The sequence below is a fragment of the Physella acuta genome, unplaced genomic scaffold, assembly GCF_028476545.2.
Source record: "Physella acuta isolate Inbredline_101_S28 unplaced genomic scaffold, ASM2847654v3 ptg000374l, whole genome shotgun sequence".
Taxonomy (NCBI): Eukaryota; Metazoa; Mollusca; class Gastropoda; family Physidae; genus Physella; species Physella acuta.
Genome location: NW_026731893.1, coordinates 827,556 through 899,644, shown reverse-complemented (window position 1 = coordinate 899,644; position 72,089 = coordinate 827,556). Strand labels below are relative to the sequence as shown.

Below are 72,089 nucleotides of genomic sequence, written 5' to 3'. Positions count from 1 at the left end.
TAAGTTCCATTCAGAGTTTCTTCCAGGCATCTCTTCGAGGGGGCTACGCCCCCCCCCCCCCCCGAAAATTTTTTACCGCCCCCCCCCCCCCCCCCCGAACGAAATGAAATTTATATAATTTATATAGAAAATATATACTTTTAACAGTGTTCGCCCCCCCCCCCCCCGAAGAAAGTTTACCGCCCCCCCCCCGAAGATTTCAAGTGCCCCCCCCCCGGAGAAAAAAGTCTGGAAGAAACACTGGTTCCATTACGTTTTCTGTAGGGTGGTGAAGTTTTGTAAAAAAAATATCATTCATTTCTATTTTATGAAAATTAGGTATTTTGCAGAATAAAACGAATAAAAAATTTAATTTATTTCTTATATTTTATAAATAAAAATATTAAACACGTCACGATTGCATTCCATTTCCTCAGCTAACAAATATTTAATAGAAAGCGACGGATAAAGAAGGATAAAGCTTTTTAGAACCAAGTAGTATATATTTGTTTTTACTCACAAAGAAAAGTAGAGTAAATGTTATTTCGCACAATACAAAACTCATTCTGTCGGTTTTTTAAAGCTGTAAGCTTGTTTGTTTATCTTCACTTAAAGTTAATCATTGGTATTTATTTTATATTTTATTTATAAGTTTAACCATACAGCTATGTTGTTTATAAAGATAAACCTTCTAACATACACTTCCCGCTACCCAGTAATATAAAGACAAGTAGTTGCAGTTGGCTAGACTATTCTATAGATGCATTCATAATTAGAGTATAGGTCATACATTTTGGTGAGCATCGTTTCTTTTTTTGCTACCGCTTTATGTTTTAAATATGAATACACTATTTTTATGCAATACCTAGTAATGGATAGAAACCACTAGAAAGTTATAATTGGCTTAATAAAGATAAGTTAATACCTGGTAACAGATTACTTTAATAAACAATGACGAATTTTTTGACGATAAAGTTAAATTTTCAGAGCAAATCAATTTTTAGATTAGTTAAGAAAATTGTTGCATTTTTTAATTATACCATGTGTTCCGACGTAGAATTCAATTTTGCTCAAGGCAAACTTTATGATTTCAAAACGACAAATTTTCGCTGAGAAGATTGGGGATATTTAATCAGTGGCTAAACATTTTCGTTCGAACGGGAAGTTATTGATAAAAGCTTAACGTTAATGTAGTTTGACCAATTTTACACCGATCATAATTTAAGTTGAGCTACTTTGACGGTGTTGTGGTATCATTATAGTTTGTCGTACCTCGTCGATAGTGAGTGTGATCTATACTTCATCCACAAGCACGCGAGGTAGAATCTAGTATATAAACATAGATAAGCCACGCCTACCGTAAAAAAATATCAAGTACTAGACGTTGCATTTAATCTCGCTGCGTGACTATTCGTTTCAGTGATCGAATCTGTATTGACGTCCAATTTAAACAAAGAAATGCACTGTCATTTTGTTTTAGCTATAGTTAAGTAAACAGCTGTTTTAGAGAGTATAACTTGCTGTCTTAGAGATAAATAGCTTGCTGTCTGAGAGAGTATAGCTAGCTGTCTGAGAGAGTGCTTCTTGCTGTATAAGAGAATATCTCGATATCTCAGAGAGTACAGCTTGCTGTCTCAGAGATTATATGTCGCTGTTTGAGAGCGTACTGTATGTATGAATACAGCTTTGCTTTATAAGATAGTATATCTCGCTTAATGAGAGAGTATACATCGTTGTCTAAGAGAGTATATCTCGCTGTATGAGAGAGTATATTTCGCAATTTTCGAATCAACAGGCTAGCTCTCAGTCAAAGGATAAGAACTGCTGATTTGGATGGAATCAGACTTGGTGTCTGTCATACCCATGTCTTGCTGTCTATCTGAGTACCCAGCTTGCAGTCTCTCTGAAGTCAGGAATTGCTGTCTGTCTGAAGATATGACATTCTATCAGCCTGAAGATATGGCTTGTTGTCCGTCTAAAGATTTGACTTGCTGTTTGTCTAAAGATATAACTTGCTGCCTGTCTAAATATATGACTTTCTGTCTGTCTAAAGATTTGACTTGCTGTCTGTCTAAAGTCATGAATTGTTGTCTGTCTAAAGACATGTTTTGCTGTAATACTGAATTCAGGAATTGCTGTCTGTCTAAAGATATGACTTGCTGTCTGTCTAAATATATAATTTGCTGTCTGTCTAAAGATATGACTTGCTGTTTGTCTGAAGATATAGCTTGCTGTCTGTCTAAAGATATGACTTGTTGTCTGTCTAAAGATATGACTTGCTGTCTGTCTAAAGATATAGCTTTCTGTCTGTCTAAAGATATGACTTGTTGTCTGTCTAAAGATATGACTTGTTGTCTGTCTAAAGATATGACTTGCTGTCTGTCTAAAGATATGACTTGCTCTCTGTCTAAAGATATGACTTGCTGTCTGTCTAAAGATATAACTTGCTGTCTGTTTAAAGATATGGCTTGTTGTCTGTCTAAAGATATAACTTGCTGTCTGTTTAAAGATATGACTTGTTGTCTGTCTAAAGATATTACTTGCTGTCAGTCTAAAGATATGACTTGTTGTCTGTCTAAAGATATGACTTGTTGTCTTTCTAAAGATATGCTTTGCTGTCTGTCTAAAGATATTACTTGCTGTCTGTCTAAAGATATGCTTTGCTGTCTGCCTAAAGATATGACTTGCTGTCTGTCTAAAGATATGACTTGCTGTCTGCCTGAATTCATGAATTCCTGTCTGTCTAAAGACATGACTAGCTGTCTTTCTAAAGTCATAAGTTGCTGTCTGTCTAAATATATGACTTTCTCTCAGTCTAAAGTCATGTCATGCTATTTGTCGGAGCGACAGGCTTGCTGTCTGTCTGATAATATCGCTTGCTGTTTGACGGAGGAACATCTATCTTTTCTGTCTGAAGATGAATTCCGTTATCTGACAGATGAAATTGCTTCTAGTCTGTATGTTGATAGTGTTTGTGTTTGCTATTTGCTAGCACAACCAGCATGTAAGCTATCTGGGCATCAGTATTATTGTCTGTCTGAAGATCAGTCTTGCTGTTTGTCGAAGCAACATCTATGTTGTCCTTCAGAAGATAAATCTATATGCCTGTCTAAGGACAACGTTTTCTGTCTCCTTGATGTTTGTGTTTGTCGTTTGTCTGGGTATCCGCCTTGTTGTCTGTCTGAAGATCGAGCGTTCTGTCTGTCAGAGCAACATGCTTGCTGTCTGTCATACAACTGGCTTGCTCTCGGAGTATCGAGCCTGCTGTCTGTCAAAAATAATGTGCTTAAGCAGCATGTGTTGAAGATGTAGAGTTTGAGCTAAGAATATTTTAGAAATCTGACAATTGATTATTGATGGACTATTGTGGGACATTAAACTGAAGTAGATTAAAATTTGTTGTCTTTTAAGAAATCATATTATTTCATGGAACGCAAAACTCTTTCAGCGCTGAATTGTCAGAATAAAGTTTACGATCATCAAATCCTAATCGCTGTATTTAAGACTTCACGGAACAGTAATGTTAGTGATAAAATAGGTTACACAGCTAAAGATTAACCTTAACTAACCAAACCACAGCCATAAAAAAATGTACACACTAATATAAAGAATGATACATCTGCCGGCTTTACGTGGTCAAATAAATATTAAGCCACTGGAAAAACAGCTACTACATACTTTAATTTAAACCAAAACATCGCTCAAGTGCTTGATACAAAACTAGACAATGATTTATTACCAATTTATTTTGGCAGTGCATCGTGAATAAATTCAATAGGATTTTTTAAACAATGAAAACGATCAGAACAAAAGTGTTAAACAAATGAAGGAATGGAAATTGAGAGAAAAGTGTAAAAGAAGAAATATAAATATACAAAATGAAAAAGAAAAATCCTTATAAAAATCTATAAAACGATCGGATTAATGGAAGTTAACCAGATGAAAAAGACATGGTTAAAATGCAATGTTCAAATTTGTGGGAGTAGTTAAATAAGAGGAGCTAAGCAAAGTGAAAATTTTAATGGCGTTACATGTAACAGCTGTTGGAGAAGTAGATTCGGTACATCACGAATATTGTAAGGGTAGCAAATGTGTGGGACCCAAGAAGATCCTAATCTGTTTTGCCTGATGCTTACATTTATTCATCTTATGTGTGGCTTCTTATCAATCTTAGGAAAAGATGAATAGGCTCTTGTGTGGTACTGATCATAGGTCAAGATACTAATCGACATTCGTGCGACGCTCAAATTTATTCCTAAGAAAATTCAAACCGGTTTATGTCATGCTGATAATAAGTTTTAAGATAAAAACTAATCGGCCTTCCTGTGGTGCTATCAAGATAAGGCAAACTAGCCTATGAGATGCTGATCATAAGTCTTAAGATAATGTAAATTGGATTTTTGTACGATTCTCATTATTTTCAAGAAAATACAAATCGGCCTATGCGAGGTGCAGATTATGAGTCAGCAATCGGTCTCGATTAGAAAGCTTGATTTGAATCTTAAAAAAAAATTACTGAAAAGAAAAACATGCTAAACAAATACATTCTAGAAATCCAGTAAAACTCGTATAAACGTTCTACTCCCTGTAAATGTCCACCACCAATTTTAAGTTAGAACTTTAAATTTAAGCGATGGAGAAATGAGTGAAATTTCAAAAATATTACTGAATGTTAAAAATAGACCTTAGTACTCAGAGTACTTACGTTACGAAGTAACAAGTTTGAGAGAAAATATTCAAGTTATATACTACTCTAACTAAATAAATAACACGTTATTTTAAGAAAAAAAAAGAACTAAACAACATGTCTCAGACTTCATAGTTGTGCGGCATATCAACTATAACACTAGCAATAATGGGGGGGGGGGTGGACTTGAAATTTTCGTGGAGGGGGAGCGGCGGTCAACATTTTTCGGGGGGGGGGGTGTGGACACTTGTAAAAGTGTATGTTTACTATATAAATTCAATCTCTTCGGGGGGGGGGGGGAGGGCGGTAGAGATGCCTGGAAGAAATTCTGGCCATAATTTGGTTTGACGTTGGTAAACAGTTTCTAATAGGTTCAGCGACACGGTAGGATCTCTCTGTTCTTCTTCATGGGATAATATGTATAATTTTTAATTTACCACATTTTGTATAAGTATCAAACAATAACGTACAGTTTACAATATATATATATATATATATATATATATATATATATATATATATATATATATATATATATATATATATATATATATATATATATATACATATATATATATATATATATATATATATATATATATATACATACATACATACATATATATATATATATATATATATATATATATATATATATATATATATATATATATATATATATATATATATATATATATAGATATATATATATATATATATATATATATATATTTGTATATATATATATATATATATATATATATATATATATATATATATATATATATATATATATATATATATATATATATATATTTATATATATATATAATATCCATATATTAATGTATGTATCTGAACATGCAAATTATAGACTACTTCCAACATGACTAGGCTTACATGTCTCTGTAAATGTCTTAACAAAAACAACTCTTGACCTGTAACTTCTGACTTGTAACTCTTGACCTGTAACTTCTGACTTGTAACTCTTGACCTGAAACTTTTGACTTGTAACTCTTGACCTGAAACTTTTGACTTGTAACTCTTGACCTGTAACTTCTGACTTGTAACTCTTGGCCTGAAACTTTTGATTTGTAACTCTTGACCTGAAACTTTTGACCTGAAACTCTTGACCTGAAACTTTTGATTTGTAACTCTTGACCTGAAACTTTTGATTTGTAACTCTTGACCTGAAACTTTTGACTTGAAACTCTTGACCTGAAACTTTTGACTTGTAACTCTTGACCTGAAACTTCTTACTTGTAACTCTTGACCTGAAACTTTTGATTTGTAACTCTTGACCTGAAACTTTTGATTTGTAACTCTTGACCTGAAACTTTTGATTTGTAACTCTTGACCTGAAACTTTTGATTTGTAACTTTTGACCTCAAACTTTTGACTTGTAACTCTTGACCTGAAATTTTTGATTTATAACTCTTGAGCTGTAACTTTTGATTTGTAACTCTTGACCTTTAATACTTTATGTGTAACACTTTACACCTAACTCTTCTACCTGGAACTCGTTTACCTGTAAAACTTTACCTGTGAAACTTTACCTGTGAAACTTTACCTGTAACCTTTTACCTGTGAAACGTTACCTGTAAATATTACCTGTGAAACTTTACCTGTAAATAGAAGTTTTGACTATTAAAAGTTGGGCTATTTCTTGCCTCAAGCGTCTACACAAAATGTAATTAATTCAAAAGACACCTGATACTTAACTTGACGTATGGGATAATTATCCTTACTTCGTTTTACTAATTAAGTAGCGCTCTAATTAGTTGAAGTATGATTATATCGTTTGTAACTAACAGGAGAAGAGATTCATTATTATATACGACTGTAGAAAAGGGACAAAGAGATTTAGAGTTATACTTTTGTACTTTTATGTCAATTTGTTCCTATCTCAAAGACAATTTCCCCTTTGAAATAAAGTTGAATGTTATATAAGCGTTGAAGCCCCGAAAAATAAACGCAGTTGATTTTGTTTCTTGCTTTTAAGAAGATAGCTATTGTGAAAAACCCAATAGAAGAAAATATAAAGAAATGAACTGGTTTTGTATTGTGTGGGGGAACAGAAAAATCACGCCCCCCCCCAAAAAAAAACAACATATATATATATATATATATATATATATATATATATATATATATATATATATATATATATATATATATATATATATATATATATATATATATATACAGACTATTGTTTTGTAATTCTTATAAAATAAATATTTGATTTCCCAAAATGAAATTTTTAAAAAGTTAAAGGGAAAGAATCACGAAAATTAATGTAACCCTAACCAGCACGACATCAAGTACCACAACGACGTCCTACCCCACACCACCCGTCGCACACACCAACACACCTCCCTACCTACACAACCAACACCAGCTAATAGGTTTTGTACAGTGAGCACGTTACAAGACCAACACGATTCATTTTAAGTGGTGTTCGTTTTTTTACTTGTGCATATTTAAGGAGCACAGTGGATGTATTGTTATCTTGCAAACAATTGAACTCGAGATTTTCACAAATCTCGATGTTATACACTTCTCTGAGGCGGAAAAATATAAATGTGCAATCTTGTCAGTGTCTGTGTGCGTGTCGGTGTGTCTATGCATCTGTGAAAACAATAACTTAAATATCATTAGAGCTAAATTGTTAAAATGTCTTATATAAGTATTACATCAAATTTGTAGTTCTTTTTCAACTCTTCTGTTATTTCCGGTAAACGGAAGTGGAACTTATTCTTTTTTTTTTCAAAAGCGTATAACTTGGGTACTCTTTCTGATAGATACATGAAATTTCACAAATAAGTAAAATATCTAATTCTCTAACTTTTGTCAAATTTTGAGTCATTTCAGGTGAACGGAAGTAGTACTTTCTGTTAATACGTGGTGCTGACCTCATTTATGTCTGATTGGTAGGGTCTCATTTGTAGTTTGATGTGTAAGGTCCAACTGTTGGGGGGGGGGGGGGGGGTGGGCTTATTTGTATGTCTGATTTGTAGGGTCTAATTTGGCGAGCCTAACATTTATGTCTGTCATGTAGGGTAAGATTTGTTGAGTCTGATTTGGTTGGAATAATATTTAATGGACTCAGTCAAGAGAAGTCTCTAATTAATTCTAAAGGCTTATTATATATATATTAACACACATGTGACATAATATTAATAAATATTGTTTTACAAATCTGACTCTTTGGTTTTTGTTGAACTTTACTAATGATTGGATGTATTCAATGTTATTAGTATTTTCGTTAACTCAACAACATTTAAAAACAAGAATAAAAATTTTTTGGTTCTTTATATTCTGTCAATGGGAATTTTCGTAACCTGGTATATCGAGGCCATGTTGTTTAAAAAGTGTAATTTTATTTAAAAAAAAACATTTCTGCAACGATTCGAGTACACTTGGAAAGTGAAACTGCATGTTATGATTTATGCTTGATGAAAATAAATAGAATTGCAGCCTTAATCACACATACATATTGTTAAGTTCGTTTTGTTTGCATCTTTTTATAAACAATATTTTTAAATTATTAAAATTTTAATTCTGGATTTTATTTTTTTTATTTTGTTTTTACGGCCGCCAAGAAAAGCAAAATTGAGAAAAACACTATGGTTATTCATGCCAACGATCATGATGGAAGCATTTTCGTAAACTCGTTGATATCCATTGTGAATTAAAGTTTATTTGAAAGCTTGGAAAATTGATTAAAAAATTCACTTTATTTTTATTTTTATTACAGATATGTTTCTTTTATAACATAATGTCTTCCGAAAAAGAATAGTTTTAACAATTAAGGGTCTTCATTACAATTGAATAAAGTGTCTGTAATGACAGAACAGTCTCCAATTAACGTTTTAAAAAGTCATATTGAACAGACAGTCAATGCTTTAAAAAAGAATTCATGTACGAATAGGGCCTATAACAAACTCGAAAACAAACATTAGCATCTGAGAAAATTTCGCAATCAATGTCAATAGATTAAATTTTTAACAACAAATTATTCTTATTTGGCATATGCAGTATACAGTATCGCGTAAGAAGAAAAAGTGTAACCGCGGTTCTCTTTATTTATATCATTTAGATTCACGATCATAACAGCAAACATTATTGCAGCACATGCTGGTCATATTCGGATTGAACATTTTGGTTCGATACCTATTTTCAATATCTATATTCCGATAACTATATTTCCTTTTGTATCTTAATACGTATACGTTGATACTTATTTTAGATATATTTATTTCGATACATATAAATCAGTAAGTATATTTATATTTCGAAATATACGTATATATAATTTTATATCGATGCCTATATATCGATACCCACAATTCGATACTTATATTTCAATACATACATTTTGATACACATAGCTCAACACCTGTATTTCGATACCTACATAACAATGCCAAAGTCTGAGAACTCTAGCGCCAGCCTTTAGTGATCGTTTCAGTTCAATCATGCTTTATTTAATTTAGCATGTGTTACAATACATTCAAGGATGAATTGTTTGTTTGAAGACAAAGTAAATAAGTTTATTAAAAGTCTCACTCACTCTCCCTCTCTCTCTCTCTCTCTCTCTCTCTCTCTCTCTCTCTCTCTCTCTCTCTCCCTCTCTCTCTCTCTCTCTCTCTCCTCTCTCTCTCTCTCTATATATATATATATATATATATATATATATATATATAACTTAATGTGATTCTTATATCTAAAAATGTTATGAAATAATTACTTATATTATTAATAAAAATTCTTAGCGATAACAAATTTCAGTGTTTGAAAAATGTCAAACTTGAGTTTCAGGATTGGAAAAATTTGGGGATTGATTTTCAAGATTCATTGTTCAAATGAGTTGCAAACATGAACTCGTTACATCATAAAGGAATGGGGCAAAAATATTACGGTGTGATAAATTCTTACATGTACCATAACAATAGGTAATGTAGAACACTCAAGTCAAACTATATAAAAAAAGGTTGCAAACAGAAACGTTAACAAAATATTTTATTTAAATAAAAACACAATGATATCGTTGATATTTCCTTACAGACAAAAGAGCACCATTGCAGTTAGAAAAACATAGATTGTATTCTGACTTGCTGACTTTACTTCATAAAACAACATTATTTCATTACTAAAGATAACAGATTTCAGGTGTTTTTTTTTACAACTGACGGATGCTTACAAATAAATGCAAGTGTTGCTTGATTAATATTGCTTAAGTTACAACTACGAATACACGTCTAATATATAAAAAAAAAACTCACAAAGCAGCAAGCGTAAATGTAAACAGAAACTGTAATACATATTTTGTAAAAGAAAAATTGAAGAGAAATTACATAAGTAAAACATCTAGTTAAATTATAGCAACATATACATGTAATAACCTACTTCACAGTACATAAAAAATATCTAATGAGTGGATAATTATAATTTAGTTACGATTCGAAAAATAACTCATTTTCAATCATAACAAAATTATATATTTATTTCTTCACCTTATATGTAAAGATCGTTTCAAAATGGTGTCTGAAGCTTGTGTTCATCTTCAGGTACACGTAGATATTGCTGGCACAGCAGACGGTGCCGAAAATGTAGGACAGCTCCCACATTATAATCGTGATGTTTAAATAAGCCCCGAGTTGTAGACCGGGTACTGTGTGATGTACAGCCGTCACGATAAATCTGGGAATGTTACAAAGTGTCTGGATTATCGCCAGTAGAATCACGACTTTAACCAGGAGTCTTTCTCGCGGGGATAAATTGTCTTTGCTTTCAGAGTTATCCCCCTTCTTCTCGTCAGCTCTTTGTTTCCTGACTCTTGACGACGCCTTCAACGCGTAGATCATCCAGAAGGTGCAGACGATGATCAAAGCTTGGGAAATTAAAGATAAGACAACTCCTTCCAGTATATTATTCAGGGTCTCCCACCACGCGAATTCGTCAGTTAAGACTATGTTCATCTTCATCATATAAACAACCGTTCCGTTTTCGTCTCTTTCGCTTCTAGGATACAAAACCCACTGGTATGATCCATACATAAACAGCGGGATTAGAAAAGCAATATGGATGGCGTATATAACAAGCATTGACACCAAGCATCTTTCTTTTGTAAAAACTTGTTTGACGCGAAAAGGATCTACAACACAATACCATCTTTCCATCGTTATCATTGTAGTAATCCAACACGATATGTAATACGCTACAGATCTAGACCAACCAAACACAAAAGAACCCATCGACCAAGGGTTAATAGGGTTATTTGGGTATATGTAGCCAATCAGATATGAAAAACTCGCAGCAAGCTGTAAAGCGGAAACGACACAATCTGTGAAAGACAGGGTCAAAATTCCAACACTCATGCTGTCCTTGAGACCTAGCCTAGTAAAGACAAACATGTTGACGCCGTTTGACAAGACGCCTGCTAAAGATATCATCCCGTGTAGAACCACACTCAGGCCTAGCATGAGTTTCTTCCTCTGTGAGTCTGTTATCAGATACTCTCTCGTCTCTGCGATCAAACGGTTCAACTCCTCCTCGTAACTTGTCGTTACTGTAACTGACATGTTGAGCTCAAATCTAAGGTTGAGCTTAAAAAAAGTGTTATGAACAAAAATCGGCTCTATATGTACTAGATAAATATAACAATTTGTTGAATGGAATATGAAAGGACATAATAAAAGCACCATGGATTAGGGAATAAAAATGTACTCTGTCTCACATTCACTTCGGATACAAAACTTAAAAACATTCGACTCTAATGTTTTTCAAATATTTTCAAAATTATCATATGCAGACTAAACAACAAGAAAATAGGATTTGCACATAACACTTATTTCAAAGTACACAATAAACTTTATATCCGTTAAAATGTTTCCAATAATGCAATCGAAAACACCTAGCACTAAAAATTAGTTATGACATATTCAGTGTAAAATTATTTAAAATAAATTATCGAAACTAATCTAAATACGTATTCAAATGAACGAAGTTGGCGCATACAGATAATAAAATATAACGTTTTGTATAACGGTTGTGGTAAGGTTTGAACATATACCTTTCAATTACTTGCTTTGTAGAACACACTGTTTACATTTAGAAAGATACAAGATTTATCAGATCAAGAATCAAAAAACAACAATTGTCCTTTTATACAAGTGGACACTTACCAAAAGGCATGACTAATAGATAATTAAATATTATTATTTAAATGAAGCCGATGAACAGAACGTAGAACTCGAGATCTACAACATGAACAAATGAAGGCTCCACACACGTCAGATAAACGTGAACACGGTCTGGACCTGAACACGGACACACAAGAGGCTCGTGAACACAAAAGTCTGCTTGGGAACAGTGGCTGTGTGTTAGGGTTAGCTGAAATGGAAATGTTTGGGTTAAACAATCACTTCAACCACCAACTCACACACACACACACACACACACACACACACATATATATATATATATATACATATATATATATATATATATATATATATATATATATATATATATATATATATATATATATATATATATATATATATAGGATAAGTAACTACGATGTTGAAAGATTATAGATTTTGTTTGTCAATGCACCATTGTTTTAAAAAATTGTAAAATTATTTATTCCTCTAAGTGTAATTAAACTGTTTGTATTCATGTTCACGGGTAAGTATATAACAAAACAAAACATTCACCATACATAATATAATAGGAATAAACAACTTTTATGATTGTTTATATGTATACAGCTATACACTCACAAAGAAAGTTAACCTATATGCAACTCCATATGTAACCAGTTTCATTTTTCTGCTTGCCGTACGATTCGATACTTTCTTGTTTCATTTTGCGTAGAGATCAACTATAAATTCAACTTAGCTCTTGTCTACTCAAGAAAGACCATCAGAATACTACAGGTCAGAATCTGGTATTTTATAAAACAGAGTTGTCGGACGTGTCCTTCAGAACTCACCGACCCCCCCCCCCCCCCCTCCCCCACCATTGTTTAATCAATATCAATGACACAGATATCGATTAGTACAGTCAATATTATATCTCAATTACATCTTACCACGAAAAAGATATAATGTTATGATTGCGGTGTTTATACTGCATTCAACTTAAAGTCAATTTCTTTTCCCCCGAAATCGAATTGCTTTCAGTAAAAGTTCGATCAACGATTAGGGAAGCGAAAACGCAGTTCGCAACGTATTAACTTTAATTGAAAGTTCTAGGGAACAGTTACTTTAAAAACAAAATTTCGATCGATTTCAAGCGAGAAAAATCTAACTGCCGTGCATCACTTGATTGGGTAAACGTCGTTTCGTTTTATTACAACAAATTATTTACCAACTTGAAAAAAAAAAATATACTCCTTCATTTCGGTAAAATAGCAGCTTTAATCTGAAAGAAAAAGAAAAACATCGTAAATTAAACTCCGACTAATGGGGGTGTAGATACAGCGGTAAAATTTCCCTGGTAGTTTATAATGGATCTATGGCTCTAGGGCAGGTTCGACAAGGTGGAATGTATCTTCCTATAATCAATTAGGGTGGATTGGGGCTGAGGAGTACAGAGATAATTTATTTAAAAGTTTGAAAGAAAACTAAAACGACATTAAACTATCGCGGCTACCATACTAGGCATGCATATACATATATACATATATATATATATATATATATATATATATATATATATATATATATATATATATATATATATATATATATATATATACATATATATATATATATATACATAAATATATATATATATATATATATATATATATATATAATATACATATATATATGTATGTATGTATATTTATATATGTATGTATATCAACGTACATTTCATTACTGTAGCCCTTTGCTTGTCGTCACCGCTTGATAGTCACCGCTTGATAATATTTAACCTCGCTTGCTCGTGTCATTTGTAAAAAATGTAATGAAAACATAAACATTCGTCAAAGGTCTTACAAAACATTAACAATAGCTCGTACCACTGGGACTGCCTAGATTGTATGCACAAATAAATCATATACTCACATTTTTCTTTTAGTTTAAAGGACTCTGGCGAAATGTTTTATTACATTTTATTTATATCTATGCTTCATCAACAAAGATTTTTTTAAATCAATATTTAGTTTACTGCGAGCGGTATCTCTTGTGTATATTTGTTCTGGTATGAAGTCGATGAATTAATACGGACATTGAGTCAATGTTCTTATGTACAGAGGTGTGTGGCATCTAATTAAAATTGTGGGCTGTTTGTCCAATATTTATCTTTCAATTATAATTATCCGAATGAGATAATATTTTAATTATAAAACAAATAGTGGAAATAATTACTATGGCAAAATTGTATTATAGTTGTGAAATTTGTTTTTGACGTTTATTAATTAACGACACTAGACACCTATGGCTTCAGCTATAGTCCATGTATTTAACCCGTTCACATAGACCTAATATTGCTTCAGCTATAGTGCAATAACCCGTCCAGGTTTACTTTCTATTACTCCAGCTATAGTCCATGTGCGTTAATTCCACATGGAAGAATAATTTTAATTAGCGTCCATCTTAAAGTTAGTACGATAGTTTTCGTCAAGACCTGGTAGTTCAGGTTTTGCGTGGTATAAATCTACGATGAGCGCTGATAAGGACAGCTGCCCAAATCTAGTTCGGTGGAGAGGCGTGATTGCGGCCCTTTGCTCCCAGGTGCTACAACGGTTGAAGTCAAGCCAAATCTTAAAAGAGTTTAACGTTCTTATACTCGAACTTTTCCTTGCTCTAAGTCTAACGTAGTCAGTCTAGGCTTATCCTTTATAGTTCTTATACTGGAACTTTTCCTTGCTCTAAGTCTAACGTAGAGTCAGTCTAAGCTTATCCTTTATAGTTCTATACTTGAACTTTTCCTTGTTCTATGTCTAACGTAGAGTCAGTCTGTGGTATCCTTTATAGTTCTTATACTTGAACTTTTCCTTGTTCTATGTCTAACGTAGAGTCAGTCTACGCTTATCCTTTATAGTTCTTATACTGGAACTTTTCCGTGCTCTAAGTCTAACGTAGAGTCAGACTAGGCTTATCCTTTAACGTTCTTATACTGGAACTTTTCCGTGCTCTAAGTCTAACGTAGAGTCAGACTAGGCTTATCCTTTATAGTTCTTATATTTGAACTTTTCCTTGCTCTAAGTCTAACGTAGAGTCAGACTAGGCTTATCCTTTAACGTTCTTATACTGGAACTTTTCCTTGCTCTAAGTCTAACGTAGAGTCAGACTAGGCTTATCCTTTAACGTTCTTATACTGGAACTTTTCCTTGCTCTAACTCTAACGTAGAGTCAGACTAGGCTTATCCTTTATAGTTCTATACTTGAACTTTTCCTTTCTCTAAGTCTAAGGTAGAGTCAGTCTAGGCTTATCCTTTATAGTTCTTATATTTGAACTTTTCCGTGCTCTAACTCTAACGTAGAGTCAGTCTAGGCGTAGCTTTTATCGTTCTCATACTTGAATCTTTGTTTGCTGTGAGTCTAGAGTTAGTCTAGGCGTAGCTTTTATCGTTCTTATACTTGAACCTTTGTTGGCTGTTAGACTAGATTTAGTCTAGGCGTAGCTTTTATCGTTCTTATACTTGAACCTTTGTTTGCTGTGAGTCTAACGTAGAGTCAGTCTAAGGTAAGCTGGGTAGAGTCAGTCTAAGGTAAGCTAGTAGTATAACATATAATGTCGTTATAGATCTGAAAATTAAAATGTTACCAACCACAAACAATTAAAGCTGTGGAATCAGGGTTTGTCTGTTACAGTCATATAGCACAAACTGTTCAAATTTTAAGTTCTACAAATGTACAATTTGCCGTCAATCTAAGGTAGTTATCGTTTATTTATTTTTTCAATGCCATATCAACTAAGAAGTGTTATCACAATAAACTTTTAACCAGTTTGTTTGTTTTTATTTTGTGTATATAGCTTTCAGCCAAGTTTACGGTTTCTTTCTGTCAACCGTTTGTAAATCGAAAGATTTCTTTAATAAGTCTTTATGAATGCGCGCATGGGCATATAAATAACCACACTATCCCTGCACGAACCAACGTTCTTGAAATAGATGACATGTAGTCTACTTATTTTGCCCTTTCACGGTCAAAGCAATAACTGTGTCCGATCGTACATTAAGATGCTCTACATGTAACTAAAGGCTAGAGAACGTTAAAGCTTTTTAAAAATTCAACTCAATTTCTAACTTTTTTTCACCACATGTGTTTGTTGACCGTAGAAGTAAACTTTGTCTTCCTACACTGCCAAATAACTACTTAACTTACAATCTGATATTGTGTCTTATTTGTCTTACACCTGAAATGGTTGGGTTTTTTTTTTATTTTATTAACACACTTATAAAATTATAATTGATGTAGAATTAAAAAAAACTACCTGTTCTGTAGGGGTTGTCTTGCAGGCATCCAACCACTTCACTGTTAAAAACATCATGCAACAAATGTAGAATCAATCCAGGCTGACTAAGAAAACCAACACTGTGTGTGGGTACCGCTTTGTGTGGGTACCGCTGTGTGTGGGTACCACTGTGTGTGGGTACCGTATCAAGTAAGTAATGTGCTGTGAGGGTACCACGGAATGTGGGTACCAGTGGTTACCACTGTGTGTGGGTACCACTTTTTTGGGTACCACGGTGTGTGGGTACCACGGTATGTGGTTACTGAGACTAGTGTTAATTTCATTATATGCGGATTCCCTGTGGTGTGGATACCGTATGGGTTTAGATATTTGTCGTTTCTGTTATTTTGATACTATCATATGTTGATACTGATAATTTCAAGTTCACGAAAATTTACAGGCAAGAAAGTATAAAACAGTAAACGCTTAAAGTCAGAACAGTTAAATGTCAGGAGATAAGTCAAGGAAGTTTAAAATCAGGATAATTTCCGTATGATATCAGAAAATGTTTACGCTAGACAATGTCGAGAATAATTTAAAGCATTACGTTTAATGTACCATGTATAACGATCTGGGGGAGTAAACGGATAGTGTGGTCATGCTATGCCCAGGCGACATTACTCTCCTTAACGTGAGCCAGGTACCTATTAAAGCTGGGTAAACTCAGGCCTAGGAACGACCAATTTTAGGGTCCGCAGCAATGGGCTCTACCGCTTTGTCATGCTGCCTCCTTTAACGCAGCTCTAGACAGTCAATAAAATATGTAACAAAAGTATATAATTCATTCAAATACACTGGACAAACAACAATTCCAACTAAGTTTTTTAATGGTTATAAAAAGATTTTTTAAAAATCTACGCGTAAAACGATTTTAAAATTAATTCAACATTTGAACAGTTCAGGTTTAACTTAACACGTTCACTTTTAACTCAAACTGGTCCAATTCAACTTGGCTTGTTCATTTCACTTGAATTATTCACGTTGAACTTGACTTCTTCTTTCTGAATGTAACAAGTTGAAGTCATTTGTAGTTCAGTTTTGTTCAAGTAAGTACTGCGAAACGTCAAGTTGTCCGACAACTCTTAAGTAACTGAACTGGTGCGCGCGTAAGTGATGATTTATGTTGTGCTTGAGGGTATCAATGCTAACATTGTTGATCACCAACTGAAACAACGAATAAAATTCTGTTCGGATCATGAATATGTGTCTAATCGCGTTGTGTAGCTGTCCCATTTAAGGTATGGGAGTATGGGGAACATGAAGTTTGGGTCAGTGTCACATCAACTTGTCATGCTACGTCACCTTAGTTTTTATCAGTGTCATATAGCATTGTGTCAGTGTCACATGACACTGTCATGCTACGTCACCTTAGTTTTTATCAGTGTCATATCGCATTGTGTCAGTGTCCCATCATTTGGCATGTTACTTCACCTTTTTTATGTCAGTGCCACATCAAACCGTGTCAATGTATAATAAAAATTTAACCCAGCACCTTGATAGCCCAGTCATTGTCAGAACCATTTCACCAACCATTTCACCAACCATCTCACAAACCATTTCACAAAACATTTCATCAACCATTTCCCCAAAAACATCACCAACCGTTCCACTAACAACGTCACCAAACCATTTCACCAAACATTTCACCAATTATTTCACCAACCATTCCACCAACCATTTCACCAACCATCTCACAAACCATTTCACAAACCATTTCGTCAACTATTTCCCCAAAAACATCACCAACCGTTCCACTAACAACGTCACCAAACCATTTCACCAAACATTTCACCAATTATTTCACCAAACATTTTACCAACCATTCCACCAACCATTTCACCAGCCATCCCACCAACCATTTCACCAACCATTTCACCAAAAGTTCACCAACATTTCACCCATTCCACCAACCATTTCACCAACATTTCACCAACCAGTTTACCAACAGCACTAGACACACAATACACAACACACCACTTCTTACAAGAGTCCATTGTTTATGCTAGTAGGTTATCCCACCCCCGTCCCGTCCTCCCCCGCCCCCACCTGAATTAAACAAGCCTCCCCATCCCACCTGGCCATGTGCAGACTAGGGGTAGTACCGGTCGCCTGGTCTTTGACCCGATCCCACCCAACTAACCTGGGATGTACTGTTGGACAAACACGTAATGGGATACCCTATTGTATTCAAGGTTAATCCAGGGCATAGACCTCAAGGCTGGGTGGTGAGGGACAGAGACATAGAACAGTGGAATGTTTGGAAGATGTAGACATGTTTTGTGTGTTGTAAGGTGTGGTAATTTTGGTCCTTTCGGCTGGTCGATTTAGATATCCAACTTTCTATTCCTCTGTCGGCTTTGTGAGTGTTTAGAATCATGTATATTAAAGTTTCTGAACTGAATTTGTGTTGGTGTTTATTTAAATAGCCGAGCCTTTGTGCCTAATTCGTCACAAAAACTTTCAGGGCAGTTATCGCTATCGAAACACAATATCACATATTATGTGATATCATAACACACTTACTTTGAAATTCTCCGGTGAAAGATGAATAGACAGAGTGAAAGGCTCGCCCACACTAAATGGGAAGCGGGTTTTGTGCACTTTTGGGTCATCGAATTGCCCATCAATCCTTTTGTTGATATACAATACCTTCTCTTCTAAACTGGCTTTCATATGGAAAAGAATATCGGCATGCTCTTCTCGGGTTGTTTCAATGGTGACGATTATGCTATCAATAAAATGCAGGTGTTAAATTATGTCCGTTTAATAACAGACTGTAACACAATAAATATCGTGAGTACACCAAGCTTATATACTATATATAGGAACCTAACTCATGTTAGAGAAAGTAAAGGTAAAAAAATATCAACTCTACTTGATTATGGTACGGAGTGGCATAGCAGTAGAAAACTAGACTGCTAAAACGAATGTCTCGAGTTCGAATACACTTCAAGTCAGTGGACCGGTCCTGAGTTCATCCAGCTCTGATGAGTAGCTATCTCAAGTTAGGGAAAGTAAAGGCGGCTGGGCATAGTGCTGAGCATACCTTCCCTTCATATGTCAAGTTCAAGAACATATGAACTCTATTTTACCTGCACAATGGATTGCCAATGCTAAAGACGTTTCTGTACTTTAATATCCTATTATGTACGTTTCCTGACTAAAACAGTGGTTCTGAACCAGGGTTCCCCCAAACCTCAAGGGTTCGGTGTGTCAGCCTAAGGGGTTCGGCGAAGGTCAAGACACACACCCGACTCATGTGATACAGGGTCGGATTTTGTCAGTGCTGACAATAGAACTATTAAGAAAGGTTCGGTGAATGCGCATATAAAACTAGTTGGGTTCGTTACCTCCAATAAGGTTACGATCAACTGGACCCAAATATTCAACGAGGCGGTGTGCCCTACGCCAGAGCGCTAGGCTGCTAACCTGAAAGTCTCGATTTCGAATAAAGGTTATAGTCTTAGAACGTTCCTTACGCTAACCAGCTCTGATGAGTACCTTACTAACGTAAGGTACAAAGGCGATTGCGTATCATGCTGACCACACTATATCTCCATATGCCTAGCTCACAGGAACATGAATTTCACTTCACTTTCCCCATAGACAGTCAGTAAACTTCACTATTTTTTTTAAATGATCAAACAGTTCGTAAATTAACTAAGTAATACATTAGATTAAAAAAAAACTATTTAAACAAAAAACAAGACTATTACGTTTTGCAGCCAGTTTGAGGAATTCCTTTTATGGTAATGACCTTCGCAGAAGTAATACCGCCTGAGATTTCCGTGTCAAAAACAAGATCCTGTGGTTTGGAGGGAATACATTGGATTTAATCAGATAACACATTTTTAAGACATATTTTTTTTATAATGATGAATGGTAGATTTAAGGTAGATTCGATATCTAGGTGTATACACAAAGATTCACATCTGGAGGGGAACTAAGTCAAAGAACAACATAGTCGTTTAAATTGAAACAGAGATTCAGACCAGAAGCGCTACCGAGTCGAATAATAAATCAGTCGTTCACAGTTAGATGTCTACGACACGTCCTTAAGATAAATTGGCCAGAACAAATGTCTATTGTGAACCTATGGCAACCCATGAAGCAAAAAACGATTTAAGGTAGATTCGATATCTAGGTGTATACACAAAGATTCACATCTGGAGGGGAACTAAGTCAAAGAACAACATAGTCGTTTAAATTGAATTTAGTCAGAGATTCGAAAGATAATTTTTATTATGGTGAATGGTAGATTTGAGGGAGCTTAGCTATCTAGGTGTATACACAAAGATTCACATCAGGAGGGCAACTAAGTCAAAGAACAACATAGTCGTTTACATTGAATTTAGTCAGAAAGCAAATTTTAAAGATATTTTTATTATGGTGAATGTTAGATTTTAGGGAGATTAAGTATCTTTGTGTAAAAACAGAGATTCAGACCAGAAGCGCTACCGAGTCGAATAATAAATCAGTCGTTCACAGTTAGATGTCTACGACACGTCCTTAAGATAAATTGGCCAGAACAAATGTCTATTGTGAACCTATGGCAACCCATGAAGCAAAACACGATAGACAGGTAGGGTCAAGCCCGTATGGGGGTGTGTGGGAGGGTGTGTGATCGGGCAAGCTCTGATGAGGTCAGTGGACAACATATCAGGCAAATGTGGAACTGGAACCGTTGTTAAAAAGAAAATGCGAAGGAAGGGATACTGGATTTGGTAGGCTCAATAAAGAGAGCTGCCAGTTACGGTTTTGTGGAGAGTACTGTGGAAGATGCACTCAAAGTAATGGACAAATTAATGTTTAGGGAAGGTTCATGTGTTGTATTACATATTCCAAGATTTATATTCATCAATGTTTATATAACGATTTAAGATTATTAGTATTTTTTCTTAACCATTTTATTTTTCAAGTTTGTTAATTAAACGTTATCGCTTTAACGAATTCCACTGTATACTAGTATACTAAATATATTTTTAAAAGCTTATTTAGAAGTAAAAAGTCTAAATATAGTAGCCAATTTATAATTAAGCCACAAACAAAGCAAAATGTGATGTCGTATTGGAAAGATGTTTTTCATACTTGGTTGTTTAACAAGTAAACGAGGTAAACATAAAGTAGGAGAGAAGTAACCAGTTCTCAGTGATACTATTGTATTATTGAGAGGGTTACGGTTAGGACTACTAAACGAAAAGCCTTACATTAGGATATACAACATATCCAGCCGATGGTACCCAGAATGGGTTGGACAGACCAGGCTTCAGCGCTTGTTTTGTAACTGCCAAACCTCCTGTCCGGCACTGACCGAACAAGCCTCGTGTCTGGCATTGCACACCGCTCCAGTACTTTAAGGTTTTAGCAGCTGTCCCATGCTGAAACAATCATACGGTCAGGCTTGCTTTGTGTGTACTTATAAAATACAAAGAGATATTTTACATGGAAGAATTTATTCAAGTAAAGTCCGAATTTCACCTTCTTATTATATTTATGATATTATTTTTCTTTAATCCCAAGTTTAATTCAGCTTCACTTAAAAGTCCGAACCCCTATCAACCCACCAGGCCGATGAAAAAAAAATCCCTTGAATCACCATTTAATTACACATTTGCATTTTAAGGTTTAAAATTTTCATTAGAAGTTTTGTATTTGAATGAAAGTAGGCTACATGTAAGAAAGTTGTAATACTTTTGCAAATCTGTATCAGTCCTAATAAGCCGATGATGAAAACAGTAATACTAAATCGAACATTCAAGGTAAACTGACGCTGTAAATTATGTCTGGGACACACACAAAATCTAAAGTAGATCTCGATTATTTACTTATTTCCAGATTAACTAAGAAGAGTTATCTACTCAACTTTCAACACGTTTGTTTTCATTGTGTGTAAATAACTTTCAGTCACATTTACGTTTTTTATGTCAGTATTTTGTATAGCGCAAGACAGGTAACTGTAAGTCTCGAGTTCGATTCCTATGTCAACCAAGCTGATGAGGAACTGACTCATGTTAGGGAAAGTAGAAGTATTTGAAATAGATGAACTGTACTTAGTTTGACCTGTGATGGCCATGTACAAAACAATAATCTTATCATGTAATCCAATCATACATTAGGATGCGCTATATTTAAGCAAAGGCCAGTTCACGTTGGCGTTTTAAATAAACATGAACCCAATTTGTAACTTTTATTTTAACCCACGCCTTTTTTTACCGTAAGAGTAAACTTTGTTTTCCTACACTTACAAATAACTAGTTAGCTTACAGTGTAATATTTTGTCTTATTTGTCTTACACCTAAAAATGGTTGATTTTTTCAAGTCTGTTTTTTTAATTGTTACACACTTATAAAATTATATTTAAAGTAAATTTAAAAACAAAATGCCGTTAATACCTGTTCGGTAGGAGTTGTCTTGCAGGCGTCTAGCCATCTCCCTGTGAAAAACATGATGCCATATCAATTTATCGGTACATGATCAAAGGTGTCATCCTAGATTGAAGACTTGATCATTAACTGGGCATTACATGATCAAAGGTGTCATTCTAGATCTAAGACTTGATCATTAACTGGGCATTACATGATCAAAGGTGTCATTCTAGATCTAAGACCTGATCGTTAACTGGGCATTACATGATCAAAGGTGTCATTCTAGATTGAAGACTAGATCATTAACTGGGCATTACATGATCAAAGGTGTCATTCTAGATCTAAGACTTGATCATTAACTGGGCATTACATGATCAAAGGTGTCATTCTAGATCTAAGACTTGATCATTAACTGGGCATTACATGATCAAAGGTGTCATTCTAGATCTAAGACTTGATCGTTAACTGGGCATTACATGATCAAAGGTGTCATTCTAGATCTAAGACTTGATCATTAACTGGGCATTACATGATCAAAGGTGTCATTCTAGATTGAAGACTAGATCATTAACTGGGCATTACATGATCAAAGGTGTCATTCTAGATCTAAGACTTGATCATTAACTGGGCATTACATGATCAAAGGTGTCATTCTAGATCTAAGACTTGATCATTAACTGGGCATTACATGATCAAAGGTGTCATTCTAGATCTAAGACTTGATCGTTAACTGGGCATTACATGATCAAAGGTGTCATTCTAGATTGAAGACTAGATCATTAACTGGGCATTACATGATCAAAGGTGTCATTCTAGATCTAAGACTTGATCATTAACTGGGCATTACATGATCAAAGGTGTCATTCTAGATCTAAGACTTGATCGTTAACTGGGCATTACATGATCAAAGGTGTCATTCTAGATCTAAGACTTGATCATTAACTGGGCATTACATGATCAAAGGTGTCATTCTAGATTTAAGACTTGATCGTTAACTGGGCATTACATGATCAAATGTGTCATTCTAGATCTAAGACTTGATCATTAACTGGGCATTACATGATCAAAGGTGTCATTCTAGATTTAAGACTTGATCATTAACTGGGCATTACATGATCAAAGGTGTTATTCTAGATTGAAGACTAGATCATTAACTGGGCATTACATGATCAAAGGTGTCATTCTAGATTTAAGACTTGATCATTAACTGGGCATTACATGATCAAAGGTGTCATTCTAGATTTAAGACTTGATCATTAACTGGGCATTTCATGATCAAAGGTGTCATTCTAGATCTAAGACTTGATCATTAACTGGGCATTACATGATCAAAGGTGTCATTCTAGATCTAAGACTTGATCGTTAACTGGGCATTACATGATCAAAGGTGTCATTCTAGATTGAAGACTAGATCATTAACTGGGCATTACATGATCAAAGGTGTCATTCTAGATCTAAGACTTGATCATTAACTGGGCATTACATGATCAAAGGTGTCATTCTAGATCTAAGACTTGATCGTTAACTGGGCATTACATGATCAAAGGTGTCATTCTAGATCTAAGACTTGATCATTAACTGGGCATTACATGATCAAAGGTGTCATTCTAGATTTAAGACTTGATCATTAACTGGGCATTACATGATCAAAGGTGTTATTCTAGATTGAAGACTAGATCATTAACTGGGCATTACATGATCAAAGGTGTCATTCTAGATTTAAGACTTGATCATTAACTGGGCATTACATGATCAAAGGTGTCATTCTAGATTTAAGACTTGATCATTAACTGGGCATTTCATGATCAAAGGTGTCATTCTAGATTGAAGACTAGATCATTAACTGGGCATTACATGATCAAAAGTGTCATTCTAGATTTAAGACTTGATCATTAACTGGGCATTACATGATCAAAGGTGTCATTCTAGATCAAAGACTTGATCGTTAACTGGGCATTACATGATCAAAGGTGTCATTCTAGATTGAAGACTTGGTCATTAACTGGGCATTACATGATCAAAGGTGTCATTCTAGATCTAAGACTTGATCGTTAACTGGGCATTACATGATCAAAGGTGTCATTCTAGATCTAAGACTTGATCATTAACTGGGCATTACATGATCAAAGGTGTCATTCTAGATTTAAGACTTGATTATTAACTGGGCATTACATGATCAAAGGTGTCATTCTAGATCTAAGACTTGATCATTAACTGGGCATTACATGATCAAAGGTGTCATTCTAGATCTAAGACTTGATCATTAACTGGGCATTACATGATCAAAGGTGTCATTCTAGATCTAAGACTTGATCATTAACTGTCATTCTAGATCTAAGGCTTGATCACTAACTGGACTTTAGATGATCAAGCGTGTTATACTAGATCGAAGTACATGATCATTACCTGATTATTACTTGACCCTCACCTGATCGAACATAATTGCAGCTGTTTACAAACTGATATGATTGTTAACTGTTTGAAACTAATTATTCCTTAATGGACGTAATCTAAACTTGATCTTTACCTGATCGAACATGATCTAGATCTACTTAAAAGAGCTGAACAACCACACACTAACAGTTTATAAAAACAATCTGCCATTGACTACATCATCTGTAAAACTAGCCTCACTATTTTACCTTTACTGTTGGTAGCCATTACCAAACTAGAAGCCAATCGATGGCTTACATCCTTTGATACCAGAGAATTCGTTCCGGCGAATAAATGCCGGAGCGTGGCTGGAACAGCGGTCTTCCATACGATAAGCACCATTTTTTACTTGTCTGCTTCTTATGTAGATCAAAATATATTAAACAAAGGAGTCAAATGTAGATTCTAAATGTAGAATGTCTCCGCTCTAGTTACTATCATAGCAACAAAGTACGGAAATGACACAAATGCGCAATGTGCACTTTTCTCAAAGACAGCAAAGTTTGATGACGTAATTTTTTGATAACGTATTGAAAATGGCTCTTTTAAAAGCGCGTTATTGTAATGGACTTCATCGATTTTATTAGAATTATTTCATCGTTATTGTTTGACATGAATTACAAAACATTGGGTTTTTTTTTCGATTCTACTAGAACCATCTCATGGTTCTTGTTTGACATGAATTATAAAATCTTGCTTTTGTCGATTTTATTACAATCAGTTCATTGTTATTATTTGAACTGAGTTACAAAATCTTTTTGTCGATTTTACCTTCATAGCTGCCGTAACAAAAATAAAATACTTTGGCTTGAAAAAATAAATTAAAAATATAATGTTTTAAGAAGTAATGATATAAAAGTTGCGAATAAAGAGAACGTGAAAATAATTTTTGCGCGTTTAAGGCTACATTTCTATTTATTTTCATCAAGCCTAAGTAACAAGCTTAAGTTTCACTTTCGTAAGACAAATATTAATGGAGGCGACCGAGTTGACGATAATCCTTCCATCAATGTTGACATGGATTAAAAACTTGTTTTTTTTAGAATTGTGCAATCCTAGCGACCGATTAAAAAAAAAAACAACTTAAGCCTAAAAATAATTCACAAATTTAATACTTATTAGAATCCATATTTTAAAAGTTGCAAATCCAGAGAACTTGAAAATAAATATTTAAAGCTACATTCCTAAGTTACAACCCGATGTTTCACTTTTGTAAGACAAACATTAATAGACTACGTGAACTCAGTGATCGATAGTTAAGTGTTTACAAAACGTTTCAGATAAAGTTTGTAAATGACAAATGATTTTTGTAAATTGTAGATTATTCGCGTACTGTATTACCTGAGTACTGATTTGTTAGAGTGCCGTGTAAGTTTTAGGCTAAGTGTGTAGGCGCCTACCGTATTGTGTGAGTTCTTGCTCTGTGTGTGCCACGGTCTGTGTGTACCGCAGTGTGTGGGTACCACGGTATGTGGGTACCGCAGTGTGTGGGTACCACGGTATGTGGGTACCACATTGTGTGGGTACCACGTTCTGTGGGTACCGCATTGTGTGGGTACCACGGTATGTGGGTACTGCATTGTGTGGGTACCACGGTCTGTGGGTACCGCAGTGTGTGGATAGCACGATATGTGGGTACAGCATTGTGTGGGTACCACGGTATGTGGGTATCGCAGTGTGTGGGTACCACGGTATGTGGGTACAGCATTGTGTGGGTACCACGGTATGTGGGTATCGCAGTGTGTGGGTACCACGGTATGTGGGTACCGCGTTGTGTGGATACCAGTCTGTGGGTACCGTAGTGTGTGGGTACCACGGTATGTGGGTACCGCATTGTGTGGGTACCACGGTATGTGGGTACCACGTTATGTGAGCACCACGGTATGTGGTTACTGAAAGTAGTTGGTTTCCTGTTGCGTAGATATCCTGTGGATTGGGTAACGATTAAAAGTAACGTTTTTTTTCAATCCTGACGGTCTATGGGGTAAGTGAAGTAGAATTTACTAGAATTTGTGACCTCTGCATATAAAGGGACGGTTAACTGACTTGAACCCTGATTCGAACTCGAGACTTACGGGTTAGCAGTCCAGCTCTCTACCGCTAGGCCACTTATGGATTTAGATATTTGTCATTTCTGCTGTTTTGACACTGTGTTATGTTGATACTGATAATTTCAAGTCTATAAAAATTTGCAGGCAAGAAAGTATGAAGCAGTTAAAGTCAGTACAGTTTAATATCAAGCTAGTTTATGCTAGACTTTATTGAGGACATAACGGACTGGGATCATGAAGTGTTAGTTTATGCTAGACTTTATTGAGGACCTGACGGACTAGGATCATGAAGTGTTAGTTTATGCTAGACTTTATTGAGGACATAACGGACTGGGATCATGAAGTGTTAGTTTATGCTAGACTTTATTGAGGACATAACGGACTGGGATCATGAAGTGTTAGTTTATGCTAGACTTTATTGAGGACATAACGGACTGGGATCATGAAGTGTTAGTTTATGCTAGACTTTATTGAGGACATAACGGACTGGGATCATGAAGTGTTAGTTTATGCTAGACTTTATTGAGGACAAAACGGACTGGGATCATGAAGTGTTAGTTTATGCTAGACTTTATTGAGGAAATAACGGACTGGGATCATGAAGTGTTAGTTTATGCTAGACTTTATTGAGGACATAACGGACTGGGATCATGAAGTGTTTTAAACATGCCCAAGGACAATGTCGAGAATAATTTTATTTCAAACATTAAGTTTAATGTAACATGTTTAATGTTCTGGGAGAGTAAATGGATAGAGTGGTCACGCTAAGCCAAGACGATATTACTCTCTAAAGTGAGCCAGGTACTTATTAGTGCTGGGTGAACTCAGGGACGTCAAATTTTCGGGTTCGCAGTAATGTGCTTTAACCCTGGATAAGCTGGTATATAAAATGTTACACTTGATAGTCAATAAAGTATGTAGAAAATACTACACAACACATTTAAATTCATTGGACTTAACAACAAGACTTCAAATTACCTTTTATTTAGAGGTTATAAAACGATTAACAATTGTACTCGTAAAACGATTTTAAATTAATTCGACATTTAAACTACTAGTTCACGTTTAACTTAACACGTTCACTTTTAACTCAAATTGTTCCAATTCAGCTTGGCTTGTTCATTTCACTTGAATTATTCACGCTGAACTTGACTTGTTCTTTCTGAATGTAACACGCTGATGTCATTTGAGTTTTATTCAAGGCTAAAGTGTGTCACGTCGAGTCTACCGTAAACTCTAAAGTAATTTTCTTGGATCACCTGACGAGTGATGTTGTGCTTAAAGGTATCGAAGTTAACATTGTTGATTACCAACTGAAATATCGAATAGAATTCTGTTAGTGGCATGTATCAGTGTCTCATCGATTAGTGTCAATGTCATGTACGTTGTATGTGTATGGGTTACACGAAGGATGAGTCAGTGTCACATCTCCTTGTCATGCTACGTCACATCATGTCAGTGACACATCGCTTGGTGTCATCGTCACATCACACTGTCACGCTACGTCTCCTTAGGTTATGTCAGTACCACTTCGCATGATGTCAGTGTCATATCGCATCAGTGTCACATCCAAGCTAAACTAGCGTAGTGTTACATCACGATATTTCACCAACCATTCCACCAACCATTCACCCAACCATTTAACCAACCATTTAACCAACCATTCAACTAACCATTTCAACAACCATATTCCACCAGCCATTTCACCAACCATTTAACCAACCATTTAACCAACCCTTTCACCAACCTTTTACCAACCATTTCATCAACCATTTAACCAACCATTCCACCAATCATTCCACCAACCATTTCACCAACTATTCCGTCAACAATTTTACCAACCATTTCACCAACCATTTAACCAACCATTTTTCCAACCCTTTCACCAACCTTTTTATCAACTATTTCACCAACCACTTCACCAACCATTTCACCAACCATTCCAAAAAAACAATTCCATTAACCATTTTACCAACCATTCCACCAACCATTTCACCAAACATTTCACCAACCTTTTTACCAACCATTTCACCAACTATTTCACCAACCATTTCAACAACCATATTCAAGCAACCATTTTTCTAACCATTTCACCAACCATTTCACCACCAACACGACACGCAACAGCGCGCACACACACACACACACACACGTACACACGCACACACATACACACACGCACACACACACACCAATTATCGCCATCAAAACACAATATCACATATTATGTTATATCATAACACCACTTACTCTAAACTCGGCCGGTGTAACATGAACAGACAGCGTGAAGGGCTGGCCGGGTGTAAATGGGAAGTGGCTCTTATGCACTACTGCACCATCCTTTTCGAATTCCCCATGAGTCTTTTTGCTGATAGTCAACATCTTTTCTTTGAATCTGGCCATCATATGGAAAGGAACATCCGCATGCTCTTCACGGGTAGTTTCGAGTGAAACGACGAAACTGTCAATAAAATGCAGGTGTTAAATTATGACCGGTCAATAATACATTACAACACACAATTATGACCGTTCAATAATAAATTACAACACAAAATTATGACCGTTCAATAATAAATTACAACACAATTAATATCTTGAGTTCACCCAGCTCTAGTGAGTACCTAACTCATGTTAAGGAAAGTAAAGGCGGCTGGGCAAAGTGCTGAGCATACCTTTCCTTTCATAAGCCGAGTTCAAGCAATATATGAACTCTATTTAATCTGCACAATAGATCGCTAGGACTAAAAAGGATTCTACACGTTAATATCCTATTATGTACGTTTACTGACTAAAACAGTGGTTCTGAACCTGGGTTCGACCAAACCCGAGGGGTTCGGTAAGTCAGTCTCAGGGGTTCGGCGAAGGTCAAGACACATACCCGACTTACATGATGAAAGATAGGAGTTTGTCATTGTTGAAGATAGAACTATTATAAAGGTTCGTTGAATGCGCAGGTAACACTTGTGGGGTTCGGATCCATCTTACCACTGGACCAAAATATTAAACAGTACAGCCTGGCCTACGTTTATGGGACGGAGTGGTCTAGCGGTAGAGAGCTGGAGTGCTAACCCGTAAGCCTCGAGTTCAAATCCGGGTTCAAGTCAGTATACCGTCCCTGAGTCCACCCAACTCTGATGGGTACCTAACTCACGTTAGGGACAGTAAAGGCGGCTGGGCATAGTGCTGACCACACTATCTCTTCATATGCCGAGGTCACAGAAACAAGTGAACTCTACTTCACTTGCCCCATAGACCGTCAGGTTTGAAAGGGAAACTTTACTTTACTTTTACCCTGGCCTACGGCAGAGCGCTAGACTATAAACCCGAAAGTATCGAGTTCGAATCCGGGTTCAAGTCAGTAAACGTCCCTGAGTCCACTCCGCCCTGGGTTCCTAACTAACAATAGGGAATGTAAAGGTGGCCGAGCTTAGTTCTGTCCACACTATCCCTTCATATGTCGAGGTCACAGAAACAGGTGAACTCTACTTCACTTTGTACCGTCAGGTTCGAAAAGTGAAGTTTACTAACTTTTTTAAAATTATTAAATATTTCTTAAATTAACCAGGTAACGAACTAGATAAAAAAAAACGAATTAAACAAAATACTAAACTATTACTTGTGGACGTCTTGGTCAAGAACGCCATGAATAGTAATCACCCTCACAGAAGGTATTCCGCCTCTGATTGCCGTATCAAGAATAATGTACTGTAGTTTAGAAGGAATACGGTAATGGAATTAAGATAGCACATTTTAAAGACTGTTTTTTTTTATTTGATATCTAGGTGTTAACACATAGGTTCAACCCTAGAGGGCAGCTAAGTAAAACAACAATTAGCCGTTAACATTGAGTTCAGTCACAGGGCAAAATTCTAATATTTTTTCTATCACGGTAGGCTACATAGGAGGGAGATCAGGTATCTAGGTTTTCATGTGTTGCATTACATATTTGAAGTTGTTTTTTTTTTCAATCAATGCTATGTATAAGAATTTAAATTTAACACCTATATATTTATATATATATATATATATATATATATATATATATATATATATATATATATATATATATATATATATATATATATATATATGGTTTTTGTTTAGAGAAAAAAAGACGTCACTATCTACCTAGCGCCCATTGTATCCTTCCTCAACGGGCCATTTTTCTCGTATATATATATATATATATATATATATATATATATATATATATATATATATATATATATATATATATATACAAATATAATCATAAATATCTCCGAGGTAAATAGGGGTGGATGTCAGTAAATATGACCTGGAATAGAAGTATCTGGTTTTCAGTGATACTGTGTTATTTGTTTATGAGAGGGCTACGGTTAGGACTACTAAACGAAAAGACTTACAGGCGGATATGCAACATAGCCAGCCGATTGTACCCAGAATGGGTTGGACAGACCAGGCTTCAGCGCTTGTTTTGTAACGGCCAAACCTCCTGTCCGGCACTGACCGAACAAGCCTCGTGTCTGGCACTGCACACCGCTCCAGTACTTCAAGGTTTTAGCAGCCGTCCCATGCTGAAACAATCGTATGGTTAGGCTTGCTTTGCAAGCACTTATAGGATATGCACTTCAAATTTGACAAAGATCAATTGAACTATTGCTTGTCTAAAGCTATATTTGGAAGTGTAAATCGTTATAGAAAATACAGACCAAATTTAAAAAAAAGATGAATAGTACTATCGCTTGTCTAAGCATGGCCTTGTATTGTTAGTCCTGATATAACTATATATAGTCCTTATATATATCCTTATATGGCCGTCTTCTTACACTTCCAAGTAACTAGTTAACTTACGACGTTTTTTTAAGCCTAACTCTTAAGTGTTACTTTAATTGTCAAACGTTGTTAAAGCTACAGTTTGTGTAATACACACTCTACGGCGTCAAATACCTGTCCCAAAGGAGTTGTCTTGCAAGCTTCCAGCCACTTCCCTGTGGAAAAAAAACGGGTTGCCAGATAAATTATATGGAAGCTGTAAACGCAGTGCTAGCTAATATTCTGTTGAGGTATTAATGGGCAGTTTCAACTTTTGGGGGTCAGCGTTGAACGCATGCAAGCTAAACAGAAAAGTCCCATGGCTAAAACCCATGCAGATGTGGCTTGATAGCTGGGAACAGCAACCAATCTAGGAGAGACAACTCCAACTTCTAACAACTGATAGTAACACGGCCTCACTGGGGGTGTAAAAAAAAAGTAAAGTTTCCCTTTCAAACTTGACGGTCTATGGGGTAAGTGAAGTAGAGTTCACTTGTTTCTGTGACCTCGGCATAAAAAGGGATATTGTGGTCAGCTCTATGTGAGTTAGGTACCCATCAGAGTTGGGTTGACTCAGGGACGGTCTACTGACTTGAACCCGGATTCGAACTCGAGACAAACGGGTTAGCAGTTCAGCTCTCTACCGCTAGACCACTCCGTCCCCACTGGTTGTGTGACCTTACAGTAAAAGTCACCGACCAGGTCACAAGAGTTCCTACATGAACTTCAACGGTCACGTGTTCGTGACCGAGACGAGCGACCTAGATGGAGGCATCCGGCTGTGGTGTGGCATGGAGAGGGGTGGCCGCCCTAGACACACCCCAACAACCCAAATGAGGGTTAAGGGGTTAAAGGCCGATGCTAGCCGGGAAAAGATACGCATGCGCAATGGAGAGAAACTACGACTTGCCTTCACAGCGATGTTTTCGATGGTACTGCGCATGTGTGTGTTTACAACCGCAGAACCCTAGCCCTAACCCTATCCCTAATCCTAGTTCTAACCCAACCCCTAACCCCAGCCATAGGTCACTGCACATGTGCAGAACTATCTTTTGCCGACTAGATGGAGACGTTGGGGCGAAAAATCTTTTTCCGAGTAGTCACTTCGTAATATTTTTATGTTTGTTTAAGTTTTAAACTGAGGTCTAGTGTATTTTTCACGTTGCTGGTTATTAACTAGAGATAGAATTTATTTACTTTTAGACATGCTCACCGTTAGATGCTATATTTCGTTACTTGAGCACTACATGCATGTTACCTAATCGCTACCTATTTGTTATATAATCGGTACCTAAACGTGAGCTTATCCTATATGTATCGAAAATGGTCTTTAAGTGATCGCAGCCTACTCATTTCTAGATCGATAAATAAAACAACGACTCTATAATTGTTACATGATCATTACCTACATTTTACTGGATAATTTTTTGATGGTTGCTTAATCGTATCGCTAAACAATACTTACTGATAACTATCTGATTGTTATGTAATTGATATTTATATTATAGTTACCTGATTGTATAATCTTAACCTTATCGTTACCTTATAATCTTTGAATCTATATCTGATTGCTCTATAATCGAAACCAAATAGTTAATTACAAACATGTTAATCTTTAACTAACATGTAGGCCTACCAAACAAGAAGCACAAATGTTGCCTGATTAGTTTCTGATTTTTAATCCTAGTGTCGTCTGGTTTTTTTTTTTTTTAGTTTTATTTCCAATTTGATTAATCAATGCTTAACGTTTGATAATCGAACGTATAGGCCTACGTAGCATATCGATAAAGTCTTTTTTATTTGTTTAATTTCCAATTTGATTAATTAACGCTATTTTAACGCTATCTTAATGCTTTCCGTTTCATATTCGAACATATACTTAGCATATCGATAAATGCCTTTGTTTAAGTTTTATTTCCATTTTGATTAAATAATGCTTAACGTTTCATAATCGAACGTATACGTAGCATATCGTTAAAGTCCTTTTTTTAAGTTTTATTTCCAATTTGATTAATTAACGCTATCTTAACGTTTGATACTCGAACGTATCGGTAGCATATCAATAAATGCCCGTCATCTAATCGAACATAAATTTACCTTGTTACGAAATGATCTTTAGCTGGTTACATGTAATGATATTGATCATTTATCGAACAAATCATGATTTGACATTATTGTTCCTAATCTCTGTATGATCAAATTTAAATTTATCCTGAACACTAAACGATCATTTAGACGTAATTATACCTGATCACTAACTACTAATTTATTGATTTCATTGTATGTTCGTTACCTGAACGAACTTAGTCGTACATTATAACTAAGTTGTCATTAATTGATCAGACAAATGTGTACCCAATCACTAATTAGTACTTAAGAGGTCATAATTATACCGTGTTATGAAAATATCGTAATATGATTTAAACTGTTACCTGAAAACGAAATGATAGTTACCTAATTGAGCCAAATTGTACCTGGTTATAAAAATATCTTTATATAATTGAAAGTTTTACCTGATTACAAAATGATAGTAACCTGATTAGGGGTCGTCCATAAATGACGTCACACTCGTAGGGGGGAGGGGGGTCCGTAATTTTGTGACGGTGTGTGATGAGGGGGGGGGGGAGGGGGTTCAGATGGATCGATGTCACACTTTTGCATTATAAAAAAGCAATGTCAGAAAACTTATTTTAGACGTGCATTTTAGAAAACTGTTTTAATAAATTGTAATAGGAATTGATTAAAATACTCTATTTTGACAGAGTTTAGACAAGATTTGGGGAAAATATCGATGCTAAAAAAAAAAATTAAACTGCAATTTTGAGGCGAGTTGTAGGCTGAGGTGTGACGCCATGTTAGGGAGGGGGGTCTGGATTTTTGTGACGATGTGTGACGGAGGGGAGGGGGGGGGGAGGTAAAAATCATCAAAAAAAACGTGACGTCATTTATTGATGACCCCTTAAGCCTAAGGCAGGGTAGTAGCTAGGGTCAGGGTAGGGGTAGGGGCTAGGGTCAGGGTAGGGGTAGGGGCTAGGGTGTGGGTTTGTGGCATGGGGTAGGAGCTAGGGTCAAGGTAGAGGCTATGGTCAGGGTGGGGGTAGGGGCTAGGGTGCGGGTTTGTGGTATCGGGTAGGGGCTAGGGGATAGGAGTAAGGAGTAAGGATCATGTTATGGGACTAGGGTTGGGGTAGGGGGTAGCAGTCAGAGTAGGGGCTAAGGTCAGAGTAGGGCTAAGGTTAGGGCTAGTGTTAGGTAACGGGTTATGGTCAGGGTAGTAGATAGGGTTATGGTAGAGTTGGAGTAGGCACTTGTGTTAGGTTAGGGGTGGGGATAGGGGCTAGGAACAGGGTAAAGGCTAGGGTTAGTGTAGGTGCTATGTTTAGGTTAGGGTTAGGGGATAGAGGGTATGGGGTAGGGGCTATGTTCAAGGTAGAGTAGGGTCTATGATAAGGGTAAGGGTTAGGGCAGGGTATGATTAGGTGGTGTGGGGTAGGACCTAGGGTCAGGGTAGGAGCTAGGGTCAGGGTAAGGGCTAGGGTTAGTGTAGGTGCTATGTAAGGGTAGGGTTAGGGAATAGAGGGTATGGGCTAGGGTCAGATTAGGTTCTAGGACTGGGACTAGGGTTTGGGTAAAGGAGGGGTTAGGGTAGAGGCTAGCGTCAGCATAGGAGCTACGGTAATGCTTAGGTCAGTTCAGGGCTAGGGCCAATATCCCTATCCCTACCAGCTTTTGTGACCACGGCATATGAAGGCATAGTGTGGTCAGCACTATGTCCTTTACTTTCCTTATCGTGAGTTTGGTACCTATCTGAGCTGAGTTGACCGTCTACTGACTTAAACCCGGGTTCGAACTCGAGACTTACCGTTAGCAGTCTAGCTCTCTACCGCTAGGCCACTCGGTACCCTGATCGGGTAGAGAACAGGGCGTGGGGTCGGGATATTGGGTGGGCTATGAAAACAACCCCAATCGGCTACATCAATGAAAACAAGAAAATAAACCAATTGTTTACTAACATTAAAACTCCTAAAACATATTTTTAAAAATGTGTAAATCCCTTACCTCCATTAACATTAGCAGTGGTGGTTAGCGAAGCCAAGCCACGGCAAACATCCTTTGGTACCAGAGATGTAGTTCCGGAGAGAGCATGCCGGATTGTTGCCGGGGTAGTAGCCATCCGTACGAGAAGCATTTTGCTTTGTTTTGTTTTATTTAAACTATAACACAATGAAGTAGACAATGTTTCCACTCTGTGTCGCCAATCAGAAGAGGAAGTGACGAAAAAACATGTGTAACCAACTTGGTTACAAGAGACTGCAAGAATTGATGACGTCGATGCTAAAAATAATGTGTGTAGCATGACTGATTTGCAGAGAATCCTTCCATCTTTTTTGTTGATATGGATTATTTTTAGCGCAATTTCCATTCTGGAGAATTGCGTTTATTAACCCGTCATTTCTGGATGTATGAATGTATGAATGAATGGATGGATGGATGGATGGATGGATGGATGTGTGTCCGCAGGTTTAAGTCGTATCTCCTCCTCAACGAAGCAATATCGATGACTAGTTCCAAAAGCAATTATGTTAAGCAAGTTACGAGGATGAACATAAGCTATAAAAATTCCGGGTTTCTTTCATGGATTTCCCGGAAAAGCCAAAAAACCTCAAAAAAAGAGCAGTGTTTGGTCCATATCTCGGCAACCAGACCACTTAGCGACTTGAAACATGTACCAATCGATTCCTGCCATAATTTAGAACAATATTGCCGAAGAAAGTTTTCAAAAATATCCTTTCGTTCGGTCACAAAAAATTTTTTGAATTAATTAAAATTTGGACCGAATTAGTAGGCATATTTATCCAACCACACCACACGCGTCATCACGTTCAATAGCTGCGCCATCACGTTCAATGGCTGCGTCATCACGTTCAGTAGGCGCGCAATGGTTTTTAGTCATGTAACTCTATTGTAAATAAAACATGTAAAATACTGACAAAAAAATTAATAAAAAACGTTTTAATAACTAACCAATGGTTTTACTAACCCTGCTCTTGATTTACGCTACGACAGAGCTGTTTTTAGATAACATAAGGAAATTGCGCTTAAATGTCACTAGACTTTTTAATTAACTTGTTTTTTATAACACGTGTTTTTTTTAGATTTTGCAATCAAAACGGCCGTAAAAATAATAAAAAATAAAAACTTAAGACTTGAAATTATTAAAAATGCAATGTTTTTAGAATCAATGGTATAGAAGTTGAAAATCCAGCGAAAAAGGAGAAAATAAAGGACTTTCTTTGAATAAAACAAGGAACTACTATTTAAATTACTAAAACGAAAAGCGTAAAAACAAAGACATTGCGTCTTGTTAAGCTTAAGATTTTGCGCTTGATAAATAGTGTTATGGTAAATGTTATAACTTCCCTTAGGGTTCGGGCACGGTCAAGGTCTAGAGCTAAGGTTGGGGCTAAAATAAACGACTCGGTAGGTTAAGGCCTTTTAAATGGGTACGGCCAAGGCCGAGGCAAGTGTAGGGTGTTACAATTAACCTTTAAATCAACTCCAAACACAATTCAAGGCATTGGTCAAACATTGATTCAACTTGTCATCTTTATCAGAGTTTCTTCCAGACACTTTTCTCCGGGGGGGGGGGGGCACTTGAAATTTTCGGGGGGGGGGGCGGTAGACTTTCTTCGGGGGGGGGGGGGGGGGGGGCGGACACTGTTAAAAGTATATATTTTCTATATAAATTATATAAATTTCATTTCGTTCGGGGGGCGGTAAAAATTTTTCGGGGGGGCAAAGCCCCCCCCTCCCCCGAAGAGATGCCTGGAAGAAACTCTGAATTCTTTATCATTACACCACGTCCTCGTCCCTATACGCTACCAACCAGAGTTTCTTTCAGGCATCTCTTCGGGGGGAGATGGGGGGGGGGATGTTGCCGAAGGAAGAAGTCTACCGCCCCCCCCCCCCCCCACACAACGAAATGGAATTTATGTTAGATAATATATACTTTTATTAGTATATCTAACAAGCAAAATAATTCCCCACATATTTACGTCATCAATTTGTGCTGTGTTTTATTATTAGTCAATGTTAATTTTATTACGTCGTTTCCGTAATTGGGTTGCTAAACATTGAAACCGATACATTGAGTATCTTCTCTGATTCAAGTTTAAACTAGACGCTAAACTATCATGGTGCTTGTCGTACGGATGGCTTCTGCTCCGGCTACATTCCGGCATTTATTTGCCGGAACTAATGCTCTGGTATCAAAGGACATCAGCCGTGGCTTGACTTCGCTAACCGTTAGTGGTAATGTTAATGGAGGTAAGGGGGCGACAGAGGAGCGATCTAGTTCTGTTTGATCCCTATTCTATAAAGTCTAGATCTAGACCTTGTCGTTACTATAGAGTACTCTACAGGTTTTTAACTAGCTTTATCGTAGGGCACGTATTGAATAGGCCCCTAGATTCTAGATCTAGATCTCTTTTACGGAGTTTTTCAATACAAAAATAATACTTAAATACCCCCCCCCCCCCTAAGAGGCTAAGAGCTACTGCACTCATCCCCCATGTCAAGTGCTAATTATCCCCATGTTAATTACCCCGTTGCTGAATACCCCTTGTCGATCAACACTTTTTCAATTACCACACCGTCAATTATTCCATACCAATTACCACTTGCCCTCTACACCTATTACGCCATATGTCAATTACCACCATGTACCACTAAGTAATGGGTCGCTACGACTAATATTATCTAATATTTATTGTATAACCCAACTAAACAATTTATATTTCTGAGATAATGTAAACAGATACGTCTAATTTAACTATATAAATATATTAATTCTGAGATAATGTAAACAGATACGTCTAATTTAACTATATAAATATATTAATTCTGAGATAATGTAAACAGATACTTCTAATTTAGCTATATAAACAAATTAATTATGAGATAAGGGGTCGTCCATAAATGACGTCACACTCGTAGGGGGAGGGGGGTGTCCGTAATTTTGTGACGGTGCGTGATTAGGGGGAGGGGGGGGGGGGGGGGGGGCGGCGGGGTTCAGATGGTTGGACGTCACACTTTTGCATTTAAAAAAAATTTTTTGTTAGAAAACTAATTTTAGCCGTCATTTCGCGTTTTAGAAAACTGTTTTAATAAATTGTAGTAGAAATTTATTAAAATACTCTATTTTGACAGAGTTCAGACAAGATTTTAGAAAAATATCGTTGTTTAAAAAAAAATTCAACCGCAATTTTGAGGGGGGGGAGTTGTAAGCTGATGTGTGACGTCATTTTAGGGGAGGGGGTCTGGCTTTTTGTGACGATGTGTGACGGAAGGGAGGGGGGGAGGTAAAAATCGTCAAAAAGAGTGACGTCATTTGTTGATGACCCCTAATGTACATACACATACCTGTATAACCATATTATTTACAGGAAACGTGCTCGAATCCTGTAGACCATCTCTACCTGTGCAGGTAATGTTGGCGTTAGTTTGTCTGCTAGTAACCAAGATAAACATTTCTTTGGGACTTGAAGACTGACATTGGACCAGAGGCGTAGCGACGGGGGGGGGGGGGGGGTAGGGGGGTGCATATGTCCCAGGGCGCCGACCTTAAGGGGCGCCAAAATGGATTGTCAAAACAAATTAAAATGTTATTTTAGCTGCATTTTTGCATTATAGTTTGAGGGGGGGGGGGTGTAAATCGAAAGTTTGGGGAGGGGGTGCAAATTGAAAGTTTGAGGGGGGGGTGCAAATTGAAAATTCGCTCCCGAAGGGGGCGCCAAATTTAAAGTTTGTCCCCGGGCGCCGGGAAGGGTCGCTACGCCTCTGCATTGGACAGCTACTATTTAAAGCAGCGGTTCTTAACCTGGGTCCGATTAAACCCCGGGGGTCTGGTCAGTCAGTCACAGAGGTTGGTCGGGTGTCCAGACACACACTCGACTTGTATGACTCAACAATTGGGTGTTTTGTCTGAGCCCACAGTAGAACTCCTAAGAAGAATTCCGTGAAAGCACACATGAAACTTGCGTGGTTCGGTACCTGTAAAAAGGTTGTGAACCACTGCCATACACTAGTGGCGTAGCGAGGTCGGGTGTCTTCCGGTGCGGCACTTAATGGTGTCACCCCCCCCCCCCCCCCAGAGGCGTTGCGACCCTTCCCGGGGACAAACTTTCAAGTTTTCGATTTGCACACCCCTCTCAAACTTTAGATGCGCCCCTCCCCTTAAGTTTTCGATTTGCACCCCCCCCTCAAACTTTTGATTTGCACCCCCCCTCCTCAAGTTTTTCTCTATATATTTTGCTATTTTTTGCCTTGGTGTCACCCCCGCCCCCCCCCCCCTCGCTACGCCCCTGTCATAGACTATAAATAGCACAAACTGTTTGTTCTATAACGACTTAGAATATCAGACCAGTCTTAGACAAATAATAGAACCATAGTTCCTTCTACAACTTGAATTGTATGTTTTATAACGGCTTACGCCATAAGACTAATCTTAGCCTAATAATAGTACCATTGTTCCTTCTTCAACTTGAACTGTATGCTCTATAAAGTTGTACACAGCAGGCCTGACCTAACGATTGTTTCAGCATGGGACGGCTGCTAAAACCTTGAAGTACTGGAGCGGTGTGCAGTGCCAGACACGAGGCTTGTTCGGTCAGTGCCGGACAGGAGGTTTGGCAGTTACAAAACAAGCGCTGAAGCCTGGTCTGTCCAACCCATTCTGGGTACCATCGGCTGGATACTGTGATTATCCTCCTGTAAGGAATTTCTTTTAGTAATCATAACCCTAACTCTCACATAGATAAATTAAAAAAGAAATGAAATAGTATAACTAACAACCTTTTACGCTTTTCACATTATAACTTTCCGTCAATTATTTGCCAAGTGATATATTTTCAAAGTCACAAAATTTCTACCTTAATCCTAATACTATTGTATCGCGTTTTTGACATGAATAGCATTAATGATGTTCCGTATTACTTTCAGACACTACATATGGCTAAAAAAATTAAGCTTTTACACAATATAATGAAATGTTTTTTAAAACCTAGTAATTAATATACAATAGTTCGTTTTATAGATGAAAAATAGATGGTATTTCTTGATAGGCACCGTACACTTTTTAAATTACACCAACAGATAGGCAAATTCTTTATTTTTGCGGTAATTCTGCTATATATGTACCTTGATGTGATTGTTGAGAAATATTTGATATAAAACTGCTTCGGGTTATAAAAAAAAATGTTGGGAAACCGTAGTGAAGTTGACTTCAAAATGCATAACCTAGAAGTTTTTAATAAAACTGTGCAGATCCCAGAATTATCTATATATACACGCCCTGTGCAGTGGCGTAGCGAGGTCGGGTGTCACCCGGTGCGGCACTTAATGGTGTCACCCCCCTAGAGGCATAGAGACCCTTCCCCAGGGACAAACTTTCAAATTTTCGACTTGCACCCCCCCCCCCCCTCAAACTTTCGATTTGCACCCCCCCCCCTCAAGTTTTCGATTTGCACCCCCCCCCCCTCAAGTTTTCGATTTGCACCCCCCCCCCCCTCGAGTTTTTCTCTATATATTTTGCTATTTTTTGCCTTGGTGTCACCCCCCTAAATGGTGTCACCCGGTGCGGTCCGCACCCACGCCCCCCCCCTCGCTATGCCCCTGGCCCTGTGTAATATTTTACGCCAAGCTGAAATAAAAGCTTTATATTAACTTTAGCTCCACGTATCATCATCGTTGCCCGTTTGTACCCAAGACACACGGGGCAGATTACGTAGAGTTCATGGGATACTGTAGTCAGTACTATGCCCAGCCGCCTTTGTTTTCCTAACTTGAGTTAGGTACCCATTAGTGCTGGGGTGGACTCAGGGACGTTCTACTGATGGACCCTGATTCGAACTCGAGACTTTAAGCTTAGCAGTCTATCGCCCTATGACGCCGTGCCATAGCTACACATATAGTTAAAACTAACAGTAATTTGTTATGTTCCTTTGTCAACTACAGAACACAGTTTTTGATCTGGAGTTCCGGAACGGAATTCTACCAGGAAACGCTATCATCGTGAAAGGCATCCCACATCCTGACTGTAAACAGTAAGATACTTAATGACTAGTATTTAATTTAGGGAGACGAACGTTTTCCCGAAAGACACTTGCACGAATGGGACAAATGCCCGAATGGACACTTGCCCGAATGGGACAAATGCCCGAATGGACACTTGCTCGAATGGGACAAATGCCCGAATGGACGCTTGCCCGAATGGGGGCAAATGCCCGAATGGACACTTGCCCGAATGGGACAAATGCTCGAATGGGACAAATGCCCGAATGGACACTTGCCCGAATGGGACAAATGCTCGAATGGACACTAGCCCGAATGGGACAAATGCCCGAATGGACACTTGCCCGAATGGGACAAATGCCCGAATGGACACTTGCTCGTGTCGTAGATCCTTTAATTATATTAATTAGAAACTGAAAAGTTTCTTTTCTAATATTTTTCCTTAGTATTTTCTAAAATTAAGAGTGGTTTATTTATTTAGTAAGATACGTTTAGGAATCTTGTATAACTTTAGCTAGATTTCTCTGAAATATTTTTTAAGGTTTCTGTATTGGGCTCAGAACAGGTAATTCTGTTGTGAGTTACGTACTGTCATATTATGTTGGAGGTCGGCGTGGTCGGGTACAATGAGATCATGGTTGCTGAACCGAAAAGTCCCGAGTTCGAACCCTCGGGCAGATGGGGTTCAATAGCTGGGGAAAGCAACTCTTCTAGGAGAGACAACTCCAAAATACAAACAACTGCTGCCTTGTAGCTTATTCTTGGTTGGAAAAAGGTTATGGAAGCAAATTCTGAAAGAAAAGCAGGGTGAAATCGAAGTCAACGACCTCAATGGCGCATAACCAGAAGAGCCGTTTTGTGAAAAGCTTACATGCCATCGCTTCGTTCGATTCTACTGGAAGTGCTATAACAGCGCGTATTGTTATAGAGATATTTTAGTGAAGCTCAGTCCGAATTTATTTAATTAATATACAGGTGGTTAATGAATGCCGGGAGAGGGGGGAGTACATGGTTGGGTTCTAGCGCCTTGCTACATGCAGATGATACTTGTAAAAATGGTTATGGAAAACTTGATTTTTTTTTTTAATTCTCAACCTTACTTGATGTTCTAGAACTATTTTGAGTAATCATTTTATTGAGCTATGGATAAGTTGTTATATTATTATATGAACATCATGGGCGAAAATAAAAATACATTTATAACCAAGTCAACTTGAGGTAGATAATTAGTTTTACGTAACTCTATGTCCGAAAGTAAACAAAACGTATACGTGAATTATCAACATTCGGTTCAAAATGTGTATTATTTCGAGATAACTTTTTTTGCCAAATTTGTTATTGCATAATTGTATGTATAAACAGAGGGTTAATTGTATAGCTACATTAAATGTAAACTTGAAAAGTATGCTATAACTACGCAAATGTTCGGCGAAATTAACTGGGTTGTTATTTACGCTATAACCACGCAAATGCTAAAAGAAATTAACTGGGTTATTATTTACGTTATAACCACGCAAATGTTACACGAAATTAACTGGGTTGTTATTTACGCTATAACCACGAAAATCTATACTGAATTTACAGGGTTGTTATTTACGTTATAACCACGCAAACGTTATACGAAGTTAACTGGGTTTTTATTTACGCTATAACTACGCAAATGTTATACGCAGGGGCGTAGCGAGGGGGGGAGGTGGGGGGGGGGGTGCGGAACGCACTGGGTGACACCATTTAGGGAGGTGACACCAAGGCTAAAAAAAGCAAAATATATAGAAAAAACTTGAGGGGGGGTGCAAATCGAAAATTTGAAAGTTTGTCCCCGGGAAGGGTCGCTACGCCTCTGGGGGGGGGGGGGGGTGACACCATTAAGTGCCGCACCGGGTGACACCCGACCTCGCTACGCCACTGGCTATAACCACGCAAATGTTATACGAAATTAACTGGGTTGTTATTTGAACAGGTTTACAGTCTCCCTTGACTGCGGTCGGCAAGATGTCTCCACCGTCCCATTCAGCTTAACAGCTTACTTTAAGGACCGCCCTGAAGCCAATAACATTGTGTTGAATAACCGGAGGAATGGGATTATCAATCGCAAGAACGAGAAGAAACTTACCACCTTCCCATTCCAGCATGGCAAAGAATTCAAGATGAAGATAACACACGATAAGAACCATTTCAAGGTAAAACTCGTTTGTTTTTTCTATCTGCTACCCAGAGGTGTAGCGACCCTTCCCGGCGCCCGGGGACATACTTTCAATTTGGCGCCCCCCTCGGGAGGAAATTTTCGATTTGCACCCCCCCCCCCTCGTACTTTTCATTTGCACCCCCCCCCCCCTCAAACTTTCAATTTGGCGCCCCCCCCCCTAAGGTCGGCGCCCGGGGACATATGTCCCCCCGCCCCCCCTCGCTACGCCTCTGCTGCTACCTAGCGAATGAGTAAAGGGGGATGATTGGGGGAGGGGGTGAATGTTGATTGTAGTGTGTATCCTGTGACGTTTGTCCTTGTTCAATCCTCTTGTTGTGAGTTGTGACAGTCCGGTTTGTACCTTTTTGGCTACGGGTATATAAGGTGTGTGAGAACGTGTGTGATTGTCTCAGTTTAGTGAAGTTCTCCCACTAGGTTAGTGTAGGTTTGTTTTGTACTGTTAGATAGCCACTGTATCTTAGTTCTTAGTTTGTGAAGGCTATTTCTGTATTTTGTGTAGGTTAGTTCTGTACTTTTAGATAGCCAATGTATCTTAGAATCTTAGTGTAGGTTAGTTTTGTACTGTTGGAAAGCCGCTGTATCTTAGTGTAGGTTAGTTCTGTACTGTTAGATAGCCACTGTATCTTAGTTCTTAGTTTGTGTAGGTTAGTTCTGTAATTTTAGATAGCCAATGTATCTTAGTGTAGGTTAGTTCTGTACTGTTGGAAAGCCACTGTATCTTAGTTTGTGTAGGTTATTTCTGTACTGTTAGATAGCCACTGTATATTATTTTGTGTAGGTAAGTTCTGTACTGTTAGATAGCCACTGTATCTTAGTTTGTGTAGGTTAGTTCTGTACTGTTAGATAGCCACTGTATCTTAGTTTGTGTAGGTTAGTTCTGTATTGTTAGATAGTAACTGTATCTTAGTGTAGGTTAGTTCTGTACTTTTAGATAGCCATTGTATCTTAGTTTGTGTAGGTTAGTTCTGTACTGTTAGATAACCATTGTATCTTAGTTTGTGTAGGTTAGTTCTGTACTGTTAAATAGCCCTGTATCTTAGTTTGTGTTAGATAGCCAATGCATCTTAGAATCTTAGTGTAGATTAGTTCTGTACTGTTAGTTAGCCACTGTATCTTAGTTTGTGTAGGTTATTTCTGTACTGTTAAATAGCCACTGTATCTTAGTTTGTGTAGGTTATTTCTGTACTGTTAGATAGCCACTGTATATTATTTTGTGTAGGTAAGTTCTGTACTGTTAGATAGCCACTGTATCTTAGTTTGTGTAGGTTAGTTCTGTACTGTTAGATAGCCACTGTATCTTAGTTTGTGTAGGTTAGTTCTGTACTTTTAGATAGCCAATGTATCTTAGTGTAGGTAAGTTCTGTACTGTTAGATAGCCACCTTATCTAAGTTTGTGTAGGTTAGTTATGTACTGTTAGATAGTAACTGTATCTTAGTGTAGGTTAGTTCTTTACTGTTAGATAGCCAATGCATCTTAGAATCTTAGTGTAGATTAGTTCTGTACTGTTAGTTAGCCACTGTATCTTAGTTTGTGTAGGTTATTTCTGTACTGTTAAATAGCCACTGTATCTTAGTTTGTGTAGGTTATTTCTGTACTGTTAAATAGCCACTGTATCTTAGTTTGTGTAGGTTAGTTCTGTACTGTTAGATAGTCACTGTATCTTAGTTTGTGTACTAGATTATGTATTTATATTTAGAATAGCCTGTGTTGTGTAGATAGTATTTAACTCTTTTAGTGCTAACAAGCCTTTTTTACATTTAGTCTTGTGTTTTGTAACTATGTTGTGGTTGTTTGTCTTATGTGTTGCGCTACGCACTGGATCACCCGAAAGGTGTGTCCGTGTGTTCACAACACCCGATAGGAAACATTGTAACGTACCTATCTGTTTGTGTCGATTTGATGAGGCGTAGCTAGGGGTGGACGGTTGAGGCGGTACCAGTGTTTCTTCCAGACTTTTTTCTCCGGGGGGGGGCACTTGAAATCTTCGGGGGGGGGCGGTAAACTTTCTTCGGGGGGGCGGACACTGTTAAAAGTATATATTTTCTATATAAATTATATAAATTTCATTTCGTTCGGGGGGGGGCGGTAAAATTTTTTCGGGGGGGCTAAGCCCCCCCGAAGAGATGCCTGGAAGAAACTCTGGGCGGTACCCTACGTGACGACACTTGGGGGGCGCCAAACCTAGAAGTGCGGAAAACTCGGGAGGTCTTCGTGGTCGAGTTGGTAGAGTTCATGGTTGCTAAAACGAAAAGTTTCAAGTTCAAATCCCCGGGCAGATGAGCCCTGACAGCTGGGGTGAGCCACCCTTCTAGGAGAGACAACTCCAAAATCAAACAACTGCTGCCTTGTTTTTTGTTCTTGGTTGGATAAAGGCTATGGAAGCAAATCCAAAATGAAAAGCAGGCTGAATTCGGAGTCAATGGCTTCAATGGCGCATAACATGTTGACACGTAATACTTAAATGTGTTGGATGGAAGCTTTCCAACATTAAAAATTAGGAACGAAAAAAAAGGTAGAAAAGAAATACAAATATCAATTCTGAGTTGCGGCACTGAACTATAGCCAGTCAAAGTTAAGAAAACAGACTGATGCTTTGCTTTCCTCGCTGAATGAACTGTATTCTACATCCGATGTGTGACAGCATAATTAAAAAACTCTTAAGCGGCAGTCATTAGTAAAAGGCGCATCTAACCTTACCGGATTGGGAAGGAGTACTTTTACACTAAAGCGAACAATTATATATAAATGGGGAGGGGCGTGTAAAAATAGTTCGCTCCGGAATGGGTTAATACGCCTCTGACGGGTTGGTGAACACATTTTAAAGAAATGACAATGAGAACATGAAATATACTAATGACACCACGTAATACGTTGATGACATAATGTAATGTGTTGGTTACATAATGTAATGTGTTGATGGCGTAAAATAATATGTTGCTGACACCATGTAATATATTGTTGACATAATGTAATGTTTTTGACATAATATAATATGTTGCTGATATGCTTTTATGTGGCCCTAATAGACATGTGTATACTGATAGATGGGACGAGGACATTACTTGGTATTACTGGCACAACGCGGTTAGCCATTGTCACAGTTATATGCAACACACTGCCAATGAACCTGACACACTGTCATACGACACTGACACCACGACAATGACACCACGTGATTTTGCACTGACACATCATGATAAACAACCGGCCAAATATAATGCGACACACCTAACGTGGTAGAAGACTGACACAACGTGACACAACGTGATCTATCTCCAACTCACCACGGCGTGACATTGAACATTAACAATGTCACACTGCCACCAAACTTTGTGACACTACCAACTAGAAACATAACACCAGCGTGATTTTGTTGTTTTTTCCTCTATTTTCCAGGTGGCTGTCAACGACCAAGACTTGGATTTCATAGTCCACGACCTGCAAGTCTTCGAGAGACTGAACTTCGCCAGGGTGTTTGGGGACGTTAGGGTCACCACGGTTTCCTACATCCCCGGTTCTTAAACGTGTCACGCCACACGTGTCACGCCAAACGTGATCACGTCACGTGACTCGCACACAAGAACAAACCCACTGAAGTGAAGTTATGTTAGAAGTGGACAAGTCAGTTAACAAATGAGCAAGTCAAAAGTGAACGTGTCCATTTGAGAGAAATTGAGAAATTTTAATTAACTTTGAAATGTTTACTGAATTTACATGATTTGTTCTCCTCGTAAAAACAGTACTTTAATAAACCATTAATATTTACCCCTTCAAATGTCATTTATATAAATATATTGTCATTTGTATAGATATGTTGTCCATGTCATTTGTATGAATATGTTGTCCATGTCATTTCTATAAATATGTTGTCCATATCATGTATATAAATATGTTGTTCATGTCATTTATATAAATGTTGTCCATGTCATCTGTATAAATATGTTGTCCATGTCATTTGTGTGAATATGTTGTCCATGTCATTTGTATAAATATGTTGTCCATGTCATTTGTGTGAATATGTTGTCCATGTCATTTGTATAAATATGTTGTCCATGTCATTTGTGTGAATATGTTGTCCATGTCATTTGTATAAATATGTTGTCCATGTCATTTATATAAAAATGTTGTCACTGCATTCACCGAAAATCTTAAAAACATTATTGACTACTTTTAAAATAACATTAATAAATGCAATTAAACCGATAATTAGAGATAGATTCTGATAATATCGGTTCCACATTAAATACGATATTGTTATAAGAATTTTAATTGGTCAACCGTTCTGATTTTTAAAGTATCGTTGACAAAATGAACAACAATTTCATGGCACACTAGTTTTTACAAATTGTGCATCTTTGGTGATTTAAAGAACGTTAATTTCAGATTAAAAATTCCTGACACTAGGGCTTCCTGACTCCTAACGTGCAAGACATTCATCGTTCTTTTTCTTCACATTTTTGTATTGACGCCTCAACACATACGTCTTCCAGGCTTCAATATTCCGATACCCAAAATGTTTCTGACACCATAGTCATTGATTCGGCCTTTTTTTTCTCCGGGAGTGGGAGGGTACCTTGAAACTTTTGGTTGGGGGGAGGGGGCGTGGCGGTACTAAATTTTCCAATTTTCCTCGGGGGGGGGGGAGGAGGAATACTGTTAAAAGTATATATATATATATATATATATATATATATATATATATATATATATATATATATATATATATATATATATATATATATATATATATATATATATATTCTATATATTCTATTTCGTTTAGAAGGGGGGGGGGGGTCACTTGCTTCGTCGGAGTGTGGAAGGGGGGGTAGGACCTAAAAGAAGCACTACTCTTACTATCCGGACAAAAAAAATCCCCTCCATAATACTAAAGCATAATAAATTCAAGCATCGACTCAATTAAAATCCTTGTTTGGTCTCTCAGGAATAGAAGTAAAAAATAAGCAACAACAAAAAAAATATCAGTACAGTATTTCATCACCTTTCATACCGAAGAAACACTGAGCAGTTGAAGTAGAGTTCATCTGTTTCGAGACCTCGAAATACATCGAGAGAGTCTGGTGTGCTCTATGCCATGCAATTTTGCTTCCCTAACGTGAGTCAGGTACCCATCATGGCTGAGTGGACTCAGGGACGTTGTACAACCTCGGTAGCCGAACCTGCAAACGTTTTAATACCAAGCTTTTATATAGTTATGCCGTAAAAAGAAGAAATAAATCATTTTTCTTTAAATATAATAATAAACTACTATTTAGACAACTAAAAAGAAATGCGTGAAAGAAATTTTCTACTTAAATATAAGATTTTGTTTTCATGATCCCTTTCAAATTTTGCGTGATTTCCGGTGTAAGGTGTTTCCGATTTATTAGAAAAGATCACTTCTACCTGATAAATTTATTCGAAATTCAAACTTTTCACGTCAGTAAAGACCAGAGGCGTAGCGAAGGGGGGGGGGGGCGGACCGCACCGGGTGACACCATTTAGGGGGGTGACACCAAGGCGAAAAAAAGCAAAATATATAGAGAAAAGAGGGGTGGGGTGCAAATCGAAAGTTTGAGGGGGGGGGGGGGAGTGCAAATCGAAAGTTTGAGGGGAGGGGTGCAAATCGCATTTGAAAGTTTGTCCCCGGGAGTCGCTACGCCTCTGGGGGGTTGTCACCATTAAGTGCCGCACCGGGTGACACCCGACCTCGCTACGCCACTGGTAAAGACTCGCTGGCAGTCCATTAAGACCCAACATTAGTTGTTTACTTAACATGTTAAAAAGTAATCAATGATTTCTTTAGTTGTTCGTCTATTGCAGGGGTTTGCAACCCCGTGCCTGCGGGCGCCAGGGCGCCCGCCGAATGATTCGTATGTGCCCGCCCATCACTATTCTACAGACAAAATTTTTTTCATTAACATTATTGAAAGGTTGGAAGGGATGGAAATCGAAAGTTTTAGGGGGGGGGGGGCAAATCGAAAATTTGAGGGGGGGGGGGGGGGGGGGGTTGCAAATCGAAAATTTGAGGGGGGGGGGGGTGCAGATCGAAAATTTGAGAGGGGGGGGGTGCAAATCGAAAGTTTTTTCCCCGGGTGACGGGAAGGGTCGCTACGCCTCTGGAAGGAGTTTGTCGATTTGAAATAGGTGGTGCCCGCCACCCACTGATATGTTAGAATGTAAAAAAAAAGGTTGGGAACCCCTGGTCTATTGTATACGTTGCTTAAGAACATTTTGTGCGCAATTATTTTGTGTACACGTTAGTATTCTATTCTTTTAATGCAATATAAGAAAAATGTGACTGGGTAGATCGCTGCCGATTTACTTTCAATAATAACACTCACAATACAATGCGGTAAACATCATCACTCAAATGCGTCATCAATCTATGCTGTTTTTTTAAATAACATCAAAATCGTCTTCGTAATTTCACGTCCTGTCTTGTTGCTATACATCTAAGAACAGCGGAAACAAGCTACATCTTTTCCTTTGATTTAGATCTATATTTATATAATCAAAACACTTAGCAACAATGGTGCTTGTCGTACGGATGGCTGCTGTTCCGGCTACATTCCGGCATTTATTTGCCGGATCGAATGCTCTGGTATCAAAGGACATAAGCCGTGGCTTGGCTTCGCTAACCGTTAGTGGTAATGTTAATGGAGGTAAGGGGGCGACAGAGGTGATTTTTTAAAAATCTATTTAGTCTCGATACTAAATCTAGATCTAAATCTGTGTTTATTTTCTTCAAGACTATGCATGCATTTTTAAAAGGGTCACCACGTTATGATGTGTGTGGACAAATATTGTATGTCGACTTGAACCCGTTGCTACTGAACCTATTTTGTTCAAATTTTTACAGAGAAATTGATTGTCTTATAGATCTACGATAAAAGAAAATTGAATTACCCGTATGACAATGCATCGACTTTCAATTATCCAATGGCCCACATTGTCAATTTATACACTGTGCCTTAAATCTGTCGAAACATGTAGGTTGCCCCCCCCCCCCCACCCCCCCCCCCCACCATGTCAATTACCACACTGTCGACAAGAGTATAGATCTAGTTAGCGTTAATGTTAGCATTTGGTTATGATTTTTCTCAATTATCAAAAACGGAATGACCAATTACCCCATTGTTAATTATCTCTATTTTAAGTAAGGCACTGTGAACCTTATGTCGACTGCCCTTAAGTCAATTACCACCGTGTGGATTATAGTTAGCGTTAATGTAAGCATTTGATTAAGGTTTTGTTTTAGGTTTCGGACTACGTCTGTCTGTATCTAATCTACATCCAAATAATCCCCCTCCACACACACCCTTCCATATACACCCCCACATACACCCCATCCACATAACCCCCTCCACATAACTCCCTCCTCTCACACACCTCCATATACACCCCTCTACATACACAACCCCACCCTCTACATATGCACCTCTACATACACCCCCTTCACATATACCCCTCTACATACATCCCCTCTACATATACGTCTACTCTATATATACTCCCTCTATCAATTATTCCTACACCAACTCCCTAACAACATCAACTCGCACTTGCAACACGATTCTCACCTAAACAGTTATACTCCATTGCATGTCGCTATGAAATCAAAACTTATATCAATAGCAATTTTAACAATAATGTCTTAAACACATTTTCCAATGAGTGTATCACAGTGTATTTGTTGCATCTCTTCGCGTGTGTGTGTGTGGGGGGGGGGGGCTGTTAGAGGGGGGCTGTTAGATTTTATAACGACATTAAGTCCCTCCTCTCACACACCTCCATATACACCCCTCTACATACACAACCCCACCCTCTACATATGCACCTCTACATACACCCCCTTCACATATACCCCTCTACATACATCCCCTCTACATATACGTCTACTCTATATACACTCCCTCTATCAATTATTCCTACACCAACTCCCTAACAACATCAACTCGCACTTGCAACACGATTCTCACCTAAACAGTTATACTCCATTGCATGTCGCTATGAAATCAAAACTTATATCAATAGCAATTTTAACAATAATGTCTTAAACACATTTTCCAATGAGTGTATCACAGTGTATTTGTTGCATCTCTTCGCGTGTGTGTGTGTGGGGGGGGGGGCTGTTAGAGGGGGGCTGTTAGATTTTATAACGACATTAAGTCCATCCAGCACCCACTAGTACCTATCAAAGTCCTTGAGCATAAATCTGACCAAAACATATCCCTCTAAACTGAAGTCACAGAAACAGGTGAACTCTACTCCACATGTTAGGTAACAGATATAAAACCATGAAGACCTACAAAGCAGGTAAACATTTGGTACTAAACAACGACAAGAAATCGATCAGTAGACCATCAGCTAACAATATTGTAACGATCAGATTACAAGGAAATAATTATTAGGTTTCAAAACTACCAGCTGATTTGATCTTTTTTTGATAAACAGCGTCTTACAAACAACAAGTAAAATACATACAATAACTATACCTGGCCGTATGTTCATTATATTCATAACGAGAGAACCCACTTTCAGTGGCGTAGGCAGGGGGGGGGTTAGGGGGGTCATAACCCCCCCCCCCCACCATAGACCCCTCGGTATATATATAAAGTATGAGGGGGGTTGCAAATCGAAAGTTTGAGGGGGGGGGGTGCAAATCGAAAGTTTGAGGGGGGGGGGTGCAAAATCAAAAGTTTGAGGTGGGGGGGGGGGGGTGCAATTCGAAAGTTTGTCCCCGGTTAAAAATTTGACCCCCCCCCCCCCCCCCTCATGAGACGATCCTGGCTATGCTACTGCCCACTTTAATTATATCTATCGCTAATGCATTTGATCTAGTCTAGATAAATCAACATGTTTTTTTTTACAGGAAAGCTGCTGGAATCCTCTAGACCAGCTCTACCACTGCAGGTAATATTGGCGTTACTGTGTCCACTAGTACTAGAGTACAGGTGAACTGTTGGTTCTTATAAAAACTTCTCTATCAAACGATTCTGAGAATTACTATACGTAGTATGCTTCTGTCTTGTACCTAGTACGATTGCTTCACCAAAACATTTAAGAGTATATTTAATAACGTTACAATGAACTATTAAGAGTTTCTTCCAGACATTTCTTCGGGGCTGCTCCGTCCCCCCACCCTCCCCCATCAGAAGAAAGTCACCTCCCTTCACCAACCCCCCTTCCCCCCGAACGAAATGGAATTAAGATAGAAGATATACTTTTACCAGTGTCCGCCCTCCCCCACAAAATTTAGTCCGCCTTCCAGAAAATATCAAGTTCTCTCCCTTCCACCCCACCCCCACCCCCGGAGAAAAGTATGAAAGAAAATCTGGTTCTATTACCTTACAAAACTTAGGCTGACGATACACAGTACTATTTTTCATTGCAAACTTTCAACTGAATTTTCATCTTCTTCTTGCACTACCAGAATATCTTCAGACGGGAATATCTTTACACCACTGGTTCTTAACCTGGATTTCATCGAACCCCAAGGGTTTGGTGAGGTAGTCTCAGGGGTTCGGCGGAGGTCAAGACCCACACCTGGCTCGTATTATTGACGGTCAGGTTTTGTTAGTGCGAACCACAGAACTATTAAGATGGGTTCGGTCAATGCGCATGTGAAACGGGTGGGGTTCGGTAGCTAAAATGTTAAGAACCTTTATTCCTTCTACAACTTGTTCTATAACGACTTACAATTCCAGACCAATCATAGACTAACAGACTAACGATAGAACCATCATTCCTTCTACAACCAGAGTTTTTTTCAGGCATCTCCAGGCAGAGCCCCCCCCCTCCCCGAAGAAAGTCTACCCCCCCCCCCACCCCCGAACGAAATGGAATTTTTATAGAAAACATACTTTTATCAGATTCCTCCGCCCCCACCCCCCACCCCGGAAATATCAAGTGTCCCCCCCCCCCCACCGGAGAAAAAAGTCTGGAAGAAACACTGTCTACAACTTGAACTGTATGTTCTAAAACGACTCACAATTCCTGACCCATCATTGACTAACGATAGAACTAGTGTTCCTTCTACATCTTGAACAGTATGCTCTATAAAGTTGTACACAGCAAGCCTGACCTTATGATTGTTTCAGCTTGGGACATCTGCTAAAACCTTGAAGTACTGGAGCGGTGTGCAGTGCCAGACACGAGGCTTGTTCGGTCAGTGCCGGACAGGAGGTTTGGCAGTTACAAAACAAGCGCTGAAGCCTGGTCTGTCCAACCCATTCTGGGTACCATCGGCTGGATACTGTGATTATCCTGATGTGAGTACTTTCTGTTGAAACTTCTTAACGCTAACCCTTTCATAGATATACTGAGTAATGAGTTAGTTTCAGTGGAAATCCTTTCATTTTTGTTTACTTTGTTTAGTGTTTAGGTCAATTAATTACAAAGTTATGGATTAGCTGCCCTGATAATCCTTTTCTAATCCATGCGTATGTAAATTCACGCAGAGACTGTTATAAGTTTGGGACTTTTACCTCTAGAAATGCTCCAACAAGGTTTTAAAGTTATGTTTTCCTTAATATTTCTAAACTTATAAACTCGTTAAAAATGGAATTGCTTTGTAGATGTGCTGAAATATACGAATACGCTTCTTTTTAACCATGAAGTTTTGTAAGATTTAGAACACAAACGAGTGTACATATCGAAAAAAAAGACAATTGTAGTTAAAACAGTCTGGTTTTGGATAAGTTAAATATATATATATATATATATATATATATATATATATATATATATATATATATATATATATATATATATATATATATATATATATATATATATTTAACTTATCGAAAAAAAAGACAATTGTAGTTAAAACAGTCTGGTTTTGGATAAGTTAAATATATATATATATATATATATATATATATATATATATATATATATATACCGTCTGTCCCATGTTTTCTGATTACTCTATTTGCTATGGTTAAGTTTTAAGGCTGTGTTTTTTTGTTGTTTTTTTTTTACTAGCGGATATGTTTAGAGTTCAAGTATCCTTTCTCCCATCTGTCATCTCCCCTCTCCCATCTCCCATTAAAAGCAACCTAAAAGGGTAGCTCCTTTAGCGCTAACAATCCTTTGTTTTGTTCCGTTTGATCCATAGGATATAATTTTGGATTCAAAAATCACGAACGGCATCCACCCTGGAACGACAGTCATCATCCGAGGCAAACCCAGCCCATGCTGCAAACAGTAAGGAAAATAAATGAGTTGTAACTTAATTAATTAGTAATTAATTTTTTTTTTCTCGAGGCAAACCCAGCCCATGCTGCAAACAGTAAGGAAAACAAATGAGTAGTAACTTAAGTATTTAGTAATTTTTTTTCTCTTTAAGTTTTCTAAATAGTTATTTACAATTAAGAAGGAGATTTAGTTAGAACAAATGAGTGATTTAAGTATTGGATAGTAAGTTCAAGAACCAGTACATATTTTTGTACGTTATGTGGTGTGTTATGAGTTATGTTATGTACTGTTTTATTTCGAGATCAATGAGAGAGAAAAGGTAAACAAATAAAGTAAACGACAGCTGACAAAAGGTGATTGATGGAGTAACTATACACTTTATGTGTGATGTTTTAAAATAGGGTCAAAGACATTTCAACTACCGTCAATAACTTGCTTATATTCCGTTTTCTCCACAAAATCCCACGGCCCCCTTACAATAAATGTCCCGCTAATGAAATATCCTCCCTTAGATTACATATTATAACTATTTATATCCGACTCCATAACCAGCTCCATATCCGGCTGCCTTTCTCAAACCATACCTCTAATTTATGGCATATCTATAACCCTATAGCTAACCAGTCCTTAATTAAAAGAACCCTTAAATGTCCTTTAATTCATTTCCGGGGAATAGTTGACCTGGGAGTAATATGCCAATTCGATTTTTTGGGGTGCGGGTTGTGTACGATAATTTTATTTAAAGGGGTTTAAAATATTAGATCCAAGGTAAATATTGGGGGGTTTAAAGGGGGTTTAAAATATTAGATCCGAGGTAAATAACGGGGGGTTTAAATGGGGTTCAACATATTACATCCGAGGTAAATAACGGGGGGGGGGGGGGGGGGTGTGATGGTCGAGAGTTAGTGGTTTGCTTCTGCGCAGATAATATCCGCAGCAGTGTCAATGCAAAAGTCTCTCATTTTGTTTTAAATACCCGTGTTATTACAGGATGTAAGAGAACGATAACTCGTCTTTATATATTTCCTTGAGCGAGGTGTGGCATATGTGTTATGACTAGATTAACTATCTGCGGAAAAAAACAGACGGTATAACTACGATATGCACAAAAAATGGTATAAAAACAAAACATTTTTTACGTGGGATAGTAAACACTTTGTTTACCTAAAAAATCGGGTGAAATATGGTGGGCTTTATTTTTTACATATAAGTAGTTTTATACGTGAAATGTGTGTTGTTAAATAATTATTTTCTGTAAAAATGAACATTACTTTTATAACTAAATCAAATCTATGCCTGAAATGAAAGGTATAACTAAACACCTGTATTTGCGAAATTAACACATGTGTCTTATTAATAATAAAGTAGTTTTTTTTTCAAACCTGGTTATATATAAGACAGATGTAACAGAGTTTATCTCATTCTTCTATACGAGAAAAATGGCCCGTTGAGGAAGGGTACAACGGGCGCTAGGCTGATAGTGCTGTCTCTTTTCTCTAAACTAAAACCAACCCACCACCCCACACACCACCCCCACCCCACCCCCCACCCCCACACACCACCCCCCCACCCCCACCCCCCCACCCCCCCACACACACCACCCATTCCACACACCGCCGCCCCACCCCCCCCCCCCCCACCCCCCCACCCCCTCCACCCCCCCTCCACCCCCCCTCCCCAAAAAAAAACATGTCTACCGTCCCATTCAACGAAATATAATTATATACTTTTTCCAGTGTCCGCCCCCTCCCAGAAAATTCTACCCGCGCCCCCGAAAATTTCAAGTACCCCCACCACTCTCCGGGGAGGAAAAAGTCTGAAAGAAACACTGAAACCAACCCCCCCCCCCCCACCCCCACACCCCCCCACACCCCCCCACCCCTCCAACACCCCCCCCCCCCCCCAAAAAAACATGTCTACCGTCCCATTGCAAGAAAACCACTTTTTAGATTAGACACATTAATTAGGCGGTAATTTTATTATAGAGTATCGATGAGGAAATTTCTTTTGAGTTGGGGAGTGGGGGGGCTCAGACGTTCTTACGCGGGGGTGGGGCTTCGCCCCTACCCGAAGAATTGTATGAAAGAAACTCTTCACGCAAACCACTTAGATTAGACCAAATTGCCTTTGTATTGAATGTTTACTCGATAATCAATGACGTCATATTAATGTGTGCACTATCCGGCTTGAGATTATTTTCTACTCTGTGCTAAATGGGTCGACGTCATACTTCGTTTTTCGAATTACTATGCATGTTTTTATTTTCCTTGTGTTTTCTCTAGAGCGTTCTTGTCAGATAGATACATAGACAGACAGCGAAACTATTAGTATTAATGAGACAGATGTAGCAGAGTTTATCTCATTCTTCCTAGCTACCGTTAGTAAACTTAAAGCGAATGGGAAATGGTGCTGACCAAACCATTCCTTTATTTGCCGAGGTCAAAAACATCAACTCTATTTGATCATGGTACGGAGTGGCCTAGCAGTAGAGCACTAGACTGCTAACACTAAAGTTCAAAACCCTTTTCAAGTCAGTAGACCGGCCCTGAGTTCACTCAGCTGTGATGAGTATCTAACTCACGTTAGAGAAAGTAAAAGCGGCTGGGCATAGTGCTGACCACACTATTCCTTCATATGCCGAGGTCACAGAAACAGATGAACTCTACTTCACTTTCCTCATAGACCGTCAGGTCTGGAAGAGGAAATATCTACTCCATCTGCTCCCTGGATCATCAGGACTTAAAACTGTCATTCTATTTTAACAGGTTTACGGTATCCCTCTATATCTCTCATTGATCACCAGGACTTAAAACTGTCATTCTATTTTAACAGGCTTACGGTATCCCTCTATATCTCTCATTGATCACCAGGACTTAAAACTGTCATTCTATTTTAACAGGTTTACGGTATCCCTCTATATCTCTCATTGATCATCAGGACTTAAAACTGTCATTCTATTTTAACAGGTTTACAGTATCCCTCTATATCTCTCATTGATCACCAGGACTTAAAACTGTCATTATATTTTAACACGTTTACGGTATCCCTCTATATCTCTCATTGATCATCAGGACTTAAAACTGTCATTCTATTTTAACAGGTTTACGGTATCCCTCTATATCTCTCATTGATCATCAGGACTTAAAACTGTCATTCTATTTTAACAGGTTTACGGTATCCCTCTATATCTCTAAATGATCACCAGGACTTAAAACTGTCATTCTATTTTAACAGGTTTACGGTATCCCTCTATATCTCTAAATGATCACCAGGACTTAAAACTGTCATTCTATTTTAACAGGTTTACGGTATCCCTCTATATCTCTCATTGATCATCAGGACTTAAAACTGTCATTCTATTTTAACAGGTTTACGGTATCCCTCTATATCTCTCATTGATCATCAGGACTTAAAACTGTCATTCTATTTTAACAGGTTTACGGTATCCCTCTATATCTCTCATTGATCATCAGGACTTAAAACTGTCATTCTATTTTAACAGGTTTACGGTATCCCTCTATATCTCTCATTGATCACCAGGACTTAAAACTGTCATTCTATTTTAACAGGTTTACGGTATCCCTCTATATCTCTCAATGATCATCAGGACTTAAAACTGTCATTCTATTTTAACAGGTTTACGGTATCTCTCTATATCTGTCATTGATCATCAGGACTTAAAACTGTCATTCTATTTTAACAGGTTTACGGTATCCCTCTATATCTCTCAATGATCACCAGGACTTAAAACTGTCATTCTATTTTAACAGGTTTACGGTATCCCTCTATATCTCTAAATGATCACCAGGACTTAAAACTGTCATTCTATTTTAACAGGTTTACGGTATCCCTCTATATCTCTCATTGATCATCAGGACTTAAAACTGTCATTCTATTTTAACAGGTTTACGGTATCCCTCTATATCTCTCATTGATCATCAGGACTTAAAACTGTCATTCTATTTTAACAGGTTTACGGTATCCCTCTATATCTCTCATTGATCATCAGGACTTAAAACTGTCATTCTATTTTAACAGGTTTACGGTATCCCTCTATATCTCTCATTGATCATCAGGACTTAAAACTGTCATTCTATTTTAACAGGTTTACGGTATCCCTCTATATCTCTCATTGATCACCAGGACTTAAAACTGTCATTCTATTTTAACAGGTTTACGGTATCCCTCTATATCTCTCATTGATCATCAGGACTTAAAACTGTCATTCTATTTTAACAGGTTTACGGTATCCCTCTATATCTCTCATTGATCATCAGGACTTAAAACTGTCATTCTATTTTAACAGGTTTACGGTATCCCTCTATATCTCTCATTGATCACCAGGACTTAAAACTGTCATTCTATTTTAACAGGTTTACGGTATCCCTCTATATCTCTCATTGATCATCAGGACTTAAAACTGTCATTCTATTTTAACAGGTTTACGGTATCCCTCTATATCTCTCATTGATCATCAGGACTTAAAACTGTCATTCTATTTTAACAGGTTTACGGTATCCCTCTATATCTCTCATTGATCACCAGGACTTAAAACTGTCATTCTATTTTAACAGGTTTACGGTCTCGCTGGACAATGGGCGAAAAGAAATGTCAAACGTCCCTTTTAACATGACCGCCTACTTCAAAGAGCAGAAGGAAGCCAACAATGTCGTGTTGAACAGCAAGAAGAAAGGTGTTGTTGATTATAGCAATGAAAAGACCATTTCAACTAAAATCCCGTTTGAGATCAACAAGGACATCAAAATAACTGTGCAACCCGAGGAGAAAGTTTTTAAGGTAAAAGAAAGTTTTAATTTTTTTTTCTGATATGCTACATTGTTTATACATTCTTTCTTCTTCGTTCTGAGTTTTCAATGTTGAAAGGGATTCCTTCATATACAATTATTACGTGTGTGCTTGTTATGCGCCTAATAGATTGTTGACTCCTATTTCAGCTTGTTTTTTCTTTTTGAATTACCTCCATAGCCTTCTTCAGATCATGTATAGAATATAGCGGTCCTAGGACCTTTGACCACAGGTGCTTTGACCATAGGGGGTTTGACCATAGGGGGTTTGACCACAGCGGAGCTTTGACCATAGGGGCTTTGACCATAGGGGGTTTGACAACAGCGGGGCTTTGACCATAGCGGTGCTTTGACCATAGGGGGTTTGATCATAGGGGATTTGACCATAGGGGGTTTGACCACAGGTGTTTTCTCAGATGAGGGTCTTTGATCACAGGTGGTCTATCAACTGGTGTTTGATCAAATGCGTTGTGTCCGGCTTTGATCATAGGTGTTTTGTCCAAGCGATATAAGATGCTGCACGAAAAAGTACAACGTGCTGTCCAGACACATGGTCAAACAGATGTACTGACATATTTGCGTGCTATAGCACATCTGTCATTTAGTTAACCATTTTATGTATTACATCTTTGACTATATTGTTGGCAAGTTTTGTATCATTTTTTATCCTTTATACATGCTATGTATTTTCAAGTACATCTACATTATTTATTTGTGAAACTTGTTATATGTCGCATTATTTGTGTTTCATTTATATTTAAAATAAATCTATGAGGCCTAACGCCAGCCTTTATGTGGAGAATAAAAAATAGTTCTTGGCTTTTTTTAAATACATGTTATTTTCTATTAACGTACTGTCAGGAAACATGTATAAAATCGTGTTAATTCTATCACACCTATGATCAAAGCCGGACACAGCGCTTGTGATCAAACACCCGTTGATAGATCACCTGTGATCAAAGACCCTCTCCTGAGAAAACACATGTGGTCAAACCCCCTATGGTCAAACCCCCTATGATCAAACCCCTATGGTCAAAGCACCGCTATGGTCAAAGCTCCGCTGTGGTCAAACCCCCTATGGTCAAAGCACCTGTGGTCAAAGGTCCGCGCACCAGTATAGCAGATCATGTTACTAGATCATGTTTATAGTCTAGGCGTAAACAGATCATGTATGAATGGGAAGATGTAGGCTACATTGTAGCATACTAAAACTTTTTTCCATTCAATATAAGTAAATGAAAATGTATATCTTGTTTGTATTAACTAATTTAAATCGATGATTTATAGACGTTAGTAGAAAATGAAAAGAAGAATTAGGCCCTTTATAGCATAATAAAACATCTTTCCATTAATTATGACCCAATGAAAATGTAGGCTCTTTATTTAGTTTGTATTAACGCATTTATACCGATTACTTATAGACATTAGCAGAGAATCGGAAGATGAAAGTTACAGTGTAGCATAATAAATCATATTTAAATTAAATTCGACGAAATGAAAATGTATACCTAGTTTTTATAATCGCATTTTAAAAAAAAAAATATTTCCACAATTTTCACTGCGCATTTATATCAATTAAATTTGACGAAATTAAAATGTATGTCTAGTTTTTATAATCGCATGGAAAAAAAATATTTCCGTAATTTAACACTATTTGTTTCTAGGAACCGTTATCAAAGGAATGTGATACTGACCAGTGGCGTAGCCAGCTCGGGTGTCACTCGGTGCGGCACGTAATGGTTTCACCCCCCCCCCCCCAGCGGCGTAGCGAGCTCGGGTGTCACCCGGTGCGGCACTTAATGGTTTTAACCCCCCCCCCAGCGGCGTAGCGAGCTCGGGTGTCACCCGGTGCGGCACTTAATGGTTTCACCCCCCCCCCCCCCCAGCGGCGTAGCGAGCTCGGGTATCACCCGGTGCGGCACTTAATGGTTTCACCCCCCCCCCCCAGCGGCGTAGCGACCCTTCCCGGGGACAAACTTTCAAATTTTCAATTTGCACCCCCCTAAAACTTTCGATTTGCACCCCCTCCCCCCTCAAGTTTTCGATTTGCACCCCCCCCCCCCCCTCAAACTTTTGATTTGCACCCCCCTCAAACTTTCGATTTGCACCCCTCTCTCAAGTTTTTCTCTATATATTTTGCTATTTTTCGCCTTGGTGTCACCCCCCTAAATGGTATCACCCGGTGCGGTCCGCACCCCCCGCCCCCCCCCCACTCGCTACGCCCCTGATTCTGACATGATTTTAGTTTTTTAATTAATTGATTTTATTCTCCAGGTACTCGTCAATGACAGAAGCTTTGATTTCCTGCCTCATACGATCAAAGATTTCAACAAACTCAGACATGTGAAAGTTTACGGCGGGTTTAAAGTCACTGAGTACCAGATTACTGAACCTAACCCACATTCCTACCGACCAAAATAAGGTTATTAATACATTTGGGGGACATCACTGTTTTCTCGATAGGACGTTTATGTCATGATGTCACCTCCCCCACCCATGTCGGGATTTTTCAATTTTTATTTAAATGACTATTTTACTCTAATTGAGCATAATTGAACAATTTTTCATCAATATATTTTAAAATTATTTTGTCTTGGTGCCACTCTTTAAATGACGTCACCCGGTGTGGTTCGCACCACTTACCCCACCTAGCGACGCCTCTGCATACGTTAAAAGTTGATCATGAGTCCGTCCATTAACAGTGAACAAGTCAGTAAACAAATGTTCAAGTTGAATCTGAAGTGAACCAATCTAGACAATATTGAAGTAATTTGAATCAATCAGTACTTGAATAAAAACATCATTTTTTGCATTTGCAAGTGTCATTTTTAAAAAAATATATTTGTTTTATGTTGTCCAAAACACTACGAACTAAATAGACTCCTCTAGATATAGCTAAGATATAAAAAAAGAAGTAATTGGAATTTCGGGTATTCAAGATCTTGTCCATAAAGCTCCAAATTACACAGTATATTTCTGAATATAAGTCCACCATTCGGTACAAAAAAAGAATAGTGGGTAGTGGCGTAGGCAGGGAGGGTTAGGGGGGGTCATAACCCCCCCCCCCCATAGACCCCTCGGTATATATAAAAAGTATGAGGGGGGGTGCAAATTGAAAGTTTGATGGGGGGGGGGGTGCAAATCGAAAGTTTGAGGGGGGGTGCAAATCGAAAGTTTGTCCCCGGGTAAAAATTGGAACCCCCCCCCCCCCCTTGAGACGATCCTGGCTACGCCACTGAGGGTGGGTGTGGTCGAGTCGGTCGCAAACAGATTCTTTTTTAACTTTTAATTATGCTTTGGTGTTGGTGTGATTGGGGTTTTCGGCTTGTTGGGGTGGTTTGGGTGTTGGGTTGGTTGGGGGTGGTTGGGGTGGTTCGGGTTTGGGGTGTTGGTGTGATTGAAGTTGTTGGCTTGTTGGGGTGGTTTAAGTGGTGGGGTGGTTGGAGTTAAGGGGTAGTTAGGGTGGTTGGGTAGTCTGAGTGTTAGGGTATTGGTGCGGTTGGGATGGTTGGGGTGGTTGGGGTATTGGGTGTACCAGGGGTGTTGTGTTGGTTGGGATGATTTAAGTGGTTGGGGTGATTTGAGTGGTTGGGGTGTTGGGGTGTTGGGTGTACCAGGGGTGTTGGGGTGCTTGGGGTGCAATTATTATTTTACTCGATCTAATATAGACAAACTTATCAACATCTATTAAAAGAAATAAATCTTTTAACTTAATCATCACAGAACGAGGTGGATCTTAATTACATTAAGATTTAATAAGCAATTAATTATTTTCTCATAATCCTTCTAATTGTAATAGGGAAATGTGTGACCCCCAAGCTGATTTAAACCCAAACTTTCAAACTGATTTCAAACTTTCCTTATCTCAGACTTTCCTTACAATACCATCACACAATCACTGATTACAGTTATCGAACATCTTCTCTTCAGTAATATCAAGACAGCTCTTACATAACAACACAAAATACACGAAAATACATAATACATGATAATGCAAACTACATAATAATATCATGGGATGGTGAGGTGAAAAATATAATTAAATTAACACATGATTTTTTAAAAAGTAAAATTTAAATATCTAAGAATCTACCCACATAAAGAGAAAAAAAGCCTTAACAGAAATAAAAAGTTAACATTTCTGCAAGTAAGTCATTCTTTGACACATCAGGAATCAAAAGCAGGATGTACAACAATGATATGTCCCAATGTTCGTGAATACCAATATAAAACAGAAGATAACAAGCAGCGAAAACTAACATAGTGATACAAAGTTATTGTTTTAAATATCAGTACAGTCTGTATCATCCACTGTTACCAACAATGTTTCTACCAGACTATTTTCTCCGGGGGTGGGGGGGGGGGCACTTGAAATTTTCTTGGGAGGGCGGACTAATCTTTTCAGGGGAGGGAGGGGGTGGGCGGACACTGTTAAAAGTATATATTTTCTATAAAAATTCCATTTCGTTCGGGGGGTGGTAGACTTTTTTTTCGAGGGGGCGGACTCCCCCCCCCCACCCTTTACCCCCATCCCCCGAGGAGATGCTTGGAAGAAACTCTGGTTACCAATTGTATCCATTCTTCTTGGTATCGTCTTCCATGGCGAACCTCCATGCCATCTGTGGTCGGTCTCTTTTCATTTTGCCCTGTGTATTCCAGGAGAGGGCTTGTCTTGTTATACTGGATACAGGCTTTCTGATTGTGCGGTCAGTCTATCTAACTTTCTCTGCAGGATCTCTTCCTTAGCTGGATCTTTCACGGAAGTGATACTTAAGTTTTGATTTACCGATAATTTGAATACCGTTTCAGTTTGGTGGATGAAATTTCATATCTAGGTATTACCTACTGTAGATATCTCAACTTTCGAACGATTTTAGAAAACGGGAAGGGGTATTTGATTCAACTTACGATGTATCATAAACCTGAACAAAAATTTATATTTCTATATTATATAATCATAAAACACATTCATAACAATACATGTTTATAAAATAATTATTTATTGTAAAATAAACAAACAAAATAAAGTTGTAAGGAATATCATTATCCTCATCTATCATGTGGACCCCTAGTGGAGTATAAGGACGAAACGACACCTCTTCATCGTAGTCGGTTTTGGGCGATTCCTCCAATTTGGCTCCACGCCATTCCGGCTGCTTCTTCTTCACTGACTCTGACATATAAAGCAGTGGCGTAGGCAGGGGGGGGGGGGGGGGGTTAGGGGGGGGGTCATAATCCCCCCCCCCATAGAACCCTCGGTATATATATAAAAAGTATGAGGGGGTGCAAATTGAAAGATTGAGGGGGGGGGTGGGTGCAAATCGAAATTTTGAGGGGGGGGGGGGGGGGGTTGCAAATCGAGAGGGGGGTGCAAATCGAAAGTTTGAGGGGGTGGGTGCAAATCGAAAGTTTGTCCCTGGGTAAAAATTGGAACACCCCCCCCCCTTGAGACGATCCTGACTACGCCACTGATATAGAGTAATTGAAACGTGGAACTTGATGATTTACCTGAAGGATGCTAGTAGGACAATTACTGCAGCGTTTTTTCCAAATCGTTTTTTCTGGTTACGATAATAGACTAGAAAAGCTGGTTCCAAAGCTAGTTTTTCAGCCAAAAGTGAATACTTTATAACTTTATCGTTTACGTAAAGGATACTATTTAAAAAATTACCGTACCATGGACTGTTTCTTCTTAAAAATTGAGTAAAATTGATTCGTAAAGTTAGCATTGAGTGTGAGGTAGACCACGATATTACCCACACAGCTCACCGTACCGAACAAGTTGGCGACCTCCCACATGAGTATGCCCAGGTTGTTGTAGGTCCCCAGCTGTACACCACGAAGGACGTGATGGACCACGATGGTCACGAAAAATCTGGGGATGCTGCCCACAGTCTGGATAATGGCCAACATGATGACAATTTTGACCAGGCGTTTCTCCCGTGGCGAAAGATTATCCGCACGTTCACGGTGCCGGGATATGGCTGATTTCCGTATTCTCGAGGACGATTTTAATGAGTAGATCATCCAGACGGTGCAGAGGATGATTAAAACTTGTGACGTCACGGACAAGACCACGCCCACCACGATATTCATGTTGAACTGCGCTTGCGCTGTTTCGACGGTCATTTGGAGTTTCATTTGCATGAAGTAAATATCCGACCCGTTTGTGTCTTTTTGGTCAGTGCTATACCGGCCCCATTGGAAAAACGGGTACACGTATATTTGAATAAGCATCGCGATATGGATAGCACACATGACAAGGATGAATGCTACACATTTTGTTTTTGTGAACACTTGCTTCACTTTGAAAGGGGAGACAACACAGTAGCATCTTTCTAAAGCGATAAGGGTAGTTATCCAGCATGATATGAAGTAACACACGTACCTTGCCCAGCCGAAATAAAACCTACCGATAATCCAATAATCCACTTGACTGAATGGATACATTATAGCGAACAGATACGACGTACACCTGCACAAATGTAACACAGATACCACCAGATCTGTGAAAGATAACGCCCAAAGCCCAACACTCATGCTGTCCTTGAGACCAAGTCTAATGAAGACGAGCACGTTGACGCTGTTGGACAAGACGCCTGCTATCGCTATAATCCCATTGAGTATGACGCTTAAGCCTATCATGATAGTGTTTAACATGGCGTTTGATATCACGAACTCTCTCGTGTCCTCTACCCATTTCTTGACGTGGTCATTGAACTCCTCTAAAGAACTGTTTGGCCCTTCGTCCATTGTTGTCAGTAGTAAGATAATTCAAAACTAAAAACAAACAAAAAACGAAAAATATGTATAACTTAAATAAATTAATATGAATAGTTTATATTACCACAAGTATAAACTAGAACATTAAGGTAATAAAAGAAATTAATGTTTTAATTTACCACAAGCATAAACTAAATCATTAAGTAATTAAATAAATTAATATTCAAACTTACCACAAGTAGAAACTAAAACATTAAGGGTCTAAAAAAATTTTTTGATATAAACAGATACTATTGTGATAGAGGTACGGTTCGTGGGTTTACAAATCATACGTGAAGATACATTTATTAATTCTCGAGTCTAAAAATCACAACCGATTTAAAAACATGTAGCAAGTTGTTAATATTTCTGAATTCTGATGTCACAAAAAAACTGACGCGCTCAAAATTATCTGCCACTAAAAAATTAATCCGATTTTAATTATGTTTTAACACCCTTTAATCTACAAAAAATATACAATGGTAAAGGGATAGTGTGTTCAAATATATGCTCAGCCGAATTTATATTCTGCAATGAGTTACCAGCTTCTGATATTTACACAAACATCAGAAAGGTACACATTATAGCTGGGAGTTAGCATTCTTGCACTCTACGGTATGATCGTGTCTTTAATCGTTTAAGAAACTTTGAAATAATATTATTCTTATTTAGATTTGTAATGAAACTATCTTTTAAAAGTTATCAATGACATATATCACCTTTTTAATATTAGGAACACAATATTTTAAAAATAGAAAAGATATATTTTCACCTTTTAAAATGTTTTTAATTAAATGTTATTTTCTTTTAAAAATCAGAAATAATAATTAGTAATTGCTTTATTTTAAATACATTCAAAACCGTTTTTTTAGTTTTACCATTGCTTATAGCATTTGTACGCTGACATATAAAAACATCAAGTCTATCACATAAAGTGCAAGGCAGTTGTAAACCACATTTTCGTATTTATGTCACAGTCATATTTGTACACACTATTTAGGATTTAGGTACTTTAAACTTTAATAATAAAAGACGCTTTAATGTTTTTTGTTGCTTAATTATTTACACAGTTATAAAGAAGAACATTTCTGATTTATCAAAGGAATTTAAAAAAATACATTTTCGAATGGTTATCTGCTGGTAAGTCATCGTGATAGAAACTACAGGGTATTGAGGTATTAAGCTAGGTACAGTGGGTAAATTTGGTTTCAGTTATGTTTAGAAGATTTGTATGCTAGAGGGTATGCAGATATGTGATTATCTGTGTTCGTAAGTGACGGCGATAGACTGCGGGCTTGTTAACGCAAAAGTCACGGGTTCGGATCCTAGGGTGTAGACCATAGGTCGTTGCCTGGCCAAATTGGCCACAGCTGGGTGGGGTGTTGGCAAAACAAAGTGTTGAGGGGCTGGTAACCTTGGAAACCAGAAATGTGGGAATCTTAACGCTAATCCAGTCAGTCTTGCTAATGAGCAATAAATTGGGTCGGTAAGGGCTTTATAAGAGAGAGAGAAAATAAGAGAGAGAGAAAGAGAGACAAAATGAGAGAGAGCAAGAGAAAGAGAGAGAGAGAGAGTGAAAGAGAATGAGAGAGAGAGAGAGAGAGAGAGAGAGAGAAAGAGAAAGATAGAGAAGAGAAAGAGAGAGAGAGTGAAAAAGAGAGAGACTGTGTGTTCAAGGTTCTAGATTTAAGGTTATAAAACAGTAATGCTAGTGTGAGCGGCTGGAGTGTTGTTATTATTATTTATATGTAACATAAAAAGGCGAATGTATCGTTTCGTTTCGTGTTCGTACTTTATAGTTGTGTTGTCCGGGGCCGCTGTGTAACAGTTTTTGTCCCTGTTTACGGCTACTTTGTATATATTTCGTTTATATTGTTGTCAATGTTTATATTACGTGTCTTTTTTATAATTCTGTCGTATGTTATCTGGCGTGTTGTTTGTTATCTGTGAATTAGGGACTATTTGTTTACGTGTAGTGTGCGAGGTGTGTGGAAGTCAGTTTCTGGAGTGGTTGCTGATCACGTTTGGATATTGTGCGGGTGAAGGGAGGCTCTTGTTCGCGCAGAGCCTGGACCATCCGGTACATCAAGAGTCTGAGTAGCACCATCAAATAGTCAAACTTCGTAAAACTATTTCTTTTAAGTTTTAAGCCTGTACGATAGTCCGAAATTGGGTGTTTGTCCCTTTGTGTTTTGTTCGGTTGTGTTATGTTTTGTACGTTTCGTTTTGTATGTTTTTAGCCTAGATGTTTTGTCTGGTAGATTTTGTTTTTTGTTTATATTCCTTTTCATTTAAATTGTTGGTTCCATTTCTTTCATGTAATAAATTCTAAAAACTTAAAGTTTTTTTTTGTTTTTTTAGTAGTGTCTTAGAATAAGGTAAAGGATAAGATTTAACCAACCATGAGTTTTACAACAGTTGCACTGACCGGATAAGTTATTAGTTAAGCCTAGTGACGTAGTAGTAGCTATCCCTACCTCATAAGCAGGGCTTACACTAGTAATAAACATAGATACCAATATTTACACTGTACTATGAATGTTATACTTTATTAGACGATTCGAATTCTCAATAATAATGGCCAAAAGAATAGTATTCGTAGTTCATTTTCTTATTTAAGAAACATAGTTTTTTTGTTTTATTTTGTTGTTTTTTTTTCATTTTGTATGCAGATTATTTTAAGACTCGTATAAAAATAAAAATGTTGAAATGTTGATCAGATTGTAGTTGTGCGCAGTTTGTAAACAAAAATAAGAGATTTTTAAATTTCAAAAACGTTTGTCAATTATTTACAGTGACAAACGTTTATACCACTGTACCTTATGAAAATTCTTGTTTATTTCTTTTAGCAGTTGTCTCTGATACTCTTTTTATTCATTTATTTCCTTTCAAACTATATTTGGGTCAATGTAAGAATAAACTAGGTTGTCTACTTTTGTCACATATAATAACTTAGACAGGAAAATTGACCTGATTGTCTAAAAAAAAATAAACTTCAAATAACTATTTCTGAAACAGACTCTACATAATTTTTCTTTCTTCCACAAGAAGTTTTAATATTATCTGTTCTCGTGTTTCTTATAGTAAAGGCAAAGCTGGTTTTATCTGAAACAAATATTATCCTATATTTTAAAGCAAAAATACACTCAAATTGTTATAATGCATTTCATCATATTATAACGATTTTTAAATCAACTCCGGCCAAAAAGATGTTCGTCTTTACCCCGCTGTGGGCTAAACATTACTCATAGTATAATCTAACGCAAACTGTTAAGATAATTTCCCTTGATTTCAGTAAAACGATTAGAATACGACATAAACTTTTATTTTTAAAATTGTTAAAATTCAACCAGTCTAAATTAAAAAATCCATTGAATCGATAATAGCGCACTGTAATTCAAAACCAAACGAAATTGAGCGAGAAACAAGAAATAATTACACAATTTCGCTACGTCTCCGAACAAGTAATTTACATTTTTTTCCAGGCAGTCAAGTTTCAATTACTTCAGAAGAAAATAAAAAATAATAATTTTACAATTATCTTTCTGACTCCGATGGTAATGTTTCGACCTTTACTTGATGATTGAATAAACGATGCCAGTGCTTAAGTTAGCTAGTCTTGTATCGATGGTATGTGGATAGGATAGCCTAAGCTCACCTTTTAGATGGGGAAAAAAATTATTAGGAAAAAAGAGTTTCTATAGTTTTCGAGCTCCGCTTTCAAATTCCATTTTTGTAGTGCAGCTCTACCTGATATACAATTTAAAAAAAAGGTTGATTAAATAGATATATTATGATAATATTAGTGTGAATTTATAAAATACTGGCAAGGTATACCAATCTCTGCCCGGGAGGATGTTGTTATATATTATTTTAATTCTAGTTTTATACATGGAACGGCGTGACCAAGCGGTAGAGCCCTAGAATGCTTACCCGAATGTCTTGAATTCGAGTTCATGTCCGAAGAACGTCCCTGAGTCCACCCAGCTCTGATGGGTACCTAACTCATGTTAGGGAAAGTGATCTCGGCTGGGCATAGTGTTGACCAAGGTCACCGAAATAGGTGGGCTCTATTTCACCGTCAGAAAATTTACTAATTTTAAATTTATATTCAAAATGTTGTTTTATGAGAAAATATGCATACATTTATATAATACATTTTATGAACTAAGATGAAGTCGATTCAGGTAATGAATGTTATCTCGAATCCACCTACCAATGCCATGCTTATTCGTTGAACAGAAGTTAAAACTTAATACTAAAAATAACTTTCGGACCTACATTTCAATCAAACATGGGCTATCTAGGTCAGCTACTACCCACTTTAAGTAGTGTATCACTTCCTTAAAGGTTATGTAAGTGATGGTCGCCCATTTGGTGCTAGTAATCATGAGAGAGTGAAAACAAAACAGATTTAGTTCTGAGACTACAACGGACTAGAGTTTTCACACTACTGTATAGCTGACTTGTTGAATATCACAATAGACGGCATAACACGTCATTTAAGTGTTTACTTGTTGCTGGATGGTAAAAAAAATGTTATGTAGGCTCATGCCCAGTGTTCCTCGTGTGCTAAGAGTGTCATGTAATTCTCAATGTCATGATCACAACCCTCAGATGTCACATAACATGCAGAGTTAACTCTCACAACAAAACAAAACAGTGTTTTAAAATAAAACAGGTTTATGTTAGGACTGAAAGGTTAGTGTGGACGAGTCGGTAAAGCTCATGGTTGCTAAAACGAAAAGTCTCGAGTTCAAACCCTCGGGCAGATGAGGCTCGTTAGCTGGGGACCGCCACTCTTCAAGCAGAGACAACTCCAAAATCAAACACCTGCTGCCTTGTAGTTTGTTCTTGGTTGGACAAAGGTTATGGAAGCAAATCCAAAAAGAAAAGCAGGCTGAAATCGGAGTCAATGGCCTCTAACCAGTTGATAATTAGGCCTATATTTAATGGTGTTGAAAGGGATCCCTTCAAATACTAAAATTAAGAACGAAGAAGAAGTTTGCAAGAGTATTGTGACCTACTTAGGTCGAGTCATTTTTATTTTGACATTGTATAATTCCTTATATGGAATGATGGTGTAACACCTGGGGTTTTTCCACTGACTTATTAAGGTGTTTGAGACATAGAAATTTTCCATTAAGATCTGATTGAATGATTCTGATCAGATGATTATCCCAACCAATGGCGACATGAGTTGAGGATAACCTCCCCTGTCACAGAAGTCTTTAATTGCACTGCACACTCGC

The 72,089-nt window shown here is 37.6% G+C and overlaps 5 protein-coding genes across 5 annotated transcripts; 2 read left to right on the top strand and 3 right to left on the bottom strand.

The window, feature by feature from the left end:
- Window positions 1-16,955: 16,955 nt before the first annotated feature.
- Window positions 16,956-22,154, bottom strand: LOC131941855 (galectin-3-like). Its single transcript, XM_059301418.1, has 5 exons — window positions 22,131-22,154; window positions 21,352-21,522; window positions 19,861-19,949; window positions 18,668-18,872; window positions 16,956-17,308 (listed from the first exon to the last, which is right to left on the bottom strand). The coding sequence occupies exons 1-5, from the start codon at window positions 22,152-22,154 to the stop codon at window positions 17,177-17,179; spliced, it is 621 nt and encodes a 206-aa protein (XP_059157401.1). The 3' UTR covers window positions 16,956-17,176.
- A 5,828-nt stretch (window positions 22,155-27,982) lies between these two features.
- Window positions 27,983-36,064, bottom strand: LOC131941844 (galectin-related protein A). The gene is made up of 6 exons (XM_059301407.1): window positions 35,847-36,064; window positions 31,923-31,963; window positions 31,379-31,549; window positions 30,610-30,698; window positions 29,244-29,454; window positions 27,983-28,306 (listed from the first exon to the last, which is right to left on the bottom strand). The coding sequence occupies exons 1-6, from the start codon at window positions 35,974-35,976 to the stop codon at window positions 28,187-28,189; spliced, it is 762 nt and encodes a 253-aa protein (XP_059157390.1). The 5' UTR covers window positions 35,977-36,064; the 3' UTR covers window positions 27,983-28,186.
- A 1,819-nt stretch (window positions 36,065-37,883) lies between these two features.
- Window positions 37,884-47,824, top strand: LOC131941836 (galectin-3). Its single transcript, XM_059301398.1, has 6 exons — window positions 37,884-38,114; window positions 39,233-39,273; window positions 40,388-40,558; window positions 41,802-41,890; window positions 43,819-44,038; window positions 47,462-47,824. The coding sequence occupies exons 1-6, from the start codon at window positions 37,982-37,984 to the stop codon at window positions 47,585-47,587; spliced, it is 780 nt and encodes a 259-aa protein (XP_059157381.1). The 5' UTR covers window positions 37,884-37,981; the 3' UTR covers window positions 47,588-47,824.
- A 5,846-nt stretch (window positions 47,825-53,670) lies between these two features.
- LOC131941854 (uncharacterized) lies at window positions 53,671-62,887 on the top strand. Its single transcript, XM_059301416.1, has 5 exons — window positions 53,671-53,691; window positions 54,169-54,339; window positions 55,191-55,279; window positions 59,845-60,067; window positions 62,350-62,887. The coding sequence occupies exons 1-5, from the start codon at window positions 53,671-53,673 to the stop codon at window positions 62,494-62,496; spliced, it is 651 nt and encodes a 216-aa protein (XP_059157399.1). The 3' UTR covers window positions 62,497-62,887.
- Window positions 62,888-64,637: 1,750 nt separating this feature from the next.
- On the bottom strand, window positions 64,638-66,828 carry LOC131941853 (uncharacterized). The gene is made up of 3 exons (XM_059301415.1): window positions 65,845-66,828; window positions 64,984-64,997; window positions 64,638-64,770 (listed from the first exon to the last, which is right to left on the bottom strand). The coding sequence occupies exons 1-3, from the start codon at window positions 66,826-66,828 to the stop codon at window positions 64,638-64,640; spliced, it is 1,131 nt and encodes a 376-aa protein (XP_059157398.1).
- Between the last annotated feature and the right edge of the window lie 5,261 nt (window positions 66,829-72,089).

Coding starts and splice junctions, on each gene's coding strand:
- LOC131941844 (XM_059301407.1), bottom strand. CDS start 35,976: ATGCTTCTCGTACGGATGGCTACTACCCCGGCAACAATCCGGCATGCT. Junction 31,550..31,922: donor AGACAACTCCTTTGGGACAG/GTATTTGACGCC, acceptor CGATTGTTTCAG/CATGGGACGGCTGCTAAAAC. Junction 29,455..30,609: donor CTTGACCAAGACGTCCACAA/GTAATAGTTTAG, acceptor TTTTATTGACAG/TTTCGTCGTTTCACTCGAAA.
- LOC131941855 (XM_059301418.1), bottom strand. CDS start 22,154: ATGAGTCAGTTCCTCATCAGCTTG. Junction 21,523..22,130: donor GTCAGTTCCTCATCAGCTTG/GTTGACATAGGA, acceptor TGATTGTTTCAG/CATGGGACAGCTGCTAAAAC. Junction 19,950..21,351: donor GATATGTTGTATATCCTAAT/GTAAGGCTTTTC, acceptor TCCAAACCACAG/GATCTTGTTTTTGACACGGA.
- LOC131941853 (XM_059301415.1), bottom strand. CDS start 66,828: ATGGACGAAGGGCCAAACAGTTCTTTAGAGGAGTTCAATGACCACGTC.
- LOC131941854 (XM_059301416.1), top strand. CDS start 53,671: ATGGGTTCGGTCAATGCGCAT. Junction 54,340..55,190: donor GATACTGTGATTATCCTGAT/GTGAGTACTTTC, acceptor TTTGATCCATAG/GATATAATTTTGGATTCAAA. Junction 60,068..62,349: donor CCGAGGAGAAAGTTTTTAAG/GTAAAAGAAAGT, acceptor TTTATTCTCCAG/GTACTCGTCAATGACAGAAG.
- LOC131941836 (XM_059301398.1), top strand. CDS start 37,982: ATGGTGCTTGTCGTACGGATGGCTTCTGCTCCGGCTACATTCCGGCAT. Junction 40,559..41,801: donor GATACTGTGATTATCCTCCT/GTAAGGAATTTC, acceptor TGTCAACTACAG/AACACAGTTTTTGATCTGGA. Junction 44,039..47,461: donor ACGATAAGAACCATTTCAAG/GTAAAACTCGTT, acceptor TCTATTTTCCAG/GTGGCTGTCAACGACCAAGA.